This window comes from Pinus tabuliformis, chromosome 9, assembly GCF_031772625.1.
Source record: "Pinus tabuliformis cultivar Carrire ecotype Pingquan chromosome 9, CPIR1, whole genome shotgun sequence".
In the NCBI taxonomy this organism is placed as follows: domain Eukaryota; kingdom Viridiplantae; phylum Streptophyta; class Pinopsida; order Pinales; family Pinaceae; genus Pinus; species Pinus tabuliformis.
This window is the reverse complement of record NC_142307.1, coordinates 1323527078-1323599166: the sequence shown is the minus strand read 5'-3', so window position 1 is coordinate 1323599166 and position 72089 is coordinate 1323527078. Positions and strand designations below refer to the sequence as shown.

Sequence of the window (72089 nt, the reverse complement as noted above, 5' to 3'; positions counted from 1 at the left end):
AATTTTTGGAAGTAGGGAGGGATGTTAGGAAGCAGGGGAAAGTGGAATCTCAGAGATTGAGTGAGGGGAAGGGATCCAAAAGGGCAAAACACAGGCCCAACCTAGAAAATTGCCAGGTTGTAGCTAGAAACTAGGGTTTGTGCAAAAATGAGGAATTTGGCGGATCTAAGGGATGGGAAGTGTTTGATAAGGTACTTTAAGGATAGGGGAAGGTGTATGAACATCAGGAAACAAGTTTTTCCGGTGATTTGACCATCCAAGAGAAATTGCCTTCAAAACCCTAGGAGAGGGAAATGACCTTGCCTGGGCGCAACTGAAGCATGAATAAACTGTAAAATGACCCAATGGACACTGACATGATAATGAGAACCCTATGAATGATGATGGACTCAGCTGAATAGTAACATAGACTGACATTTGGGCAACTTTAGAAGGAGTGAAAGCAAACCCTAGACCTAATGCCTAGTGACCAAATTTTGCTTGAAGACTCACTGAAATGACAAAATTTGACCTTGACACTTCAAAATCACTTTGTAAGAGCATATTTGATCACTGGAGGAAGGCTGGAAAGACTGACACTAACAGCTTCCATGCGACACGAGAACTTTGTAGTGTTTATAGTACAATGTGATTTGCATAATGCACTAACCAATCACTGAACAAAAGGCTTTTTCCCAACCCATTGTAAGAATATAATATATTGGAGAACATGATTATGTGATTGTTGCTACTACACCTTTTGAACATGATGCAAGATATGTTGTAGTTTTCATAGGTACATATTTGAAGCTATTTGTTGAAAAGTACAAGTTTTTGTTGTTGTTGTTGATGTTGCAATTTTTGTGCTTCTTTGTAAATAATATTTTGTGGGTTGTGGTAGATAATGAAGTAGTTGAAATTAAACAAATTATGGTTGAAATTTAAAGGTTGTTTAGGAGGAACAAAACTCCCATATTTTTTGTGATGTCAATGAAATATTTTCTTGTTCACATTTGCCTGGATTGTTACCACAGATCATTCAAATCTCCTTTCATTTGCATTAAAGGATTTGTGCTTAGTCCTTGAAAGTTTAAACCTTGAAGTGCCTTTTCTTCATTATCATCTCCATCCACCAAAAAGTTGTATTCATATTGACTCTCCTATCTTTAATACTAAAAGATTCTAGGAATATTTGTAGTGGTCCTTCTTGAATCAGCAAAAACATTAGTTCTTTGTTTTTTCATTAGATACAAGTAACCACAAAATGAGTAGATTAGTGTTACATGTGGTTGCATTCCCAAGGTTAGAGGTTGTGTTCTCTTATCTCCTAGGATGTGGTTACTCCAAGGGGGATCGCCTTCTTGGAGGACACAAGGGGATGTAGTAGGGAACATGCACTTCAAAAAGCACAATGTTCCCAAACTCCCTTTTGACTAATGTTTACCATTTTGAGGGGAAAAAAGACTAGCAAAATAAATAAATAAATGAATGAAATCTTAGTGCATATAGAGAGGAGATACATGAGTAGTCACAACTAATTGGATGTTGTGCCATTGAATATTCTAGGGGTTTAACCTTTTAGTAGAGGCTTCCCATCTAATATGGGTTGCTAGAGCCTAGCCCAAATTAAATTATTTTTTTTATTTCTTGGGCACCTATCAGATATTTGACGTTAAATCGCAACCATAGAATACTTGACCATGCCGATAGCAAAACCGTTGGATATCCGACTTTATACCGACAGAACATATTATCATATACATAACACTCTCATTGCACAAAACTATTATAATGTTGCTTAATCAATGCCAAACTTTCGGACATCCGACTCCATACTGACGAAAAAAATTGTTGGACCCATCGCATTAGACCAATATAAAGAGTATTATCTGACAGAAGGAATGTGTTGGTGTCAAATATCTGACTTCAAAGCATCGGATGTTGAAACTCTTTCCTGGCATCTTCGATGGCGGATATCCGATGTTTAGAATTTTGCATATCTGATGCTTTTTGGCGTTGCAAAACCGACGACAAAGTGTCAGATGATCGAACACATTTTAGGACATCTTCGGTGTCATATATTCTAAGTCAGTACTATCGAATATCCGACGCTCAGTAAATGATCGACTATTTGACACAATCCCACCGAAGAAATTTATGACTCTAATGTGTTGGATATTCGATGACAATGAGTCAAATAGTCGAAGAATATATGACATATTTTTGCCCCATTTGTACTAGTGATGGATCCAGGGTTTTGAACTAGTCAAACACTTGAAGAAAAGCATTCAAACTGACATGGGAATACCAGAAACAACCCAAATTTTGTTATACGAAGGAAAAGTGCTCCAAGATTCCCTCCAAATGAAATATTATGGTGTGGCAAGGGATTCTAACATAATATTAAATCTGAAGTTGGAAGGTGGAGCTACAGCCTTCAGAAACCCTAATGTATCCATCTCGTTTAAGGATGTAGTGAAACAAAAGACTGTCGCTCGAGCTTATCCGATTCAAAATATGCCAGGACCTTATATTGTTAAGCAAATGGACAAGGTACCAGCTATGGATGTAAAAACCCCAGAGGTGAAATTGAATTTTGTTGATCTACAATTTAAGGCATTAATATGTTGATTTAATGCTTTTTGGTCGATAAATGAAGAATTATATCAGTGGGTGTTTTCTTCTTGGACACAAAACTGTGACCTCTACTTATGCTCCAAATGATTCTTCATAGTACAATTTGACACATAACAAGATATAGGAAAAGTTCTAAATGAAGGGCGATGGTTTTGGGGTAGAGCTTGGCTTTTCATCACCCCATGGTTCACAAAATTTGATGCAATAAGCATGGTGGTAACAAAAATGGTAGTATGGGTGAGGTTACCAAACCTCTCTCTTCCCTTCTAGCACGATCAGATCTTGGAGGATATCAGAAATACACTAGGTAAATTCAAAAAAATGGATCTAGACAAAACAAAAAAAAGTATCTTTACATTTTCCATAATGTGTGTATAAACAGACCTTAGCAATATGTGGATGAAGAATTCCTCCTTGAGAAACAAGAACTCACCAAATACAGAGCTCTCCATACTATGGTGAAGATCATGATTTCTCTTTGCCAAAAGGTAACAAGGGAATTCTTTAGGTGTTATGCTACAATATTAGTTTACTTTTGGGTATTAGCTAAAATTCCAGAGTCACTTAATTTCTAACACAATTAAAATTCAAGAAACCACAAGTGAAAATTTAGTATAAGAAAAATAAAATTTGATGATTCCCTTAATGACAATTTTAAGGGATATGTTGCTTGATTACAAATTGAGGACACTTGGTACAAGGAGGTCAGTTGGAGTTTAAGGGAGGATGTCAAGGAGATGTATCATAGTTTTCCCTTCCTATTTTGTGGACTTTGGGACGAAGTCTATAGCTAAGAGGGGGTGTATGTAGTGCCCTGCTCTAGTCGATCGAATTTGATGTTACCTTAACTTTGATATAGCCTTATGGCACATACCTTATTCTTTGAGGACCTAAGGTTGAGGATTTGGTTATTTTACTTTTATTACTAATGGATGTGATATTAATTGTGATGTATCAATTTGATGTTATTTTGGTTCTGATGATGGTTTTGATGCACCTGTTTGATGACTATCTGTAATCATTCATTATAAATTGTCTTGTTTACATATTCTAAGGATTAGCTTCTTTCTCACTGATCCGTTAATGAAAAAGGTATTATAGACTATGTGTGAAGTTGCCTATGTTACTTAGTGCAATGGATCGAAAATATTGCGAATAACATAAACACTTAAACAATTAGAAAACACATTCAAACACATCAACACAACCAAATTTGATAAAGGAGTTCACCAGACTTCCTGGCTACATCTCCTGGTCCTTTCGCTTCTAGTGCTAACCTCTCTATTATGCCTTCAAATTGTTGTTACAGCTGTGAGCTCAAAAACAGCGTCTCAACACGAAAATGGATCTCACCACTGTGTTTAGCTCGAGTTTTCGAGTCAAAACGAGTATACACTCGACCGTACTTGGCCACTATGACCTCCAGACCCCCTGGAATGGTTCAAAACCACACTTTGTCAACTTTTTTGGTGATATGGTATTAATATACCATGTTTAGTTACAAACTGCAATAAAATTGGGATAATATGATTACATTAAAAACAGAGGATAAACCAAAGGACCAGCGGGCGTGGAGTTGACCCCGACCGTTCGGCCTTTTCCCGGCGCAGATCCCGATGCCATATGATCCAACGGTTATCATGTCATCCGCTCTCGAACGATCTCCACTGTTGATTTGTCCTGCTCGATCCGACGATTGTCGCGCAATCTCGCGCTCCAACTAGCACATCAGTTAATTCTTCAAAAGCACGTGATAAAAGTTGTTTCAGGATGCTACGTGTCAACCGCTGAGTGGAATCGTGTAGATTTATGAAAAACCATTTCCAACCTTTGAGGCGCGCGAGAAACCGTTTACCGCTTCCCTGCCAGAACTCAAAGAAGTTTAACTTATTTTGAATAACCTCATCGCGTCCGTTTTCAAGGATAACCTGCTTGCATGTCTCGATGCGATATGCATCGATCTCCTTTGATCAGACGATCTCTGCTCTCGTTCGTTGATCCAATTGCCTGTGGTATGAACCAATCACAGATTGCCATGTCACCTTCTGCGCTGACATCATCCAAAACCTGTGACTCATTCCCAAGTTGCCACATGTCCTGTTGACGTAGGCATTGACTTTTGACCTAAATCTTTAATTGGTTCTAATTTCTTCATTCGAACTCAGATTTACACGTTGTTTGCACCGTTGGATTTGTATTAACGAGCACTTTGACTTGAGCCTACTTTCACCTGCATTTGAAGACTTTTGATCTGGAGGTAAAACTGAATCCATTTTGGATCACTCCTCCCCACTGGAAGCTTTTGGTCCACCAAAAGTTGGTTTTAGCTATCGAGTAAGTGAGGATAAAGTTCCCTCACTTTTCCAATCTCTATCCATCATGCTTTACTTGGATTTGTACCTTTGAGGCCAACTCGAAGATACTCAACATTTCCCCTTCACGAAGTTCTTATCCTCCTATCAAGAACTATGTCCTCCTGTAACTCATTGAGATACTTGGGCAATAGATCTTCAATGGAAGGTAGCTGACCTTGCTCTTCGGGATCTTCAATCAATGAAGGTTCATATAATCACAAGTTTTCAACATTTACGACAGAATAGATCTGCATATAAGCTGGTAGATCTAGGTGGAAAGCATTTTCACCAATTTTGTCAAGTATTTTGAAAGTACCATATCTAATTGGTTTCAACTTTTTACCTTCCCCTTGCAGTCTTTCTTTGCTGATATACAACCAAACTTTTTCACCAACTTGAAAACTATGCTCAACTCGATGCTTGTCATGTCGCGCCTTATACCTTTCTTGTATTCTTTCCAATTGTTCATGTACTGCCTGGTGAATTTCCTGGATTTGTTCAATGAACTTGGTTGCTTTGTCCACATCATTGTGTCCATCAACTGCTATGTCTTTACCAAAGACAAAATCCAAGGGAGACTTTGGTATAAAACCAAAACAAGTCTCAAAAGGAGATCTCTGAGTAGAAGAATGTTTTGCATGGTTGTAAGCATGTTGTACATAACACAAATGCTCATCCCAAAGTTTGGGATGCTTGCTACAATATCCTCGAAGCAACTGTATCACTGTCCTATTGACCACTTCTGTCTGACCATCTGTTTGTGGATGAAATGTCGTGCTCTTCTTTAGTTTTGTGTCCATTAACTCCCATAGACTTGAACAAAATTTCCCGACAAATCGAGAATCTCAATCAAATACAATAGAAGTGGGTAACCCAAAATGAACCCATACATTTTGAAAGAACAACTTTGTAGTTTGTTCAGCTATGACCTGTTTATTACATGGTGTCAAAATACACATCTTACTGAACCTATCCACAACTACATACAAATAATCATGACTCTTTCTAGACTTTGTCAATCCCCCAACAAAATCCATGGAAACACTTTCCCAAGGACAAGAAGGAATTGGAAATAGAGTATACAAGCCTAATTTTCTATTACTTGACTTGCTTGTAGCACACATAGTACATCCTTTAATATATCTAGAAACTGTCTCATTCATTCGTGGCCAATAGCAGAATCTTTGTAATTGTGCAACTATTTTACTTACACCAAAATGACCTGATATGAGAGAAGTATGTGCTTCTCGAATTATATTAACTCTTTCAGTTTGTGGAATGCATAACTTTCCCAAATGATATAAGAATTTGTCCTTTATAAATAATCAAATTCTTCTACCTGCTTGCCATGACTTAAAGTTGCATATACATCCTTAAAATCTATGTCTTTAGCATATTGTTCAATGTAACTTTCATAAATTACTGAATTATGCTTAAGTATTATGGATGCATTTATAATTGGTCTTGATAACATGTCTGCAACCTTATTATGTATGCCCTTCTTATATCTAATAACAAGATGAAATTGTTGTAGAAAACCCATCCACTTGTAATGTCTTGATTGTTGCAGTTTAGTTTGTGAGTGTAAATATTGAAGTGGTTGATGATCTGTATGTATGATTGTTTCTTTACCCATTATGTAATGTTTCCACTTTTTAACACTCTAAACTAATGCATACAATTCTTTATCATATGTAGGATAGTTAACTACTGTTAATGTGAATGTAACAGAATGAAAGCATATATGCTTTTTTTGTTGCATCAACACTGCCCCCATGGCATATTCACTTGCATCTGTCTCGATCTCAAATGGATGCTGAAGATCTGGCAGTGCTAGTACTAGCGTTGTACTGATCCTTTCTTTTAATGTGTCGAAGGCTTTTTGTTGTTTGCCTCCCCACTGAAACACTTGTTTCACACTTGTCAAAGCATTTAAAGGAGCTGCAATCAAAGAAAAGTTAGCAATAAACTTTCTCCAATATTGTGATACCCCTAAGAAACTTCTAACTTCTGTAGCAATATTGGGCTTAGGCCAATTTATAATGACTTTGACCTTAGAGGGATCTATCTTCAATTCACCACCCCCTACAATATAACCCAAATAATTCAAAGATGTTCTGCCAAATTCACATTTTGGCAGTTTTACATGGAGATTTTCTCTTTTCAAAACATCTAAAATCTGCTTTACATGCTTTACATGTTCATCCCATGTTCTATTAAAAACAAGAATGTCATCTAAATAGAATATTACAAAATCATCAATGAATGGTCTAAATACATCATTCATGGCTCGCATGAATGTAGCTGGAGCGTTAGTTAGGCCAAAAGGCATAACCATCCATTCATAGAGTCCTTGCTTCGTTTTGAAAGCAGTCTTCCATACATCATGTTCTACAACTCTGATCTGATGGTAGCCGCTTCGCAAGTCCAATTTAGAGAAGTAAATTGCATCTTTTTATTGATCTAACAAATCATCAATACAAGGAAGAGGATAACGATTCTTTATTGTGATTTTATTTAATGCTCTAAAATCAATGCACATTCTCCACGAACCGTCTTTCTTTCGCACTAACACAATAGGTGATCCGCACGGTGATGTGCTTGGTTAAATAAACCCTTGATCGAGCAACTCCTGTACCTGCTTCTTTATCTCTGCATTCTCTAGAGTTGATAACCTGTACATTCCAATGTTAGGTAGTGGAGCATCTTGCTGCAAATAAATCTCATGTTCTATCTCTCGCTTGGGTGGAAGCCCTTTAGGCTCTTGAAACAGAATATCATAATCGAAAACAACTTTAACTAGATCTGCTTGTTGTTTAGGATTACAGCCTTGGAATGCATCGGATTTATCAATATCCTTTGCTTTTACAATCATAAGTAAAAATTGCTTACTTGAATTTACAATTCTTTTCATCTGTCCTGAATTTATGAGAGAGAAGTTATCTTTGAGTTTATGAGCCCTTACAATATATTCAGTTCCATCCTTAGTGAGTTGATACTTATTTTCAGTTCGATAGAAGATAGCATTTCTATCGTACAAGTATGGACTTCCTAATACAATTCCACATATGTCCAATGGGACTATGTCTAACTCAACCTCATCTAAAAACTTTGACCCAATAGAAAAATGAAGTTTACATTGTTTCGTAACTTGTAGCTTTGTTTTATCACACACCCAACCTAATGGATATGGCTTTTTATGAGTTTTTGTTTCTAGACCCAATTTCTTTACAATTGCTTCATAAATCAAGTTAACTTGTGACCCACTATCAAATAAAGTATCAATTTTAGTATGCAATAGCTCATTTCTTTTCCTCTCGTCATTATCATTATCAACAGAATGCGAAGAAGTACTTGTAGATGCTTTAGAATCTTTACCTTTTATACCTATAGTTGTAACCGTTGTCTCATCACCTAAGTCTGACCCCAAGTCCTTTTGAATAGCAACAACATTCTTTCGCTCTTTACTCCCGAACTTCTTAGGCTTCAATTCTGGATGCAAAGACCAGCAGTGTGCCTCATCGTGTCCTTCCTTCTTACAATGAGTGCATGAAGGTTTATCCTTCTTTAAAGTTTTTGTTTTCTTCTCCTTCCATTTCAGTTTCTTCTTACCTTTACTCTTGCTTTCAATCAGTTTGGATGATTTCCCAACATCTTGGGTTACATTTTTACCTCTAGCTTCTAAATGAGTGGCTTGAACTGATACATCATCTAGGCTAGTTGGATTAAACATAAGTATGGTATGCCTCAAATAACTATGAAGACCACCTATGTATTTCAACAATGTCTCTGGTGAGTCCAATGATATGCCTAATGTTAAAGCTCTCTTACAGAATTCTTGAGTATAACTCTGAACACTTTGACCTTTTAATTGACGTAGTGTTTGCCAACTCATCATTGCTTGTTGCATATAAGCCAAAGGATAAAATTGCTTTTTAATGGCGGAAACAAATTCATTCCAAGTTGAAATGATTTTACCATGTTTTTGGAGATCTGCTTGTGTCTTGCCTTCCCACCATACAAGTGCGGTTCCTCCAAGTCGAAGGCTAGCAAGCTGGATCTTCTTCCTTTCTGAATCAACTTTCTGCACCCTGCAATATACATCAATTTGTCTTATCCAATTATCAAGCTTTTCAGCGTTAAGTTCTCCATCATAAATTGGCAAATCAAATTTTACATCTAATTTGATCAAAGAGGATTTCTTCTTTTTCTTCTTAGAAGAACTAGTTTTATGAGAAGAAGACGATGATGATGGTGATGATGGAGGAGATGGTGGAGGAAGCTTTTTTCCTTGTCTCTTTATCTAGAGGAATAAAAAGAAAAGGTTCCTCTATTCCTTTGTCTGGTTTAGGTGATGAAGTGCCTTCACCTTTACCCTTTTTAAACTCATTATACATTTCTTCCACCATTGCACGTATCATCATGAAACTATCCAAGAATTGGGATTCTGACCCAAGTGGAGTTTCATTTGCCATCCTTCTTTGTGAAAAGACCCTTCCAATCTCTGGATTCGCCTCAACAAGTTCACCTTCACCTCGTCCGAGCCTCAACCTAGTAAGCATTCAAATCTCCACACAAACTTGTCAAACCTTAAAAACCTTGAGCTCTGATACCACTTGATCCGTTAATGAAAAAGGTATTATAGACTATGTGTGAAGTTGCCTATGTTACTTAGTGCAACGGATCGAAAAGATTGTGAATAACATAAACACTTAAACAATTAGAAAACACATTCAAACACATCAACACAACCAAATTTAATAAAGGAGTTCACCAGACTTCCTGGCTACGTCTCCTGGTCCTTTCGCTTCCAGTGCTAACCTCTCTATTATGTCTTCAAATTGTTGTTACAAGTGTGAGCTCAAAAACAGAGTCTCAAACACGAAAATGGATCTCACCACTGTGTTTAGCTTGAGTTTTTGAGTCAAAACGAGTATACACTCGACTGTACTTGGCCACTATGACCTCCAGACCCCCTAGAACGGTTCAAAACCACACTCTGTCAACTTTTTTGGTGATATGGTATTAATATACCATGTTTAGTTACAAACTGCAATAAACGCGGAATAATACAATTACATTAAAAACAGAGGATAAACCAAAGGACCAGCGGGCATGGAGTTGACCCCGACCGTCCGACCTTTTCCCGGCATAGATCTCGATACCATACGATCCGATGGTTATCGCATCGTCCGCTCTCAAATGATCTCCACCATTGATCTGTCCTACTCGATCCGACGGCTGTCACGCAATCTTGTGCTCCAACTAGCACGTCGGTTAATTCTCCGAAAGCATGCGAGAAAGCTGTTTTAGGATGCTACGTGTCGACCGCTGAGTGGAATCGCGTAGATTTCTAAAAAACCATTTCCAGCCTTTGAGGCATGCGAGAAACCGTTTACCGCTTCCCTACCGGAACTCAAAGAAGTTTAACTTCTTTTGAATAACCTCATCGCGTCCATTTTCAAGGATAACCTGCTTGCATGTCTCGACACGATATGCGTCGATCTCCTTTGATCGAACGATCTCCGCTCTCGTTCGCTAATCCAACCGCCTGTGGTATGAACTAGTCACATATTGCCATGTCACCTTCTGCACTGACATCATCAAGAACCTGTGAATCATTCTCGGGTTGCCACATGTCCTGCTGACGTAGGCATTGACTTTTGACCTAAATCTTTAATTGGCTCTAATTTCTTCATCCAGACTCGGATTTACACGTTGTTTGCACTGTTGGCTTCGTATTAACAAGCACTTTGACTTGACTTGCTTTCACTTTCATTTGAAGACTTTTGATCTGAAGGCAAAATTGAATCCATTTTGGATCACTCACAGATAGCAATTATGTTGAGATTGTGTCATAAGAATAATTTAGCATGTGCAATTATATCAATGAATAACATTATGATCATATATTATTGATGATTATTGAGTATGGCCAGAGTCCACCTAGATGCACCTGCATGTGATGAGTCAATGACCTCTAGTTCTATCAATTGCATACTATTGACATTAAAATTTAAAGTTCTAATTAATATTTTGTTATGATTACTAATGACATGATAGTGGTTTCATGCACATATTAGTTGCTTGGCTGAAAAACTCGTACATGGGTGATGGGGTTGTACAAGGCAGATGAAACTTCATGGTAGGGGTGGAACAGCGTCCCTTATTCCACCCATTAGCACTCCTATCGTGATTTGGGTTGGAAGGTATTAGGATACCTTCCCTTTGAAGCTCAAGATGTCATGAGGGTGGACCCCAGATTAGGTCACTCATGAGGATTCACTAGAGGCACTCATCAAAGTGAATTACTTGATCCCCAATTCCATTAGTCTCACCATAGAAGGTGACATAGGAGATGACAGTGATCTGTTGCCACACCTAGTTTTTCCCCTCACAGTCACAGGATGCCTGAAGGGCAACGGAAATGACACCCTTGAGACTTCTAAGGGAAGCTCTTGAAGGGCATGACCAACTTGGCACCCATGGCAACAAGAAGAAGAAGCTAAAAGGTTCATGATTATAAAAAAAAATGAGCACTAATTCACCTAATGTAGTAGGTGGGTTTTTAGAATCAAATTAATTAAACCGGAAGAAAACCTTGGGAGAAGGGAGAATAGTGTTGGGTTGTGTTATATTCTTTCCACGTAGTTAACAGGGGGTTTGAGGGGCACCCGTAACCCCACTTTATGGGGTCCGAGGTAGCGGCCCAGAAAATTTTGGTTTTGGACCCTATGTTAGGTTGGGCGGACCCGCCTATGGTTTTGTGCATGATTTTCGCACATGGTTTTTGGACGCGATGGTTTTTGGTCCATGGTATTGGATGCGATGGTTTTTCGGTCCATGGTATTGGACGCGATGGTTTTGGGTCTGTTAGGGCTCGAATTTGGCTCAGGATGAAGAAGGTGAAACTCAAGGTAACATCAAACCACTTAGCCTCGTAGCTAGCCCTACGAGGACAGGAGAGGGCTCTCTCTGGTCTATCTTAGCAAAAAGTTTTCTAAAAGGGGCTGAGATGACTTTAAAAGAAACTGATTTTAGGCTAGTAAACTGATTAAAAGGGGTTTTTAATAACTGATGGGGTTTTTCTGGGCTGCATGGGGCAAAGAAACAGCTTGAACAGAGAAATATAATCAAAAACACAGATTATCTCCTGAGGCAAGGTAGGCAAGAAAGTTTAACATCAAATTGAGATTAATTGGAATGGCCAGACTGCTGAGGTGCTGACAAGGGCATAGAAGATGAATCCTTGTCAAACAAAATAAAACATTAAATATGAACAAACTTAAAGGCAGAGCATATAAATTATGAATTCTACCTTAACACTTCATTTGTTCAATTGGAAATGATCATGAAATGAAATGAACACATAACAGGCTTTACATGAAATAAAGGAGAACACAAATGTTAAATCTCATACCACAGGAATCTCAGAAGCCAGAGCTGTGTATTTTCATTAAAATCTTTGTCAAAGACTGTACAATGGAAGCTCTCTGTTCTCCACCAGCTCTCAGAACTCTCTCTCTCTCTCACTTTACAAATGTTTTTACATTAAATAAATTATGAGAGGTGTTAACTGATTGATGAAAATAAGGAGCAGTTACATCAATAATCAAAAAATAGGAAAACTCTGCTCTAAAAGGAATAGCGTTGTATTTGTTTGTTGATGACCAATGAATTGGTAGGACGCGTAGCTAGACTTTCTGAACTGCAGCTTGAAGACCCAAAATAGACCAACCAATTCGATTTCTGTGCTGGGATAGTTATCTGTATTTAAATTTGGCTTTTGACTTTTATTCTCTCCCAAAATGTCACGGAAAGTGTCTCTGCTGAAGGCCGTTTCCATGCTGCCACATATGTTCCTTAGATGAATCGAATGCCTCACATATTGCAACGACTGCCACGTTACATTTTCCCTTTTGCTGTTAGACCAAAATAGCACTTGGAATGTGGAGATCGCCTTTTGACAAGCGCATTGCAAATCAAGTCATGTTACCTTTGAAACAAAACCATTTTTAAATGAAAACTCCTTCAATCGAAAACCTTGTTTTGAAGATCAATCGCACTTCTTTTGAATATAGTGCCATCCCTCAAGTAGCTATCCATTTTAATGGAGCCTGCAAGTTGATTTTCCAGTAATTGTAATCTCCCCATAATCTAATGACGAGGCCATGCTATCATCTGTAACACCCTATTTTGCTTCTTTCAGCTGATTGTTTTCATTTTCACTTGCAATAGTTCTGATGGCATCTGACAATACAGACGCATGAGAATACATGATCAAATGGGGAACACATTTCATGTTTTTGATCAAATTGTGCATTGTCAACGAGTTCAGAATTATTTGACTGATCTTGAATGACGCTGATTTTCATTCTTTGGGTTTAAAGTCGGGTGTTCCTTTGTAAATCTTAATGATGAAACAAAGTGATCAGCTTCCTTGGAATTATCTAAGCAACCCTTTTCTTTTGTAATTTCTCTTAACAGTTCTTCATTCAAAACTTGACGATTGCTTCTGCCAAGATCCTTATCCTCTGCATCCTCTCCTCTTGAATTTTTAAGCTGTTTCAGAGATGTGCATCCCTCATGGCATTGACCTTAGTTGATGTGCAGTGAAAAGGGCATTAAGTTTCTTCTGTTGCTGGAATGCTTTAGCCTTCAAGCCTAACCAGTCATCATCACTGGACTCTGAATTTTACATATTTCCATTTCAGCACATAAAAGGATCGGGAGTAACGGAATTTAAAACGTTCAATGGAATGTGGAGTGTATCTATTATACAAAGTCCAGCTTTTTTTTTCTTGTGCATTCGACCCTGCCTTATTTGCCACCATATCCCTCAGAAGCAACATAGAGCATAGAGGGAGGATTCTTTTGGCGTGTGTATGATCGATGCCAGTACAAATGATGTTCTAAGAAGTCTTCAAGAAGTTCCATTTGAGGGGCTTTCCAAGAACAAAATTCACAAACTTTTGCTGATCAGGAAGGCCTGTGGTTTCTTGACCAAGAAATATATCAACAATTTCTTCATTTGGAAATCCATCAGTGGCACGAAGTTTAGAAAAAAATTTGTTTGCCAGTCCAGGGATTTCTTATGTTCCTTTCTCTTCTTCTCCTGCAGACAGCCTGAACATTCACACTTGAATCCTTGAGATTTTTCTACACACCTTTCTTCATTGTAAAGGGTCTTGCACGCCTCACAACCAAGCCTCCTATGATCTCCTTTCTTCCCCAAGTGCCCACAATGAGAACAATGGTGCTCTCTTTTAGTGTGCATGTCACCAGGAAGTTCTGATTCAACACAGTTCAATACTGATGTATCCATCTCTGAAGGTGATGATGCATTCCCCTTGCCTAAATCACGAAGCTTGTTCAGAATCTCATCCTCCTTGAATAAGCGGACTATGCTCACTGCAGTGTTAAGCCCAATTCCTGGTACACTGCGTGCATTATAGTCACAACCTACCAATAATGCCAGGGCTATTAGATGCTTCCTCGTCAAACCAAGAATCATATCAATATCAAATGCCCTATAGCATTCTATAATGGGCTCTTTACAATCTGCTTGGAGACACTTTATTATGCATTTAGCTCCATGAAGAAATGCATCACTATCAACTGTAATACAAGCATCCACCCAACCTTCTCTATTTATCTGTGCACAAAGTGCTTCAGCCTCACCCTTTGCTCTTAAAACTGGCATTCCCACAAGTTCTAACAGCTCCACACATTTTTCAATACTTCAATTGAAGACAGAATTGCGTTCCAATTTGATACATTCAGTTTTTTCAGATGACAAGAAAGCAATCCCTGTCATTCTACTAAAGCGGACCATGCGTGCTAGTGACTTTAAAGCTGGAGGATCCCCATCCACAACAAACACTGGAAATACTCCAAGCTGTGGTTTGATTGAGTTAGCAGAAGAGTTGAATGTTTGCTAGCAAAGTTCTGGGCAAAATTCCCAATGCGTAGCGCGCCAATGCTGATGCGTAGCGCGCCCAAAAGTTGCACCAACTTCCAGCAAAACGCACACGAACACTGCCATTTTCCTTCATTCCTCCTTGTACATCTTCATTTTTTAGCCATGTAGGACTTTGACCTGCATAAAGAAGCTCCCCAATCTGCGAATGGAAAACTTGTAACACACCAGTTACATAGAAGTTTTTGGAAAGTTGGGTTGTTTGGAAATTTCTTCCTTCATGATGGCTGTGTGATCATATACATGAGCCAGGCGCACCTTTCCTACTCATCTTGAAGGCTCTGATTATCCCCTTCCAATGATAATTAATATCTCCAAAACATTGCCATTTTACTCTATGCTTTTGTCTTATTAAAGGTTCTATTTTAACCCAAGAACCAACTGATAAACTCAAAGGAATCCATGTCTCATCATCATCCTTTGTGTTGGATATAACCATCAAACTCCTACAACAACTGAGCGTGTTGTATATTTGGAATTTCTGTCATTTGGATGCAAAACTATGTTTTGTTTGATTTCGCTTTGTCTCTATTTGTTGATGATATTCTGAATTGTGCTTGTGCAGGGATAGGAGCTTGAAGTCGCTGCCATTTGAAGAGCTGGAGAATAAATTACATATTCTAAAACAACACATTTAATGATTTCTTCTTCAAAACAGGGTTTTGAAGAAGAATCAATCTCACATTTGACATACAAGACGGAGTCTAACATCGGCTCCACTTGGGATGGCAGTTGTCGCTTCGTGGAGGTGCCAAGAACCGCAGTACTTTGGGAGAGCAGACAGTGCCTCCATCCATTGGGCAATGGAGTCCATTATTTCAACAAATCAACACAACTGAAGACTCAACTTATTAACTGGAAACTGACTGAATTGATTGAAAGACTAATTCAGCAAACTTCAAACTAAACTGTAATGAAACTGGAACAAGATGTTGCCTTTTGGCTGCTTATTTATTTACAAAATCTACCCTACTTTGCTGTAAAAACAGTAGATCAGGTAATACTAAAATGCCAGATCAACCATTCCAGTAAACCGGAGAATGATGTCGCTTGAGAATGCTTCCGCCAGGACACAGATGTAATTGCTGGCAGCCCTTCATGCACATAATGAGCCTGGTCATGTACAAGACAGCCTGATCTATCAATCAAACTGAAAAACATTTCCATGTAAGTTGCCATTGGATCGCGGAAGCCAGACTCTGTTGGCTGCCCCAACTCTGCAATGCATATTTCCAGCTGCACACTGTCAATATAAACATCGGTAGACAATTCTATGATTTCTTGTTGCGAAGGAGGAAGGATTTCCAAGAACTTTTTAGGGTCTTGGAAATCATAGGACTGGATCTGCTCATCTAAACGTTGAATCTCCTTTTCGATTCTTTCAACAATTAACTCACAAAATTTAGTTTTGAACCAAGGGAACTTTGGAGATTTCAACCAATGAAGCAAGGCACTGAAAACATCTTCATCAAATTCAGTATTTGCTAACTCATTTCTTATTTCTTCTACAGCTTCACACAGGGCAGGGTTTGCCACATACCCTACCATTGCATGAGTGAATCAACAAGCACTGGAATGTCTGGATCGAATTGGAGTCGCCAGGTGAATGGTTCAGCCTGCATATGTGTCTGACTGCTGTCCACCATCAGCATCAGATCTGCAATTTGATTTCATGTACTGGGACAAGACAATCAACAAGTCGAATGTTCTCCCCAGTATGGTCGCCAATATGTTAGCACTTGAATTTGGCCTCAGGCTGAAAAAGACAAAATCCAAGGCAACATCAAACCACTTAGCCTCGTAGCTAGCCCTACGGGGCAGGAGAGGGCTCTCTCCGGGTCTATCTTGGCAAAAGGTCTTCAAAGGGCGGAGATGACCAATAAAGAACATTGATTTTAGGCTAGTAAACTAATTGAGAAGGTTTGATTTCAGATTTTTAGGGTTTTGGTGGAAAACAGGGGGAGAGCAATTTTGGTGTGGGGATGGGACACAGCTTTTGCAGAGGTCTTTTTGGGGCAAGGTAGGAGATTGTCTTGATGCCTTTGATTTAAGTGAATGGATAGGAATGACCGGTGGGGAGCTAAAGAGAGCAAGAAACTTTCAAGAGTTCTCTTTAGACAGAGGAAAACATAGATATTAAGCAAACTTAAAGGCAGAGCATATAAATTATGAATTCTACCTTAACACTTCATTTACTTAATGTGCAGAAAAGAAAAGTGGGAAAATGATACACATAACACACTTACAAGTACATGAGAGAAGCACACCATCAACACAAATAACCACAGGAATCCCAAAGAGTGCTGCAAAACCCTGGTCTTTCCTTTGCCAAAATTGCAGAGATACAAAGTGTAATACAAGAGAAGCTTATCCCTCAAGAGTCCAACCATGAAAATGACTAAGAAAGTACATAATATAGGCAAGCTAACACACTTCCTTGTCTCTCTCTAGTACCTGTGCTGCTGTCGAAAGCGAGGCCCCTTCCACCTGATGTGGAGATAACACTCGTTGTGCTGATGAAGAAGGTGAGACCCCTTCCACCTGATGTGGAGATAATACTCGCCGTGCAGATGCAAATAAGACCCTGTGGCCTCTCTGATATGTAAAATAAGACCCTCCTTTCCACATAAGGAGGAGTGCTGACATGCTCGGGCTCAGGAATATCAAACTGATGTGAAGGCCCTCCCTCATCACGAACAACCTCAGGAGGTGGCTGTGGCACTGTGAACAAGTCACGAGAAATAAAATCCTCCCATGGAATACCCTGTTGTGCCAACTGATGCATGACCACAATCTTGATCAGTGCATAATGATAAATGCTCTTGTGTTGCTGTGCTGGGCTCTTTCTTTGCACCAAGGGCACCATCCTCTCTATATTTCGGCACATGAAAAATGGAATGTTCATCATTCGTACCTGTGTGAAATGCATCAACAAACGGATATGGTACGAATACAAACGTGAAAATCTGCCCTCACAAGTGAAATAGCGAATGATGATCCTCATCAAAGGTGCATACTCGTCTCTTAAGAATCTGAAGGGAAAAACACCAGTTAGGTACCTCAGATATGCAGGTTTGATAGATGGATCATAATGAAATCTGTCCAACTGTTGGCGCTTGCTCCATTCTTCTCCAATATTGGGTATCCCTGTTACTTGAGCAACAATCTCGGGTGACAATGTGAAGTCCACTCCTGCAAGATTCACATGCCCATTGTGCAAATGTAGGACAAACAAGCGGGCCAATTCCTTGTGGTGTTGAATTTGGGAGATTCTTTCACAATATTCATAGCATGATAGATATCGGAAACATGACACTGCAAGTGGACAAGCTTGTAGATAAGCCAAAGAGGTGGGTTCCTCCCTGACATGCTGACCACCCTTACCACCCCTGTGATGCCTCCTTGGCACCTCTACCTCTGGTGTTGATTCACAGTCATCACTTTGCTCATAATCTGTTTCGGTTTCTAACATGGTTTTGGAGGCAAGTGACTGAAAAATAATGCTGACTGTGCAGCCAATGAACTGTTGTTTTGACTTGTTTGAATGCTGTTACCAAGGGGACAAACACACATGGGAAATGTTAGAGAAAAGGGAAAATTGAGGGGATTAGGGAAAGCAAATGTGAAAGGAAATTTTAGGAAAGGAACATGGAACATATACAATCATAATTTGTAGGATTGTAATGGGAAGTAGGGTTTAGGAAATTTACATAGGATTTTAGGAATTAGTAGGGTTTAGGGATTTTAATGATTTTTAGTAGGGAAATTATATGATTTGCATGGGAAATGTCAAGGAAAATGGTGAGGAAAATATGGGGAAAGAGGCATGGGAAAATGAGTAACCTTGGGTAGCAACTTTCCATGAAACCCTAGCACATTTGCATTTTTTAAATTTGATACAGCAAGGTAGGGTTTTACTCCATATTAGCATGGTATTTTTGCATGTTCATTGCTCATTCATCTTAGTCAAACCAAAACCACCATGGATTAGAGGCCTACCTGAAAAATTTGGAGAAAGAAGCAGTTTTGATGGCTTGCTGGCGATTTCCTGAGCAAGAAATCCAACGCATAGCGCGCCCAGCCTGATGCGTAGCGCACCTCCCAACACGTAGTGCCTGAGTTAAATTGAACTGGAAACTGCGCGCTGATGCGTAGCGCGCCCCCCAACGCGTAGCGCACCTCTTCTGATGCGTAGCGCGCTGCTGCAACTGCTCAATTCGCCCAATGACCTTTGAAATCGACTTGACAACTATTCTCTTGGAGTGTTGAGAGGCAAATGAATTACCAATGAGGGATGGCATGTTTTTATAGGCTTCCTTTTAATTTTTCACTTGCCCAAAACCCACTTTGTTATGTTTGAATGTTGACATTTTTTTGCTTTAATTGGCTCTGACCTTTAATTTCATTTCTTTGAAAAATTGGTTGAAATGATGATTTCTTCTGAAAATTTTTGCAGGGATAGCTTCTGGGATGCTTTGGCAAAGGAGACCAAGGCTGCACTTCGACATTTGAAGAATTTGAAATTTTGAAATTTTTTACAAAAATGAGATAATGACCTTGTTTTCAAAAACAGAGTTTTTGAGAACAAGGCAAAAATTTAGCTGTACAATGATAAGAAATGTTTAATGAAGGACATCCCTCTGGCCTACTGGTCCTTGATGACCTCTCAAGACAAAATTAGACTCAACCCTAGACCTAAAACCTAAAAACTTAAAGCAAAATGAATGACCCTTTGAGGACTTTATTTATTTGAACAAACCTGAACCAGCAGTGCCAAACAAGAGGGGAATGATGACGTAAACTCCTTCCACCGAGATTATGGCATGCCTAACGAAATGCAACATGATCACACTGATGAGACACCTAACTATGAAATGCAAAGAGCTTTGATCTCTGGTGGAGGGCTACTAGACCGACTATAACAGGGTCCATGGTATTGGATGCTTCGGCATGTATAAATATCTATTATAACTTTGAAAGGAACATAATGAAAAATCAAGCTGGTAGTCCCGGTTTTGGGATCCAGGGGAAAATCTCTGTGTATATGTGTTTTATGTGTTCTGCTCTCGCATTATTTATTTTCTGTGTTTTAGAATTTGTATGCAGGTAATTTCTATACGGGGTTAAAACCCACATTTGGTATCGGAGTAGATTTGGCTTCAAGGGGACGCATTTGTTGCTGAGGGGTTTTGATCGGGCCTGTGGTAGACCCTGTTCAGTGGGAGATCTGCGAGATCGATTCTAGTGGTGAAAGAAGATGGCGAGCAGTGGAAAGATAGAGATTGATAAATTTAATGGTCAGAGTTTTGAGTTGTGGAAACTCGAGATGGAGGATCTATTGGTGGATAAAGATCAATGGATCGCAGTAGATCCGGGTACTAAACCAACGGGAGTGTCTGATGAAGAATGGAAGAAGTTGGATCAGAAGGCAAAGAGCACAATACGATTGTGTGTCTCAGATTCAGTATTGCTGAATGTATCAGGGGAAGCTACAGCAAATGCTTTGTGGGACAAGTTAGGGACTTTGTACCAATCTAAGTCTCTGGTGAATAAACTGTTCCTGCGGAAAAAGCTGTAGAACTTGAGGATGAAAGATGGAGACTCGGTGACAGAGCATCTGAACGCATTTAATACTGTGGTAAGTCAATTAGCATCTGTTGATATTAAAATTTCAGATGAAGATAAGTGCATCATTTTGTTGTGTTCTCTACCAGATTCATGGGATAGTCTGGTTATTGCAATAGGTAGCAATGCAACTGCCTTGTAGTTTGATGAAATAGTCTCAGCCTTGCTGATGGAGGAGATGAGACGGAAAAATATGGAGAGCCAAAATGGTGATGCCTTGTCTATACGAGGACGGTCCCAGAACAGAAACAAAAATAAGTCATCGAGTGGGAGATCTAAATCTAGAGGGAGATCTAAATCTCCAGGAAAACCTGTAAAGGTGGTGTGCTGGAAATGCGGAAAGGAAGGCCACTTCAAAAGGGACTGTAAATCTAAATCTCCTGACAAAGGAAAGGGATCTAATGAGGCTCCTTCTGTAGAGGCGAAAACCACCTCAGATGAAGGTGGGGATGTGTACTTGGCTTCTTCAAGTACACATGTAGATCATGAGGCATGGTTGATTGACTCAAGTGCATCCTTTCACTTCACTCCCCATAGAGAGTGGTTCTGTGAGTATGAGAAATATGATGGTGGTGATGTCTTCTTGGGGGATGACAGGAAGGCTAGAATCATTGGTCGTGGAAAAGTAAAGTTGAAGCTGCAAGGTGGAAGGGTTAGAACACTTCCGGGTGTTCTACATATTCCTGCATTAGCCAGAAATCTGATTTCTGTTAGTAAGCTGGATGATGCAGGTGTAAAAACAGTGTTTGAGAAGGATACCTGCAAGATGGTTCGGGGAGCACTGGTATTGATGCGGGGAGTTTGGATTGGAACTCTGTACAAGCTGCAAGGTAGCACTGTCGTTGATGGGTGCAACAGTTCCATGGTTTCTAAAAGTGGAGCAAAAAATCTAGTGGTCTCTGGAGAAAAGACCATGTTGTGGCATCAAAGGCTTGGACATATTGGAGAGAAGGGCCTTCAAATACTTCAAGGTAAAGGTATGGTAGAAGGTATGAGTAATAGCTCTCTGGATTTTTATTTCTGTGAAAATTGTGTATACGGGAAGCAGAATCGGGTGAGTTTCCCCTCTGGTGGTAAGAGGGTGAAACATATATTAGAGCTTGTGCACAGTGATGTGTTTGGACCTGTGAAGGTTCCATCACTAGGTAATTATGTGTACTATGTATCATTTATAGATGACTTCTCAAGGAATACATGGATATATTTCCTTAAGAAGAAATCTAAAGTCTTTGATAGGTTTAAAGAATTTAAGGCTCTAGTGGAAAACCAGACAGATAAGAAGATAAAGGTGCTGAGGACAGATAATGGTGGAGATTTTTACAGTAAGGAATTTGAAGAATTCTGCAAGAAGTGTGGTATAGCATGGTAGAAGACTACTCCATATACACCTCAGCAAAATGGAGTTGCAGAAAAAATGAACAAGACGTTGATGGAAAGGGCAAGAAGCATGCTCAGTGGTGCCGAGTTAGGACAGGAATTCTGGGTAGAGGCGGTGGATATTGCATGTTACCTGGTCAACAGGTCACCCTTATCAGCGTTGGAGGATAAGACTCCACAAGAGGTATGGACTGCTAAGAAACCCTCTCTTTCACATCTGAGGGTATTTGGATGTGATGCATATGTACATGTTCCAAAGGAGAAAAGAACAAAGTTGGATAGTAAATCTGAAAAGTGCATCTTTATTGGGTATAAGGATGGTTTAAAGGGTGATAAGCTTTGGAGCCCAGTAACAAGGAAGGTTATGTACAGCCGAGATGTGGTGCTCAGAGAGGTGAAAGATGTTATTCAACATGAAGTCCAACCAAAGGAACTTGAGAAGATAGAGTTTGAGCTAAAGGAGGAAGAATCAGACTCTACAGCAGAGGAGGAATCGGAAGATGAAGAGCCACAAACTCGAGAAGATCAGTTCGAGAAAGAAGGCAGCCAGAAAGGTATAGTCCATCTACTTTCTGTTCAAATTTTGCTTTGTCTGTTACTGATGATGATCCCAGAACTGTGAAGGAAGCAGTGGATTCAAAGGATGGAAAACTCTGGAAAGAGGCCAAGGTTGATGAAATGGCATCTTTGCACAAAAATGAGGCTTGGGATCTGGTGGAGTTGACAGCTGGAAGGAAACCCATTGGCAGCAAATGGGTGTTCAAAAAGAAGACAAATGCAGAAGGAAAAGTGGAGAAATACAAAGCTCGGTTGGTAGCAAAAGGTTATTCCCAGGTGCTGGGAATTGATTTTGGTGATATTTTTTCTCTTATTTCCAAGGTAACTTCTATTAGATTACTTTTATATGTTGCTTCTGCTTTTGATTTTGAGGTAGAACAGATGGATGTGAAGACAGCATTTCTTCACGGGGATCTGGAAGAGGAGATCTACATGAAGCAACCTAAAGGATTTGCGGTGAAGGGTAAGAAAGAACTGGTATGTAAGTTAAAGAAGTCTCTATATGGGTTAAAACAATCACCAAGGATGTGGTATCAGAAATTTGATACATTTATACGGGGATTTGGCTTCACCAAAAGCAAAGCAGATCACTGTGTGTATTTTAAATTAATTGGTGACTGTGTTATTTATCTAGTCTTGTATGTGGATGATATGTTGTTGGTTGGAAATAACAAAGAAGTTATCCAGGATTTCAAGACCCAATTGTCCTCCAAATTCGACATGAAAGATCTTGGTGCTGCAAACTATATTTTGGGCATGGAAATTAAAATATATCGGGCAAAGAGGAAGCTCTGGTTAAACCAGAGGAAGTATGTCGAGACAATATTGCAGAGGTTTAATATGCAGGATAGTAAACAAGTGAAGGTTCCTATTCCTGTAGGTGTGAGGTTATCTGCTGAACAGTGTCCCAAGACACAAGAAGAGGAAGAGGACATGTCCCGTGTTCCATATGCAAGTGCAATCAGTAACCTGATGTATGCAATGGTCTGTACTAGACCAGACATTGCACATGCAATGGGAGTATTGAGCAGGTTTATGTCAAAACCAGGGAAGGAGCACTGGACAGCAGTGAAGCGGGTATTCAGGTATTTGCGTGGCACTAGTGATTATGGTTTGTGATACCAAGGAAGACCAAGATTGGACAGAGTGTTGGATATTCATGGCTTTGTTGATGCAAACTGGGCTGGAGATCTGGATCAGAGAAGATCTACAAGTGGGTATGTGTTTAACCTATTTGGAGGTGTGGTCAACTAGATGAGTAAGAAACAATCTGTAGTGGCACTATCAACTACAGAGGCAGAATACATCGCAGCCACTCATGCAAGCAAGGAAGCAGTTTGGCTGCATAGATTGTGTTCAAGTATGGGGTTAGTACAGGAAGCTATAACGATAGACTTTGACAGCCAAAGTGCAATTTTCTTGGCAAAGAACCCCGCATATCATTCAAAGACAAAGCACATTGATGTTCAGTATCACTTTGTGAGGGATATGATAGAAGACAAAAAGGTGTTGCTGGTAAAGGTGGACACTTTGAAGAATACTGCAGATGCATTGACAAAATCCATGAGCTTTGAGAAGTTCTCTTGGTGTAAAGAGACAATAGGCATTTCAGGGCTGGAAAAATGACTAAGCTCTCTTGTGGCCCCCTGTGGAAAGAAAACAACAAGTGGGAGAATGTTGGGTTGTGTTATATTCTTTCTACGTAGTTAACAGGGGGTTTGAGGGGCACCCGGACCCCAAAAAATTTTGGTTTTGGACCCTATGTTAGGTTGGGTGTACCCACCTATGGTTTTGTGCATGATTTTCGCACATGTTTTTTGGACGCGATGGTTTTTCAATCCATGGTATTGGACGCGATGGTTTTCGGTCCATGGTATTGGACGCGGTGGTTTTTCAGTCCATGGTATTGGACGCAATGGTTTTCAGTCCATGGTATTGGATGCTTCGGCATGTATAAATATGTATTATAACTTTGAAAGGAACATAATGAAAAATCAAGCTGGTAGTCCCGGTTTTGGGATCTAGGGGAAAATCTCTGTGTATATGTGTCTTATGTGTTCTGCTCTCGCATTATTTATTTTCTATGTTTTAGAATTCGTATGCGGGTAATTTCTGTACGGGGTTAAAACCTACAAATAGGAAGAATTATAAAAACTGGACCAAATGAGTAATGTTTACCCCCTCACATTTGAAAGACCTTAAATATATAATGTGGATTTAAAATAAATCCAAAACATGTAAGTTATTCTAATAACAAAACAGAAAGGGACATAGAGTTAAATTAAAAACATCAATCCAAGGATAGTTTAGCCTCATTAAAGAAATATGGTTATGTATGAAATTAAAAAATAATAATTCAAATTTAGAGAAATTTTGTTCCATGAGAGAACCTCCATGTGGCAAGAGCACAACACAAAGATCTACATCCAAGATTTCAACCTGAGATAAACTAGGAGTAGTTGGGGAACAATATTTGGGACCTGCCAATTGACTTCAGTAATGAGCATAAAATAGGGAGTATAAAAGGGGATCAAGGGACAACTAGGAGAAGAAATAGGGAATCGTTTGTGGTCGAGGGACGATATCATATTTAATAATAAATTAAGTAAATAATTCTAGGAGATCCTTGGTGATATGTTGACACATGGATAGGTGAATAATCAAATCATCGGTTTAATAAAGACAATTATTTTTTAATGAAGTGACAAGTGTCATCTATGAAGCCTTCTATAAAAGGGGCAAGTTATGAGATAGGTTACTCTCTCTGCCCTATTGTTGGATGACTATCTGAATGTTATTGTTTATTTAGAGTGATTATTGAGTTGTATCATGAGTTTAGTGAAGTGGAGGAACTTTAAGTGGGAAACTCTTGAGCTAGAATGCTCTCCCCCACCTGCTAGTGTTTTTTTCCTTCCATACAACCCCATTGCAACTCGGGGTCCACGAGGAAAAAGACTACCCAAGTGGTAGGCTGGGAGGTCATATGGTGAGTCGGAAGCATTTGCTCAAGATGCAAATTTTTCTACACATGCATGAGGACTACATCAAGGGAGTGCGAGAAATTAGTGGATCAAAGATCAAGTTCCATTCCCTTAGCACACAGTATCATTGGTTTTATAAAAAATTATCCGATATTATTGTGATTGTTGTAATAAAGACATAATGTATAGTTGTGAATTCCTTGGTTGTGGATATATGTATCTTGAACTATTTGTATGTTTCTTTGTGATTGGTTGTTATTATCCAAAGGATGATTTAATGTGAAAAAAAAACCTCATTGCTTATTATTTTTGTAACTCAATGACTTGGAAGGCATAACATATCTGTTGATAAAAGGATTTGGGTATGGAATCATGTGTATAAATAATTGTGTATTATTTATCTTGTGTTTTTAAACAAAAAAATCGCATATTGCATAGTTAGGAATGGTTCATGCAATCTTCAATCATTTAATTATAAAAAAAAAAATTATGATCCCATTTTGTTTAAGAATATAACAATCGATCCATAAATGAACCATGAGAAAGAGAAGCAACCTCAGCTGGTAAGAGGCTAATCATTCGAGAAAAGCCAAAAGAGCCACTTTTGTAGGAAAAGTAGGCTCCCATCTGCTTTTCGTGCTTTTCGTGGGAAAACTGAAAAATTAATGAATGAATATTTCAAGCAAAAATGTTTTAACAAGTTGCTCAACATCTTTGTCGAAACCCATGAACTGGTCTAGAGCAAAATATGGGTAGGTTCTGAATGCCCACTTTGTAAACTAGCTTGGTAGTCTAGTATCACATAATATTTTGACTTCTAGCATAGTGTATATCTTCCAGTTCACCCACAAGGTGGTGGTAAACGAGAATTCCCAAATGTTTTCATGTTTTTTCTCTATTTATTCGTGTAGTGATAGTTAGACACCATATAATAAGTCTACAAAGTGTGGCATATGCTTTATCAAAATATCTGACAATGTAAAAAATAAAACAACTACATAGAATACAAAAACCATCTATATGGCATCTAAAGCAATGTCACAAATAGCCTTAGCATGATTATTAAATTGTTCTATTCAGAAAAAACTTTGTTGAAATGCATTCAAAACATTCCAGCAATCGAAATTCCAAATAGTGTTCAAGAAAAACATAAGTACCAATTGAATGTTGGAAAATAAGAAAACAAGGATGATAAGAATAAAATGGAGATGAGGTTAAAATAGAACACCAATAAAAATATTTTTTCTATGGATAATTACATTGATGAAGCTCATTTTCACAGAGGTAAAATCAAGTAGCATCAAACCAATCTTGCAACACTCCTTTTAGCAACGCTTCCCTTCTATTTTTCTTCATCTAAATTTGCATATATGATTCAATTTAGTTTTTCTTTGGGAAAAACTTACCTTCTGCAGACCATGAACATAAAAATGTACAATAGTTTGGATTTGTGAGGAGATGAAAAGTCAGCATTGTTGGGTCAAAGCAGTGAGCATTCTTTCTTGAAGTGAATAGTATATCATGAATATTGTTAGGTCAAAATGAAATTGAAGTAGTGATAAAGAGAAAGTAATTCACTAGTCTATGGTCAATTCATTAAACCTATTCACTTAGATCTGAGGCTCATTTAGTTACTGACAAATCCAAATATTATATTAAAGTGGAATGAACTTATTAAATTATTGAACCACATCCTTGTCCATTCTAGACTCACCCTATCCCCTCTATTTTAAGTAGGAATTCACCTTTCCTTTTCTCTTTGGCAAACTCGAAAAATCCTCGAACGCATGCCTAGTATCGGGCCCCCTATTTCATGGTTGGGTACACTCCATAATTTGATCGGTAATGTTCCGAGGGGGGAACATCTCCATCGTCAAGGAGGTAAACCTAGGGAAGTGTGAGAGTTATATTATATATATTGTAGCAATTGGAAACAAAAGATATTTTCATTAAACAGTGTTATCATTCACTCCATGGTTCCAACTGGGATAGAGGATAGAGACCATTTTTTGAACAGATTTTGTAGTAAATCCATATGATCTAGCCATTTCAGTAGTTGGTTGATATTGATATCCAAATACCCCTATTGATGATGCAAGTGATTTAGTAGATCCAATACCAAAGTGCCCACATTGGGAAAGGAGCCATAAATGTCATCAATTGATAGAAATTTTGAATGTCATTTCCAAGTTCTTGATAGGATAAAATAGATAATGTGAGTTTCCTTTGAGAAGCATGGAAAACAAAATTTCCATAACAAAAATGTTTTGACAAATGTATAAGACAATAGGATCCACGAGAAAACTCTAAGAAGAAGCAAAAGTGCAAGAAATGATTAATGGAATGGAAGAATGACTAAGTGGGTTTAACTTCAAAATATATTGCATAGCCCCCACACTAAATGCATTAATCCACATGACTTCCACTGATAGTTTGTATGAGAATATATATATATACCAATTAGAGAATGCGAAATATTTTTTTTTTAGTTGGAAGTGTCGAATATAAGGAGTTCATTTTCTTCAAGATCTAGATAACACGAACCCTCTCTCCCTTTCTTTTTATTTTTTTCCACATTTTAATATTTTTCTTTCTAATTTCTAGTTGGGCATGACTACATTTCAATGCATGGATAACAATGAGACATGTGGTCAATAACCGATTAATATCCTAAAAATGAGACATACTTGATAATGTGTTTTATTGTGCTAAATGGTCCTATGTTATACTTTCTTGTTTATTACATGGGAAATGACCTTCATTGCTTCACCTCATCCAACAAGTTGAGAAAAATAGATGAAATTATTGCTAATAATTTCATAAGATACTTGAATGGTATTTTATTTTCATTCAGGAAGATTGTTCCAGTCGCAGTTGTCATCCAGCCTAAGCAAATACAAAAGATGAACAGAGCTAAGGTTTGACACATTCATTGTTGTCTAGATTTAAAGAGTCTTTTGGTTATGCTCCATCTGATCCAAACCATCTCTAACTCATATGATCTCTTTATCTTATCTCTCCTTGATCTTTTGAGCAAGTTCTCCCTCTGTTGAGAAGTGTAGCAAGAAAGTCTCAATATGACTTTGCCTTGGTCAAATTGGGAAAATTCAAATTTCCACATCAGCAGACAACTTGGAGGCAATTAACTTGTGTGACATGGCTCTTGTCAATTAGTTAGCTTATTAAATTCAAGTTATAGGGCTTGGTGTTCATTTAACCATGTGTGATTTCTAATTTGTTGCAATCAATGTTATTTATTTCAAGTTGTTTTCAATTAAGCTAGTTCTAATTGCTGACAAAAACTAGTGGAAGGTCAGTTGCACAGTGGGACAACACTCTAACTCGGTGATCATCAAATTACATGATCAATCAACCCAAAATAGCTAGTGCATGTAGAGAATTTGAGTTCCCCTATTGTGGTGGAGATTCCAAGGCAGTGTAACATCACTTGAAGACTAGTCTTGAGTGTACGGGTGTTGAATGCAGTCATATGGTCAACCTTGGGAATTGCACAATCAATTGGAGTAAATTCCTAAATAATAGGGGCCTAATTCCTCAAGATTTTCCCAAGGAAATAGGGGCTCAAGCTGAGGCAGAAATTCACTAAGCTTGGGTCAAATCTTCTCATTGAGAAAAGAGATAGGTTATTCACTTGCAGGTTGGGTTCAGAGCGAGCTAGCAATTGTAATACATTCTCTATTCATCTGATTAATACAAGCAAGCTTATCGAGTTTTTAGCATTTGATTTTCCCCTAGAAAAATATTATGCATGTGTGGTTTTTCTTATTGCATGTTTGCAATTGTTGTTCTAAATTATGAATTAAATTCCGTAGAGTAGTAGAGTAGAATTGCGTCTCTTGATTTACATTAAAATTTCTTGAGCAGTTGCAATTCTATCACCGTATTTCTACATGGTATCAGAGCAAGATTCACACTAGAGCAGGAATTTCAAAGTTTTTTCTCAGGAGGTTCGAATTTGCAGCTTCAATGTAGCAGGATCTCTTCAGAGTTGGGAGAATGGCCTTCAATGGACTAATACTAGAGTATTCCTTGGAAGGTAGCTTGAATTTAACTGCATGGAAGGATCACATAGAGGCAATGCTTGATGAAAATGGATTTCTAGAATACATAAAGAGAGATGTTGCAAAACTAATGAAATATGGTTCTTAGAACCTAGCCCAATGGAAGAAAGATGTAGCCAAGGCGAGGAGAATAATCTTGGAGGGAGTGCGAGACCACATTGTCTCAAATATCCATGGGAAATAAACTCCTTTCGCAATGTGGAAGGCATTGATAGATCTATTCAAGAATAGCAGTGATCATAGAAAATTGGCCCTCAAAGACAAACTTCGAAATATCAAGATGCAGAAGAATGATACTATTCTGCAATATCTCACCATATTTACACAAGTTCGGGATGAGCTTGGAGGGGTTGGTGTGAATGTTGCAGAAGATGACTTGGTGAGCCTAGCTCTTCTAGGCCTTCCCAAAAGCTAGCATAGCTACCAGGACTCAGTGAACAGGAGGGAGAAATTACCGAATTGGGAACACTTGTGATCTGATTTGGTACAAGAAGATATTAGGCAGAGTATCATAGATGGAACCTCATCCAAGGGAGAGGATGAAGAAAATTTTGCATTGGTTAGAAAGGGAAAGAAGGTAAAAGGGAAGAAATCTCAAACCAATCCAGAATCCAGCCAAGGGGGCAAGAAGAAAGAGTTGTCCAAACTAAAATGCTTAAATTGTCATGAGTTTGAACCTTATTCTACAAAATGTCCACACAAAAATTATGAAAAGAAGAAATTATGAGCATAAGCAAGTGAGGCATTAGCTTCACAGTTTGAGAAATACTTCACCTTTATCGCATGCATGGCCAACACGGTGATGGGGAGTGTGTGGTACTTGGACTCAGGTGCCTCATTCCACATGATAGGGTGTAGAGAGGTTTTAGTGACCTGGAGGAGAAAGATCTCCATATGCATATTGAGCTTAGGGACAATGGAAGGTACAATGCTACCTAGATTGGTACAATAACCTTTAAGAGGGAGTCAATATCCCCTCTTTGCCTCAAAGGTGTCATGTTTGTTCCAGGCCTAAAGAAGTATCTCATCTTTATAGCAGTTTTGGAAGGTTGTGGTTATGATGTGATTTTAGCAAAGGGAAAGCATTCCTAAGACACATAGCCACTGGATAGGTGAAGCAAATCAGGGTTCATGTGAAGAACCTGTATAAAATTGATGTGGAATATTGTATTGCATTAAGCAGTAAGGCATAGAAAGTGCATAGTCACGATGTCGATGAACTTTGGCATAGGAGATTGGGCCATTTGCACCATGGTGCCCTGAAAATTATGCAACAAATAACCACTAGCCTACCTAAAGGAGCACTTAAGCATAAATATGTCTGCAAAGATTGTACCTTAGGGAAGTATGTAAAATCCACATTCCATGATTGAGACAGCAAAGCACATGCGGTCTTGGAAAGAGTCCACTGTGATGTTTATGGGCCTCTCTCGACATCCTCCACTGCCAAACATAAATACTTTGTTATTTTTATTGATGATTTCTCAAGGAAGCGTTGCATCTTCTTCATGCCGAAGAAGGATGAGACATTCTCAAAGTTTGTAAAATTCAAGACACGAGTTTAGAAAGATATCGGCAAGAAGGTGAAGGCTCTCAAGAGCGACAATGGAGTTGAGTATGTTTTGAATGAATTCAAGAATTTTTGTGTGAAAGAAGGCATTCGAAGAGAGATGATAGCACCCCACAGCCCATGGCAGAATGGGGTAGCTGAGAGAAAGAACCAAAGAATTGTTGGAGTTGTGAGAGCTATGCTACATGACCAAGGCCTACCACTGCATTTGTGGGCAAAGGCATGTAACACAACAGTCTACTTGCAGAACTAAAGTCCTCATTAGATTCTTGGTATGATTACACCGAAGGAGGCTTTCTCGGGGAGAAAGTCGGATGTATCTCACTTCAAGGATTTTGGAGCCTCTATTTACTACCATGTCTCCAAATATTCGAGGAAGAAGCTTGAGCTGACAATAGAGTTGGGAGTTTTTGTGGGTTACACCGAAACTCCACACAATTACCGTGTGTACTTACCTTCCCTCAAAATGACAGTTGTGCAAAGGGATGTAAAGTTTGATGAGGAGAAAGTGATGTGGTGCTCTCTTGAGAGGGAGCTTCATATCCCACCAGAAGAGGAGATTTTAGCTCCAAAGGAGGAGCCTTGTGAAGTTGTGGAGAAGCCACAAATAAAGGAGTAGAGAGTGGAGACATCCACTCAAGCAGAACCATCTAGAGAAGGCAGAAAAAGAACCAGGGAAGTTGATATATTAGTGTAGGATGCAAGGGAGAATGTGGGAGATCCTTCAAATTTGCGCAACAAAAGGAGGTCACCTCAGAGGTACACTCGCTACATGGCTCTAATGACTGAATTTGTAGAAATTGATCCATCATATTTTGAGGAAGTAGTTGAGTAACCTGTTAGGGTTGATGCAATGGTGGAATAATATGAATCGATTGTAAAGAACATTGTTTGGAAAGTGGTCCCAAGACCGGCAAATAAATCAGTTGTGGGTTCGAGATGGATCTTCAAAGTTAAGCATGCAGTAGAAAGAAGCATAGAGAAGTATAAGGTCATATTTTTGGGCAAAAGATTCTCTCAAGTTGAGGGAATTGACTATGAGGAAACATTTTCTCCCATAGCAAGGTATTCATCCATTATATCAATTCTTGCACTGGCTACGCAGACGGTGTTAGGCCCCCATAATACTAGTGATTCCCTCATTACTATTGTCATTGTAGCCCTTATTGTTATTATTGTGCCCCTATTGTCCCCATATTGTTATTAGTGTGCCCCATAGAATCCCACTATTTTTATTGTTGTGCCCTTATATTATTATTGTTATGTCGGTTTTGATTATATTGTGACCCCTTAGACTCCTATATATAGAAAGGAGGTTTAGTCATTTGTATCATCCAAGAATTGTTCATTTGTGTAATGTAAAGGAGGTTTCCCCCTCGAAGAGGATGATTTTGAAGGTATTCATCTATCTTTTCTTCTATTTTGTGAGTTGGTTGCATAACATTTGGTATCAGAGCTTTGGATTCTAGGGTTTCGTTGCTCCAAACAGGTCATCGTGGAATTTTCGCTATAATGTTTTTTTCTGCGACATTTCAGAAGCTACAAAAAAAACCATTTGAGTCAAAATCGCTATAAACAGCGGGTCAGAATTTCAGATATTTCCTCACTATATTTTCGGATATATGATCCAAGGAAGTTAGGGTTTTTGCAGGATCCCAAATTATATCTAAAAAATGTGACCTTGGGAAAATCATCATAACTTTCTCTCTGAGTATCAGATTGAAATTTCGTAAGAAGTTACAGAAAGAGAATGGATTTTAGTTTTTTGTGCATCATTTTTAGGTCCGAAGGTTGAAATAGTGACATGTGGCACTTCATACAAGTTCGATCTACCGAAAAAGTGTATAATCAGGCCATCTTGGGAGATTGGGAATAACTCTTTCTTGGAGAATCCAATTTTGATCAGACTAGTGGCATTGGAAAGAGGACTCAGAGGGCTACCACAATTCGCAATTTTAGATATTGAAGATCTGAAATTTCATAGATACATCAACTTCCATATCAAGCTCCTACAAAGTGAAAAAAGGTGCGTAGTTTTTTTTTAATTTTGCATAAGTTTGGTTTGAAAAATTAGTTTGAAGTAATTCAAAGGGCATAGTGAAGCATAATTATCATTAATTGATGCCCTGAAGAAAGAAAATGGAAAGACCTAGTAAGCAACCCGAAAGCTCTAGCATGACTCGTCAAGAAGAGGAAGAAATGCAACATGATATATCAAAATTATGAGACCAAGTGCAACAAAATTCACTCTCACGAAAAGTAATAGAAGCTAAGATGGATGGTTGAAAGAAAGGCATGGAAGCTAAGATGGATGGTTTAAATAAAGGCGTGGAAGCTAAGATGGATGGTGTGGAAGCTAAGATGAATGACGTGGAAGCTAATATGGAAGGCAAAATGGAAGAATTGAAGATAGATTTGACAAAGTTGCTACAAGAAATGTTTACTAATGGTGAAAGGGTAGTAAAGGAAAACCATGATGAGAACAAAAGAAATGTTAATCATGATTTCATAGACTCTAAAGTTGGATTGAAGACCCACCATGTTCCAAAGATCGATATGAGGAAGTTTGATGGCGAGGATCCCGTAACATGGATACTACAGATAGAGCAATATTTTGATTTCCATAATGTGCAAAACACACAAAAGGTACACATTGCAACTTTATATTTGGAACCAAACCAGTTTGTATGGTATCGATGTCTTTGCTCTCATAAACAAATTGTCACTTGGGCAATTTTTACGGAAGAAATGATAGCACATTATGAGAATACAAAAGAAACACCTTTTTTAGCCAATTGATAAATCTCAAACAAAAGGGTTCAATGATGGAGAACAATGAGGACTTCCAAAAAATGAATATAAGGGTAAAATATATTCCAAAGGAGCATGGGATTGATGTGTTCATGGGGACTTTAAAGGATAACATCCAACATGAGGTTCGCCTTTGGGAACCTGATTCATTGGAGAAGGCATTTAGGTTGGCAAGAAAAATGGAAAGAAAAGTTATGGCATCCAGGAAGCCTACCACTTACAACTATAAATATGGAAGTGTTGTTGCCCCTAACCTTCCACAACCTACAAGGTTGACACCACAACAATTGCAAGAAAAAAGAGAAAAAGGGATTTGTTACAGTTGTGATAGAAAATACACTAAAGGTCGTAAGTGTGCTGAGAAGAAATTATTGTACATAAATTGTGAAGAGGAGGATGAAAAGGAACAAGAAACATCAAAAGAAGAGGATATACGCCAGGAACAAACCCTAGAGAAAGAAGAAATGAATCTAACCATATCTTGTAATGCATTGGCCGGAATTACCACTCCTCAAACTATCAAGATAGAAGGACATATCAAGAAGAAAAAGGTGATAGTGTTGATTGATTCAAGAAGTACCCATAATTTTATTCATTGTAAGATAGCCAAGGAATTGAATTGTTTCCTATATCCAGCACCAAAGTGTCAAGTGATGGTTGCAAGTGGAGGAACCATACATTTCTCTGGAAAGTGCCATAATATCAAGCTATCCATGGGAGAATATGTATTGAATAGCCCAATGCTTTCCATTCCAATGGGTGGCGCTGATGTTGTACTGGGAGTCTAATGGCTACAATCCTTGGGTACAATAGCTTTTAATTTTCAAGAACTTTTCATGAAATTTTATTCAGAAGGAAAGGAATTTGAATTAAGGGGTATCGCAAGGAAATCGGGAAAGATAATTAGCTCTAATGGAATGACAAATCTTCTAAAGAAAGAACAACGAGGCGTAATTGCACAATTATGTTCGCTAGAGGTTCCCACATCGAAATCATCTATTTCTCCAGATCTCCAAAAAAATTTGGACAATCATTCCAAGGTATTTGAGACTCTCAAAGGCCTCCCACCTATTTGTGATCATGATCATGCTATTCATTTGATTCCAGAAAGTGTTCCTCCAAACATCAGGCCTTACAGATATCCCTATGCCCAAAAGAGTGAAATTGAACATATGGTTGCAGAAATGCTAGAGGCTGGTATAATTCAACCTAGTTAAAGTTCTTTCTCTGCTCCAGTAGTATTGGTGCACAAGAAGGATGGATCATGGCGCATGTGTCCAGATTATAGGGAGCTCAACAAGCTCACTATTAGATAAATTTCACATTCTTGTCATTGATGAATTATTGGATGAATTACATGGATCAATTTACTTCACCAAGTTGGATATTCATTCAGGATATCATCAAATCAGACTGAAGACTGAAGACATTATGAAAACAACATTTAGAACTCATGAGGGTCATTATGAATTTTTGGTCATGCCTTTTGGCCTTACCAATGCACCTTCTACATTTGAAGGTTTGATGAATTCCATTTTCAAACCCTTCCTTAGAAAATTTGCGTTAGTATTTTTTTATGATATACTAATCTATAGCAAGTCTTGGAAGGATCATGTTCAACATATTGACAGGGTGCTCAAACTATTGGAGGAAAAACAATTATATGCAAAAAGCTCCAAATGTTTCTTTGGAGTACAAGAGGTGGAATATATGGGCCATATTGTATCTCATGAAGGTGTTAAGGTAGACCCTAGCAAAATTAAAACCATTAAGGAATGGAAAATCCCCACATCCATAAAGCATCTGCGAGGATTTCTCGGGTTGACAGGGTATTATCGCAAGTTTGTTAGGAATTATGGGAGAATAGCAGCACCTCTAACAACATTATTGAATAAAGATGCATTTTCATGGACTCCAGAAGAAACAAAGGCCTTTGAACATCTTAAAGAAGCAATGTGCCAAGCACCAGTCTTACTTACGCCTGACTTCACAAAAACCTTTATTGTGGAATGTGATGCCTCGAGAAATGGAATTGGTGTTGTTTTAATGCAAGAAGAAAGACCCATTGCTTTCGAAAGTCGTCCAATCAAAGGAAAGTATTTACACAAAGCTATTTATGAGAAGGAAATGTTGGCAACACTACTTTCACTAAAGAAATGGAAACCCTACCTAATGGGAAGACACTTCAAGGTAAAAATGGATCATGATAGTCTTAAATACTTTTTAGAACAAAGATTATCTTCAAAAGAGTAGCAAAAATGGGTCACAAAGATGTTGGGTTAGGACTTTGAAACCATCTACAAAAAAGGGAAGCAAAATGTTGTGGCAGATGCACTCTCAAGAAAGGATGCGGATGTGGAAGCATTGCTTTGCGCCATTTCTATTATACAACCAGATTGGATAAACGAAGCAAGGGATGAATGGAAGAATGACAAAGAAGTGTGGGCACTCAGTCAAAAGTTACAACAAGATTCTAGTACATCTGATACATTTAGCTGGAAAAACGATTCGTTATGGTACAAAGATTGCTTATACCTATGTAAGAATTCCTAACTCAAACAAAAGATTCTTATGGAATTGCACACTTCTCCCCTAGGAGAGCACTCGGGATTTTTTAAAACTTACCACAGGGTTAAGAAGGAATTTTTTTGGGATGGCCTTAAATCGGATATTCAAAATTTTGTGGAAGAATGTTTGGTTTGCCAACAAAATAAAGTTGAAACAATTAATACCCCAGGTCTACTATAACCTTTATCCATTCCAAGCCAATGTTGGGAGGAGGTTTCAATGGATTTTATCATAGGTTTACCCAAGTCCGAAGGAAAGAGTGTCATCATGGTGGTAGTTGACAGACTTACCAAGTATGCACACTTTTGTGCATTATCTCATCCATTTAAAGCCAGTACATTTTCTACTGCATTTATGGAAACAATTCAAAAGCTACATGGAAACCCAAAGATTATTGTAAGTGATAGAGATCCCATTTTCGCTGGAAATTTTTGGACAGAATTATTTTCTTGTCTCGGTGCTTAGTTAGCTCATAGCTCATCTTATCATCCTCAATCTGATGGGAAAACTGAGATAGTAAACAAATGCTTGGAAGGATATCTTCGTTGCTTTGTCTTTGATAAACAAACACAATGGGTCAAATGGTTGCCTCTGGATGAATGGTATTATAACACTTCCTTCCATGCTGCAGCAAAAATGACCCCATTTATGGCACTTTATGGATATCATCCACCATCCATCACATCATATTTAAGAGAAAATTCTAAGGTTCAAGCAGTGGAAGATCACATCGAGCATCAACAACAAGTTCTCCAAATCTTAAAGGATAACCTCACTTTGGCGCATAATAGAATGAAACAACAGGCAAATCAACATCACAGCGAAAGAAGTTTTGATGTAGGTGACTGGGTATTCCTACGGCAACAACCATATAAACAAACGTCCCTCAACCAAGCTAAGAAGGGTATTAAATTATCACCAAAGTATTATGGTCCATACAAGGTGTTGCAAAGATTGGTACTATGGCATACAAATTGGAGCTTCCTGCAGCTTCCCGAGTGCACCCAGCTTTCCATGTTTCATGTTTAAATAAGGTTATAGGTGACAAGCTCCCAGTTCAAACAATATTTCTAGAGCTTGATGAGAAAGGAAAAATCATATTGGAACCTAAAGCAGTCACAGAAACAAGAACTCGACAGCTACGAAATCGATCAATTAAGGAATATCTCATCAAGTGGAAGAACTTACCCGCTGAAGATTCCACATGGGAGGATGAGAATTTTATACAGAAGCATCCAGAACTACTCAAGTGTTGAGGACAATACTTTTTTGAAGGAGAGGGGCATGTTAGGCCCCTATAATACTAGTGATTCCCCCATTACTATTGTCATTGTAGCCTTTAGTGTTATTATTGTGCCCCTATTGTCCCCATATTGTTATTAGTGTGCCCCAGAGAAGCCCACTATTGTTATTGTTGTGCCCTTATATTATTATTGTTATGTCAGCTTTGATTATATTGTGACCCCTTAGACTTCTATATATAGAAAGGAGGTTTAGTCATTTGTATCATCCAAGAATTGTTCATTTGTGTAATGTAAAGGAGGTTTCCCCCTCGAAGAGGCTGATTTGAAGGCGTTGATCTATCTTTTCTTATATTTTATGATCTGGTTGCATAACATATGGGGTGGAAGATTCACTAGATGGATGTAAAAACAACGTTTCTCAATGGTGCTATTGAGGAGGAGGTGTACAACGATCAACCAGAAGGTTTTCAGACATTTGATCGAGAGTCTCATGTGTGTAGACTCAGGCGAGCATTGTACAGTCTCAAACAAGCACCCCGAGCTTAGTACACCAAGATCGACAGTTATCTCACTGGCTTGGGCTTCACCAAAATTGAAGCAGATGTGAACCTCTGTCATATCTTAGTAGAAGGTAAATTGCTTATCATTGTTTTATATGTTGATGATTTAATATTAACAAGTGATGAGCAGTTGATCATCTCTTGCAAGGAGGACCTTGCAAGGGAATTTGAGATGAAGGACATGGGTCTCATGCACTACTTCCTCGGGCTGGAAGTATGGCAAGGTGATGGGGAATTGTTTATGTCTCAAGGAAAGTATGCCAATGAGATACTACATATATTTCGCATGGAGAGCTTTAAACTCATAAAGACACCTCTAGTTACCAACTGGAGGAAGGAGGATGCCACTTTAGGTGAAGAGGTGGATGCTACCATTTATCGGCAGCTAGTGGGTTCACTAATGTATCTTGTGAACACATGACCATATATGTGTTATGCAATCAACCAGCTGATCCAAGCTATGATTAGGCCGACCAAATTGTATTGGAAAGTAGAAAAGCATGTTCTACGGTACCTAAGAGGCACAACCCAATATGGATTATGGTACAGACACATAGAGAGACTGAAGTTGTGTGGCTTCAAAAATGTAGATTGGGTAGGGATTCCATCTGACTGAAAGATTACATTAGGTGTAATTTTCAGTGTTGGGTCCATAACAGTTTCCTAGTACAACAGGAAATAAAGATCTATGGTGCTCAGCTCAGAAAAAGCAGAATACATGGTTGTAATTTAGGCATCATCTGAGGTAATCTGGATGAGAAAGATACTTGTGGGACTATTTGATCAGATGATGGATCCAACTGTGATCTATTGTGATATCCAAATTTGTATTAAGTTCTCCAAGAATCTGTTTTACCACGATCAATCCAAGCATATAGATATATGGTATCATCATTTACGCGACCATGTGAAAAGGCAGATAATGTTGCTACAATACATTCCGACAGAGGAACAATATGTTGACATATTGACAAAGGATTTGTCAAGAGAGAAGTTCGAATTCCACAGGTGCAGGATAGGGGTGGTTTATAATCCCTTTCTTGCTAAGAGGGAGTGTTGAGAAGTGTAGCAAGAATGTCTCAATTTGACTTTGCCTTGGTCAAATTGGGAAAATTCAAATTTAAACATCAGCAGACAACTTGGAGGCAGTTAACTTGTGTGACATGGCTCTTGTCACCCAGTTAGCTCAATAAATTTGAGTTATAAGGCTTGGAGTTCAATTAAGAATGTGTGATTGTTAACTTTTGGTAATCAAGGTCAGTTGTGCAATGGGACAGTAGTCTAACTTAGTTATCATCTAGTTAATTGATCAAACAGCCCAAAATATCTAGTGCATGCAAAGAATTCAAGTTCCCCATTTGTGGTGGAGGTTCCAAGGTAGTGTAACACCACTTGTAGACTAGTCTTGAGTGTACATGTGTTGCATGCAGTTAGATGATCAATCTTGGGAATTTCACAATCAATTCGAGGAAAATTCCTAAATAATAGGGGCCTAATTCCTCAGGATTTCTGCAAGGAAATAAGGGCTCAAGCAAAGGCATAAGTCGACTAATTCTATATCAGAGCTTCTCATTGAGTAGAGAGATAGGTTATTCACTTGCAGGTTGAGCTCAGAGCAAGATAAAAATTGTAATACATCCTATATTCATCTGATTAATGCAAGCAGGCTTAAGCAGTTTTTAGCAATTTCTTTCCCCTAGAAAAATATTGTGCATGTATGGGTTTTGTTATTGCATGTTTGTGATTCTTGTTCTAAATTATGAATTAAATTCCATAGAGCAGGAGAGTAGAATTGTGTCTCTTGATTTAGATTAAAATTTCTTGAGCAGTTGAAATTCTATCACCATATTTCTACACCGTGTGGTCAAGCGAGTAGTTTCTCGTTGCTTTCCCTACCTCTCAGATCAACACATCAATGGCTCAATCAACAAATTCTTACTTCGAAATCGGTGTGGGAACAAGAGGTGTTGAATATTCCAAATAAGGAAGGAGTTTTAATTTTAGGGGATTATCTATTTCCTCCCTTGAATCTTTAAATGTATATGTTGTAGCTCCTCAATATCGATCAATTATCTCTAGAGTGGGCCAAGGCTAAGGAAACAAGTGACTAGAAAACAAGGTTAGTAGAGAGTATGTAGCTTAACTTTTATTTCTCTAGCTTATGTGGTGAAAATAATGTGGTATTGTTTATCATTGTCATATATGTTGTATGCCATTTGCTTTGGTTATCTCTTGTATTTGGTTAACCCAGTTAATCCATATTATTGAGCGTATTTCAATCCCAAGTTGATGTTGATCCCAACAATTGATTCAAGCCATTAGCATAGGAAACAAAGACTACATGACAACTCAAGGAGTTTGGCTAATGTAGTTGATCCATGTAACCATCATTTGCATCCATCAAACATGAAAATTTGAATGTGAAAGGTTTTTTTTTTCAATTTAAACATCTTATTTCATGACCTTGGCACTGCGAGCACATGCAAAGATGTATTCCTTCATTATTGTAACATAGATTGACAGAAATTCTTGGAACCCTTTATGGTGGAAACCAAAATGCAAGCATTTCAAATTTAAGTGAGCATGGAACACCTCACACACACCTAAATGACAGGACACACAAAAATAGACATTTTCAAATGCATCTGTGTATTCTAGCCTGGCATGGTAGTGTAGCATTAGGTACTTATTTTCTTAATTCACTCACAAGGATGGTTTTGACGTTACGTTCGTTATCGATGAAGGCCTTCAAGGTCCACCTACCGAATCATCATGTGTAATATCCATGGGGTCAACTCATGTACTTGAGTCACACAATTTTAACAAATTTAACAAAAGTTAAAGGTTTACTTTAATTTATAGGTGTATGAAGTGGGGTGCCCGAGTTTATTGTGTTAACCAATCTCTGATACCGTAGGGCCCTCCATGTGACCCCAAACTCTAGCTAAATTATAATTTACTTACTTATTTATTTATTTATTTTTAAACATGGAAAATACATCTATAAATATAAATGCAATCTTTGTGAAATTAACACTTAATCACACCATCATTCTTAAATTCTAGAACAATGAACAAACAATAATGCATGAAAATGAAGAATGGTCAAGTTTTTTACTAAATAATCCATAGAAAAAATTACAAGTTACCAAATACCCAATAAAAGGTAGAATCCACAATGCAGATTGTCATTATCCTTGTTCCTTCTTCGGCATGTCTCCATGATCAATATTTTGTTATTCCACCATGCTTGACCAAAGTTGATGACCCACTCGGTTTTCCACCTTACCAATTCTAAGGTACTCTTCTTCCCCTTGGCCCCCCGAGTTGAAGTGGGTTTGTAGGCAGGAGGAAAGAATAACATTAGCTAATAGGAGTTTGGGCCACAACATTGATCTCCCCAAATCATCAATTCCTATCCACCACATTATCAGTGAATGCTTAATATCACCAATTTACAAAATATCACAAGTTATCACTAAAGAACTTTGAATGTCATTATAACAACCATCCAACACTAGGGAGCTCAAGGATGTCCCCTTCATATCCATGTGTTCCTTTTATAGACTCTTTTTGGTGAGGGTTAGATGTGACACTTGTTTTCACATGCAAAGTAATTAATTATCAAATTCCACAAATTTAATTATTCACCCAATCACATTTCCTATCCATAATTTGGCTCTCATTTAATTTCCTATTATTTTATTTAAACTAAATATTTTCTCTCACCCAAGAGTCACATGTTCCTAAATTGATTGTTAGATGTTCCCTTATGCCCTTTCTCCCTTCCTTAATTTTTTCTATTTGTTTTTTTCTTTAACTTAAGTCTGTGTTACCTACCAAGAGTCCCAATTAGTTGTAGTTACATCTTTTAAGTTCTCATATTCAACTTAAGTTATCTTTTTAGTATTTTCTCAATTAGGTGAGGTTCTCTTAATTTTAATTTCCTAAAATTACTTATTTAAATAATTCAAATCTTGCACATATCTATTTAGATTTTATTCCACTTATGTCCACATCAAATTAAATTTAGATTATTCCCCCTTTTAAACATGATATAGTTTAAATAAATTTTGTATTTATCATTCACTTATCTCTAACTTATATTAACCCCTTTTTAGGTATTAGTTTACTAAGGCCAATTTTTTCAATTATTGTATTATCACATTTAGTTTAGTTTTCTAGTTTTCACTTATTAAACCTAAGATTAACTTGACATTCAAAAACATATCAATCCTTAACTTATGAATTAACCAAATTATATATTTTATTATCCTCCATTTATTCCCGAGAGTGCTAACTCTCATGCCCTTTAAGAACCTCTTGTTCCAAGGGTGCCACGGGTTTCCCTTCAAACACATGTGATCTGAGTATGGGCAAAATTAAAACTCAATCTTCTCTTCTTCACCCTTGTTGATAGTTCCATGGTGACTAAGGATCAAGGCTCCTTTTGATGTGTGCCCCTTAGTAGTACCTCATGAGCTATCATATCCATGGTCTAGCCCTCATGGCATTGTGAAAATCTAAGGATAAGTACCCTTGTACTTCATCCTAAGGCAAGGCTTGAGTAATATTAGGCATGATTAGGGACACTACTCATACCTCTCCAAATATGTATAGCCTACTTCTCCTACAACCTCACCACCCATGTGTGGATCATCCGGTTAGCCCTCATCGGTGCCTACAAAAAGGACCTATGAGGACATCCATCAATATAATCCATATAAGCATACCCACTATCTAAATCAATATCGAATATCAAAACATAAATATAAATCATAATGTGACTCAAACCATTATGGTATGGGTTGTTTCCATAGTCCTCTTTTCCTGTGACACTCAGGAAGTAGTCAGTAAAACCTGATAAACATAATATAACTATCATCCAATAATCATCATAAATGATCACATATAAAGGCCATAATCAATTTTATCATCAAATGAAGGTAAAATATCATAATATCATGAATACTTGTCTCCTCAAAATACATAAAAAAATTTGGATCATCGTATTAATGTCCTCAAAGAATAATATATGAGTCAAATGGTGTCTCAAGGTCAAGATAGTGTAAATATCCTATAAACCAAAATGGGGCACTACATATTCCCCAAATCAAAATCTAAAGAGGCATCATTTATCTTTTGGATTGGATTGGTTTTGGGGTTATTGGTCAAAGGTAAGGATGCCCTAGTCCACTATTTGGTTGGGGCATCATTACCATTTACCTCAAGGTTTTATGTTTTTTTGTTTCTTCTAGTATAATTCAATGTTATGAACTTATCCCTTATTTCTATAACATTGACATCTGAGTCCAGGTTCTTAACACATACCTTAATTATTTCCCTATGGTGTTGCCTAACAATATGAAAAATTTTATTAGATGGAGAAGATATAGGACAATGATCATTTACTAAATTCAAAGGTTGTGAATTTTCCTCTTCACCTTCCTGATTGTAAGGACACCTTTCATCGCTATGGAATTAATTACAATCATTGCACCTAGCCTATATCCCCTCTTGATTATCATGTTAGTAGGTGCAAGGGTGTTAGGAACATTTTGTTGAAGATGATGTTTATTGCTTGGCCATGTGTTCCTTATGAGTGGCTTGTCATTATTATAATGAGGCTTAGGAGAACAATTTGGGTGTGATCCTCTTTCCTTATCCATGAGTGTTAACTTATTCATCACAGTAATTTAACCCTACATGAGTTCATTAGTTTCTTTATCAAATTTTTAGAGAAGGAATGTAACTCTAGGTCAACATGATTCATGATTTTAGACTTGGTTTCAACTTTGGCTCTAGGATATGAGAAGAAATCAAATTTGGAAGTGAGAGGTTATCTTCAACACCAACATCACATTTTTTTCCTTGAGCCAAATTAGTAGGACACTTGTCTCTAAGAACATAGTTACAATGTCCAACAAAAGCAGTAGTATATTGCAGCAATATGTATCTTTAGTGGGCTTTGGTATTTCTTTGATTAGGGAATCTAATCTCTAATTGGAGTCCTGGACACTTTCATTTTCTATCTCCTTTATTTCATGACATTGAGCCATTAATAATATTCAATATTCTTAGTTTCCCTTCTCTTGTTGAAAGCCTCGTGGAATTGATCCTAATCCTTGATGCCTTTATTAAGCATAGCTTGATACCATGATTTGGTGTTCTCTGCAAAATGATAGTGCAAAGAGTTTCATTACAACATATTCCTCCTCAATATGTTGACCACAAACACATTAGTAAAACAAATCTATATGTTTTTCAATTGTGACCACATCATTTCCAATGTACATAGGCCAACATTCTTCAAATTTATTAGGCATTTTATTTGGGTATCCTTGAATAATGCTTATGTCTAAAGGTTGGAAAGCATTAATGAGTCATGACTTAATCCTTGTGTCTAAGGTAGAAGGATTATTGAAGAAATATTTTACTACAGGACTCTTAATATTTTTCTTCCCTATAGGAGGAATAGTAGCTTTCTTACTAGGCCTTAAACTAGTAGCTCCTGAGTCAGAATAGGATTGTGGAGTCTTCAGATGAGCAATTTTAATCTAGGTTTTGAGAAAAGCTCATCAAGAAATATTGAAGCATAGATTTTGGATCACAAAGAGGACTCAAATCCTCCTTACCAATAGCAACAAAAATTTTACTACAAAATCTAACACCTTAGTACAAAGCCTCACTAAGCAATCTAGATTGAGAGAAACAATGGGATTAGTTACCATTGCCACCTTAGCAATTATTCTCTTGTCGTTTTGTGGTTGAATACAATCCCATAAGGGAGGCTTCCATAGTAGATCTTAGAGATTAAATAATCCAAGTAGATTAGACTAAATCACCCCTAAGTGTTCTACTAAAAAATTTAACCAAGGATAAATATTCAAAGGTTAAGGTTTCAAGTTCTTTAAGGTATAATTCTCATATTGTGAGTTCAATGAACCTTATGGCTAAATCTAGAGGGCTTAGTATGTCCTAAAGAACCTCAAATAAGCTCCCAAACACATGTAACTTAGAAATTATACTTTGTTTTTATAACCTAGGGTTCCAATCAACACAATTATATCATGCAAATATTTATAACATCAATAACAAAATAGCCCAAAATTTATAATGCACAAGTGAAAAATAGGGGTTATTCAATGAGTAAACTAGGAAATAAATTACAACAATTTTCAATTATTGAAAGCACATAAAACAACAACAACAAAAACCTATACATCAACCCTAATTAATGGCTAAAAAATGCATGTAAAATAATATTTTCACTCTTCCAATTTAGTGCATGGAAAGTCTAACTGTAGGACAATTAGGTGCAAAGTCAATAGAGTTGAAAAATCTATATTTGTTGTATCCTAAAACTAATTGACACAAGAAAATGAACTAGTGTCTTTCTCAACCAAGGGTTAATTCATTCTAAGGCTAAACATCTGCGGAAGAGGATTGTTGGAAGTCATTTCAAGGAGATAGAAAGCTACACTTAAGTTTCTCAAGTGCTTAAACCTAGAATCCTTTTATTTTCTTTGGAGATAAAATAGAAGGAAGCTACACATAGGTTCCTCCAGAGAAATTTGGTGACAATCTTGTCAAGGAGATGTTAAAGCCACAAAATATTCAAGAACACTTCGGCTAAAATTTCATTAAACCCTAATTATACAACACGTATAAGGTGAAATAAGATACTTACAATAAATTAGCACAAACTATCATAGAATCACCATTCATCATCTAAGAGAGAGAACCATCCAATCATAATATCATCGACAAGACAAATTTTCACCTTTAATGCTCCATAGTGACCAAGAGAGAAGAAGCAACCTAGTGGGAACTACTCTGCAATTTTGTGACAATCATACAAAACTAAATTAACTTCTCTCTACTTATATGAGGAAACCAATTCAATTTTGTAGGGACCGTCCCATGTGACACCAAATTTTATTTTGTTTTTTTGACCCATAATAATGGAGTTAAGTTTCGAAATGCCATCAGAAGCAAATTAAATATTTCATTTTGAACTAAGAATTCGCTAGTAACATCCAATACGAAGATCACATAGAAATTAAAACCCATCAACATTGGAAAAAACATAGATATTAAGGCATATACATCAGTAGTCCATAATTTGCCATTCAACCCTCATATCGTTTACTTTTACAATCTAGTAATTATTTATACAACTATATAAATGTAATAGAACTCTATAGAACATGAGGTACCATTCACCAAAAGTGGAGATTCTATATCGGCTTTGTTGCTTCTTGCGCTCCCTTATTGTTGTTTGTGTACATGTATGAAGGATTTTGTGCCCCAATTGAATGTCGTTAACTCATCGGTTGACCTCCCAGCTTACTCCTTGGGTACTCTTCTTCCCCATGGACCCCCGAGCTATGAATGGGGTTGTAGACTAGAGGAAGAATGCTACCCAATGGAGGAGAGAACTCTTAGCTCAAGATTTCCCTCTCTAATGACCTCCACCTCACTAAACTCACTATAGGATTCGTAATCACTCACAATAGAAATCCATCCAACAATAGGACAAAAAGATCTCCCTCTCCCATAGCTTGCACCTTCTTTTATACAAGGATTCATAAGTGGCACTTGGCACTTCATGCATAAATAATTATTTTTGTTAATCTAAAAGTTTGATTAGTCATCCACCCATGTAACAACCTCTCACCAAGTCTCTCCTAATTGATTTACTTATATTTTTATTCAAAAATAATATTTTTCCTCACCCCAACATGACTCCCTATTTCTTCTCCTAGTTGTTTCTTGATCCTCCTTTTATACTCCTTATTTTGTGTTCATTGCTGCAATCAACTGGTAGGTCTCAGATTTGGATCCCCAACTACACCCTAGTTTATCTCAAATTGACTCTTAGAATGATATCCTTGTGTTGGCTCTTGCCACATGGAGGCTCTCTCATGAAACTGAATTTCTCTAATTTAAATTATTATTCTTTATTTTTATCCACCACCATCTTATCTTAATGAGGTTAAACTATACTAGGATTAATGTTTTTAATTAACTTATGTCCCTTTCCCCCATTTTCTTATTAAAAGGGTAGATTTCTCAATTAATCCAATCTTTTTGTTTATTCCTATTCTCCCTTTATCCCAATATTTACAAATGATTTAGTTAACTTGGTTCTAAAAGCTCAGTTACTTCATTATGTGAATCAGTATGATTACCATATCTTAATTATGTTTTAGTATTTTCTTCTTGATTCCAAGGGTGCCAAGTCATTCGTCCCCTTCAAGAATGATGAGGCTCATCATTGGGTAAAATATATGGACCTTAATACACCTCCAAGCTTATTAAAATCAAATTTTCTCATAATTCCTTACATGTTTTAATTATATTTTGCTTAATGAGATAAGTAAAAGTAAGATGTTATGTCTAGTGGTTGCAGGTCTTTGGGAGCAAATTATGGCAAATTATGGCTAATTAAGGTGCAGGAACTAGAATGAGACAAGAAGGATAGATTATATGATATGGATCTTCCTCATTAAATCCTCACTCATTCGAAGATCCCTCAATAAAATCACACCAGCTCGGAGTTGCAGGCAGCTGAGTCATGAGGATCATTGGCAGTCGAGCCAGTGATAATTAAGAACCAATTTATCTTGAGATTAGGAGCCAAGTCTCCCTAGATTTAAGGAAGTTGTTGGCAACTTCAGTTGTATAAATAAGGAGGCCTAGAGCCTCATTAGGATTCGATTTTTTTTATGGAAGATAGCTAAACACTTTCGAGTTGAAGGATTGTGACAAAACATTGTTATGTATTTTTTTATATGTTAATGAAATGAGCATTCCCTTGATCCAACACTGAGTTGACTCAGAGGGCTGAAGCTCTTGTGTTAGGGCCCAATGCTAGTAGTAGAGGTTCCTCTTACTGTACTTGTATGCTTAGGTTATTTCATAAATTACTTGTTGAATTGATTTTGGCATTGTTACATTGCAAATATTGGTGAATTTGATTAGTTTTCTTCCATTTGCGCATAACTTTAGCAGTAGCATTAGAGAGATAAAGAAATATCAAAAAAGGACAATAACAAGTGGATCCTACCTCATTCCTCCCTTCAAGGACCATGGTTTGAAGAAAAACTCCCATTCATCCCAAAAAGACAGAATTCTGATTTCTTATGAAATTTAGGGTTTTTCTACTAATTAGGCCAACATCTTTTAGTTTTAGAAGATAGGTTGAAAGTATCATTTCTGTTATCTTAGCTCTGTAATAGATTTCATGGTGGTTTCATAATGGGCTTCAAGCATTTCCATGCATGAACTAGGCAAATAAATGATGAAATTCTACTTTCCTATGTTGTTGGAAACTTTTCTTGTTTTGACATGACTTATGGATAAAAGCCAAAAATGATGTGCATATTGTAGGAGTTTCAATAGTGCGGGAAAATCTCATATCAGCAGCCTCAGCCAAACCTTATCCACCCATGATTGCCAAAGGCCATTAAGTTCACAATCCGAGTTATCATTTCACAAGGACAACTTGCCATGCTTGTTGAGCAAATCCAACCATCATACAACTTTAGTTTGAGTTCTAAGTGAATCCTAACCACTTCCTTGCCTTATTCCTTCCATCACTCACCTTCCCTAAGCCCCATACCACTGTCCAAATCACTCCTTATGCTTTCGGCATGTTCCTGTAGGAAAACAGGGGATCCTGTAGGTGAATTAGGACATCTTGTAGACATCCTGTAGGATGACTTGTAGTGGCCTGTTTTGAGCCCGATTTGTGAGAAATGCATCACAAAAGCTAGGAGAAGACCCTTGTTTGTCTCCCAAGCCATTTGACCCATCACAACCATCTCTCTCTACACCTATCCCACCTACCATACAATCAAGAAGGATTAGCATTCATGTTTTCACAAAAAGACAAAAAGAAAAAGGTTGTTATGCTTATTCATGTGCACAGTAGTTAAGTGTTTATTTGGGTCAGATTTCATGCTTTGGTTAGTTAAGATTTCACATGCGTTATATTAGAATTCTTCTGAAACAAGGTATCTTAACAAATAGCTAGATGAGTTGTGTGTTTTAGACATCTATTTCAGTCTTTCATTACTCCATTAGGTAGCATTTCAATTCTCTCCATTAGGGTAAAATTCTCCTTTCTCAATTGGTAATCAAACTTCTTCTAAATCAATAGAAGGATGGTTTGAGAAACCCTAGTGGTCTATCGCCAGCTCAGCAGTGACAAAGAGTGGACCCATTGCATCTATTTGTGTATACATCACTGTCACCTCCAAGTTTGTACGAACCCCGGGTTGATGAAGTAAAGTTGGTAGCCCCAAGAGTTGCAACATTCTTGCTGCAATACTGGTGCTCATCAAAGAAATTACCTTTGAAGTTTCTAAGGTTCCACGCCAATCAATTTCTTCTTGATTCCAAGGGTGCCAAGTTGGTCGTTCCCTTCAAGAACTTTCCTTTTGAAGTTCCAAGGTTTTCATGCCACTCTCCCTTCAAGCATCCGATGAATACGAGGGGAAAAACTAGGTGCATGGCGTTGGGGTTCAAGGAATATGTCTTGATACGTGCCCCCTTAGTAAAATCCTTGTAAGTGACCCAATCTAAGGTTTTCCCCCACACATCGTGATCTTCAAGATGAAGGTATCCCAACACCTTTGATCCCAAGTCACGACAAGAGTGCTAGCAGGTGAAATCAAGGACATTGTCCCACCCCTCCCATGATGTTCCATCTATATATATAGCCCCATCACCCATTTGTGAATCGTTTGGACAAGAATATAACTTGTTCTTGTAACCACTAACATGTCGTTAGAACTCACAATAGAATTTTAAATTGAACCTTAAAATTTTTGAGGCAATAATATGTAATTCAAACCAAATAAGAGGTTGTCGAATCATCACATGCAAGTGCATCTGGGTAGTCTCTTGCCACACTCAATAATCATCAGTAATACTTGATTCATAATATTAGTCACCAATATAATTTTGTATGCTAAATCATCATCATGACATAATCATCAACATATTCGTAATTGTGAGCAAGAACTAATGTAAACATACACATAATGAATCCATCATATGATCATACATAGTCATAAAACATGTCCATCACAATATTATCATCCTAACATCAATAGGAAAAATAATTATTATCACATTCACTCATAGTAAGAGTCAATATCTGGATCCTTAACCTAAGGTCCTCAAAGAATAATGCATCAAGGATAATTTCATATCAGGGTCAGTCAACCAGAGTGGGAACTACATACACCCCCTCTTAAATTTATACTTTGTCCCAAAGTCTCAAAATAGATAAGGAAACCATTGTCACACCTCAACTGCAATCTTTCTTAAAAATGGATTTGAAATTACAATTATTTTTCCTTAACCATTAGAACAATAGTGAAGTTATTGATTGCAATGATTCAATATACTCCACTTTCCAATTCATTCCTTAAGTAACATCCTCATTGATTCAAATATTACCAAGAGAAGGGTTTGGTGTGATCTATCACAGATAGGTATGTGTGAATTGTTCAAGTATTGCTTCACTCATATAGCAATCAATACATTTTAATCTTTATTTCATTAACCAAATATTAGTAGTGGCAAGCAAGTTAGACTAAATTACATGTTATCTAACCTATTCACCATATAACTAAATAAGAAGGTGTGTTATACTCAATCTTTTGGATGAATCCTTGTTTAATATCCTCAATTAATAACTAGTGTACCTTTTGTACTAACCTCAAGTTATTTAATTACAATTTCCTTTAACATTTTTTAAGACATCTCATGTTCTTGAATGTATGACATAATTTGTGTCTGATTGTAAGTAAAAACATATCTAATATTTATTAGTAACCTCTGAACTTTGTTTAGCAAAACTTAATAAGGAATAAGCAATTAACGACAATACGTTCCTAGAGTTAAACATTACCATGTAGATAAATAATTAATGGTATATTTTAGACTGTGGGATAACCAATGTATAATAGAAAGATATTATCCACTTAATACCATAATTCAAATCATATATTCATGTGTTTATCATGAAAATTAATATATAAATTATATATATATATATATATATATATATATATATATATATATATATATATCCCCATTCCTCGTATATGATAAAATAAAAGTATATATATGGTCAAATAAAAGAAACATTGAACAATAATTTACCCTTCTATGTCCACATCGGACAATTTTGATATTGCTCTTAGTATAATGTTATACTACCAAGAAAATGGTGTCCATGTGACTATCATGAATCCAGTAGTACTGTTAGGGTCCCACCCTAACCCCCTTATTTATGTAATAGGATCGAGTCATAGTTATAGTTAAGTAAAGAGTCAATAAAGCCCATATTAATAATTGTAAGTGGTTAACTCGCATTTAATGACGGGACCACAGTTAGTTGCAAATGGGCCATGGTATTAATAAGAACCATGGTATTGCCCCATGGTATTGCATATATGAATCCTATATAAAGGATAGAGACTCCCTACGAGGAGCATCGTGTCTTATTTTGTAATCGAGCTCAGCTCTATTGGAGGTTGCCCCCTTGAAGAGGCAAGTGAACTTTGCTTTCTGAATAATAAAATACTTGTTGTTATTGCTCTTGTTCTATGTTCTGGGTATATTTTTTCGCATATTTGGTATTCTGGTATCGTCTTGCAGGATTAAGAGCATAACAAGTACAACTATAGCCACAATGTCCTTCAAGTCAAGATGTCATTTTATCCTTTGGCTTATGAGTCTAGCAAAGTGGTAAGTAATCTTGATTAATAAAGGATATTGCTAAAATACCACTTCTAACCAACATTACGCTAATGGTCATAAGTAAGACATGGAAATATATAAGGGATTCACTAAAAAAGAATGACAATTCAAGCAGCAATGGTTTTGTGCATATCACAATCACATCAATTGGTAAACAAAATATATCTAGTGAATGATTCCATTGATTGATTGCAACCCTCACATACCAAGTGTTACTCAGAAGGATACTATTCAATAGGTGAATATATAGATTCATTATAAGTCCTATCAATCAACTAACTTATATGGTAATTGATTTACATATTTAACAATTCATTATCTCTCTATTTTTTTAGAACCCTAAAATCAATGGAATATTCAGGGTGTTTATATTTTTCAACTCCACTCTATCCTTCTCCTTCTATGTGTTATTTTGGTTCCTCCTTACCATCATCTAGTTCTACTATCATATCGAGTCTAATCACAATTTATTTTGTTGGTCATTGCATGTTCTCAATCCAATTTATTTATCTTCTAGAATTTTCCAATTTAATCAACTTGTTTTATTCAATTTTGTCTATAGATTTTCCTTGATAAGTATGACATTGAAAAAATCATGGATCTCTTATGCCATGTCATTCTATCTTCCATTAGCTTCATACTCTATTAATATGTTTATCATCACAAATTCTAATGTTTTCTCTCCTCAAGAATTGTTCTCCCCCTTTTAGATATTGATTCTACAATTCCCTATACTTAATCAAACATAAAATTTATTATGGTTATGTAATGGATTTTCTAATGCAGTTTAAATAGCGTGACATGGAAATTCAATTTTCATTCCCTTCTACTTCATTCTAACATTGATTTCTTACTATTGCTACTGGGTTGTCATCTCTCTTGCTAAATTACTTCAATTTGCACAATAACTTGTGCGGCAGTTGATTAGGAAAATACGAATAAAAAAAGACACTAATTATAAAAATGGACTACTAAAAATTGGTGCAATACTTAAAGGAAGAAGCACTTGAGAAAACAAGTTTTAGCAACATCTTTCATACAACTCCATAATATGAAGTATATGAAATATTCCGCTGAAATCTGAGAATCCTTCCATTTTTGCCTACATAAAATGACTCTCATGATAAGTCTTCCCTAAGAAAATTCACCATTGCATAAAAATATATGTTGATGAACCCAATTTTACATGTCTAACATGAAGATCAACCCATTCAACCTCAAAATTTCATACACGAAATTCATTATGGACAATTGTGTTTAAGATAGTGGACTTCCTAGACCAAGTCTTCGGTATGATTATTGCACTTCACATTAATTATGAGAGATATACCTTTATTTGTTAAATAATCCCCCAACAATAGATATCTAGGAAATTATTGTACATAAATTGTACTTGAATGTGACCAACATATAGGTCTATCAAACCATCCACCAAGGATTTCATATAACCTTTTTTTTTCTTTTTTCTTTTTTGGATGACAAGGTTATTAAACTCATGGACATGGATTAATCCTTCAGATATGATTTATCCAAGGTCTTGTATGTTTTTCTTAACGTATCTAATATTTTGAAATATTGTAAATCAAATACACTTCTCGACCTTTATATATATAATCCTCTTATAGTAATATCTAGCAAACCACTAATTTATTATTTATTTTTCATTATTAAGTCAAGAAGCATGAACTGCTTTATTTGAAAACCCTATTTTTTTAATAATTGATAAGAAACAAATTCCACTTATTAAAAGGAAACTTTGTTATATTATTTCTTAAATTTTGGTTATAACCTTTGAGCATGTTTAATAAAATAGTGTAATATTGTTGTAATGACTATGTTATGATTATTAATTTTACGGCCCTAAAATCCCACAGTTGGAAATGAGTCTCATTTATACTACATTAATTTCCCCAATTTGATGTCCATTGTACATTCATAATGTGTTTCTCAGGTGTACATTGCTATTATATAACTAGCATTTATCTATTTTCCTTGGGTTTATTTGTTAAACAACAGTTTTGTTACTCAGTTTTAGTTGAGAGTAAATTCGAGATTATGGGATGGGTGCAAACAACCATCTATTTATTTTTAATTGTTACACAAACAATAATATAAATAAGAGTATCCATTGAGTGCAAACAACCACTTAATTCATTAGTTGTTTCACAGTGAAAACTAGGACTAAAATTAAGCATGTATGCGTTGAGTGTAAGGAAAAACATTTACCATTAGTTTTCCCTTGGATAAAATTCAATCAAGATAACATAATTTCAAACTTAATATCGAAAACTTCACTTAGATTAAAAAGAAAAATTAAATGCATCTCAAGTTAGTTATTCAACTATCCGCTTGTGGTAGTTCAATTAGCAATGGTCGTGGAAATGAAGTATCATCGAACCGGAAGTCTTGGGTTCAAATCTTGTGCTATCCCCCCCGATCGAGGTGAGAAGTTGGACATGATGAAGATGTATTCCTACCAAGCTTACAAAAAAAAATAGTTATTCAACCAAGCTATTAGGTATATCAAGAAAATATAACAATATAACATAATCACATCGGGTTGTTCTCTTTTTAGTAAATTAATATGAAATAATTTGTTAGTGAAGAGTACCAACATTAAAGATATATTTAGATGATTTTAAGTTTGAATAATATTCAATATTTTAGGATTTTATGGTTTTTCCCACCTGGAAGAATAAGATTGATAGGTGCAATATGCACTTAATGTATATTCCCTGGTCAAGAATTTACCATAAGAAATGGTATATGGTTAACATTTAAGGTATAGGCCACTCCTTGCTTTACAATGATGTAGCCATCACAACTAATGCATAAGGTTAAACACCCATGGCCAAGTATACAAAATCAAAGCAGAATAACATCTCAAGACATTTGTTTAACCTTAGAATGACAATATCGTGATGAACTGATTAACATGACAATTATATCTAGAACGATTTGTTGAATACCATAATGAACATATCTAGAGCAATTATCATTTTAATGCCATCATTCAACTCAGAAGCATTGAGTAAATGAAAGTATTTATGAAACAGTTTAGCATCTAAGGTGATAATATTGTCAGGCAACTCAGGGGTATGTAGCTTTGATGGTAAGTTTGAGGGATGTGTTTTCAACAAGAGATTATTGTGCACTCTCATTTTCTCATTACTTATCAGTCACTATAATAGAAGTTACAATAGAAGTTGAAAGGAACTTGAAGCACAATGAATTATTTCATAGGCTTCCCACTTTATATGGTATGAAGATACTTAAAGTATAATGATAATATTAACAATAGCACAAAGCAGTGAAACTAACCTATTTCAAAGCAATTAACTCTTGTAGACAAAGCATCACATATTTACCAACAATTTATTAATGTGGCATTTGATACTAGAAAAGTTGAGTTTGAACCTCTAGTATGTAATTCAAACAATAGTAAACTTTCACAATTGTTATGTGGACTTATCCCTCTTGCGGACAAGAGCGGTCTCCCTATACCTTAAAGAAATCTAGTAATAAACAACCAGGGACTACTACCTTTCTCTAGACTATGATTGACTGAAACACATAGTATGATAGAAGCCACTTACCGTTTAAATCAAAATGCCTGATGAAGTCCTATTCAGAGCTTTCGACCATATGCTTCTCCTCGATGCTTTAGAGATCTTCCCATTGCTTCCCACAGCTTCTCCAAGATGTCCTGAAGAAGATTTGCATAGATAGAAACATACACGAGATTAAAGCATCCATCATATAGCATAAGAGATAAATGGACTAATTAACCCAATCATATACCAAAATGGATCAACATACCATCAAAGTCTTTGTAGGTGATTAAGGAATCTTGAAAATTATAATAATAGAAGCATAATTTAGAAAGAGCAGTTGTCTTTATATTAATAAAAATGGAGAATAGACTTACAACCGTGAATCCTTGATGTTGCAAGTCCCCTCCCACAATCTACAACCCTCTCCTTGAATTAATAACCTTTCAACTTTATTCCAACAACATAAGCCTACTTCCAACAGTCCTCTCCCAATCCTCAAACTTATGATAGCTTTATAGGCTAAGAATGGGAAGTTTGGGGTCCATTCTCCAATGGATGAGATCCACTAAAAGTGGGATAGGGGTTCCATAAAGAAAGGGAGTTGCTCCATGATGGGAGGGATCGGGGTTGAATAGGCACCCATTCAAAGCTTGTTAGTTGGGATAGATATGACTAACAATGCTTCTAGACTTTACTTTTTATTTTTACATTTGTTAAGTCATGTGCACAGGCCACAGTGTAAGACAGAGCGCACTTATGCGCAGTTTCTAATGGAATTCTCTACGTATGCGCAGAGATTGATTAGGGAATTGTGCAAGAAGCCAAAAACAGGGTTTTGAACCATGGGATCCAGTAATTTCACTTTCTTTGGGATAGTTTTGATTCTAACTTTGCATGGGAATTCCTTGGGACACATTTATGGATAGTGAAAGATCCAAACCGATGGTCATTTGCCTAATGCGACAAAATGATGTGTAACAGATTGCCCCCTAAAGTGCAAAGTCAGAAGAGATGTATGATGACTGAAGCGCTTTATCATGCCAAGGTTTGGGTTAGAGACTGCAGTCGAAGACTTGAAACAATCAATCAAATGTTACAATGAAATATATAATATCATCGTTGAGGTAGGCATTCCCATACTCAGAGTATAAATGTCTCAAAGAATAGTACGGAAATACATCTGAAGATCCATGTCAACATAAGACATAGTATGGACACAGCCATCAATGGATCTATGTTTACAATCATGAATATTTAATAACTCCATGCAACCTGGATGGATGAAACTAGATCCAGGGTCTTGATCTCCATCTCTCGATCTGTAGTACGAATCTAGCCATGCGAGTGAATGTCTCAAAGTCGAACATGGTAGAAACCACTTGATTACCGGTCAATGATGTGAATCGTTAACAATCATGAGAGAAACCACTAATAATGACAATGGCTCTCAAGGTACATCCAATACAATCTATGAAGTGTGAATCGATTTGTTGATGTCAAACACTCATAGAATCATTCTATCAAAGGTCAATGATGAGAACCTATCGTCAAAGGCGAGAAACTTACCTTTAAGGCATGTAGGTTGCAAGGTACTAAAGATTTCTAGATCAACTTCCTATATAGTGAGTCAAATTTGATAGGAAGTGACCCGTCGCAGGAGGGCCTAAGACACGAAACTCATGCCAAGTTTTGAAGAACAGCAGTTTGGAGTAATCAGGACTGACTCAAGGAAGGTGGATGAAACTGAGGGCTATGACTGGAAAAGTAATTTTACTGAGGTTAAACTTCTCTTGAACATATCTGTGACACGACATTTTGACTTCGTAGCATTTGACTCAAAAATAATATCCAAACCAACTAAAGACTTTCAATGAGGTATGGTCAACTGAGAGGCAAATGGATTTCCCAACCCAGACACAAAATTGATGGAGTGTCATGTTCAAGAGAAACATATTGCCTTTTATAAAACATAAACAAAGGTTATTTCTCACTTTTCCCCCACCATTACTGGCAAGTGCATCTTTATTTTTCACAAGCCTGAGGAGGATAACATATGCTTGTCCTGTAAACTCATCCTTCAAATGAGTCCTTCGAAGTATTTTTAATGAACCCTAGGAAGGAGTGGTTTGGTTTCGCCATGCTTAACAAGTCCTGCACTGTTTAGGTTTTACAAGTCCAGTGAAGGGGTAACTCGATGTCATTTTCATGTCTAAAGAGTTTGAAAAGACATAAAAAGAAAACTCATTCAGTTCTTTCACCTTAAAATTTTAACGAGAGAAAGTAAAGCTCAATGTTTTTCAGTTTTAGGGAGTCATGAGAAAAACATAAGTAAACTACACAGTGTCCCTTTTCATAAATTGAGTCCCTCAAGCTCGAAGATGGGTAAAATAATGCAAGAGAGAACTCTATTGACCATGATGAGTCCATGTATACCTTTTTTGTAAACAGTCTAATTCAGTCCGTAAAGGGGTAAATTTATACTGAACAAATGGTTATTCATTTACTTTTACGAGTTCAAACAATCAAGTACTCAGAGATCATTTCATTTTTAAGGAGTCTGAAAAGGGCGTAAAGAGAACTCCTTGGTTTCACTTTTTCGTAAGTTTAAACGAGTTTGAAAAAGTGATAAAAATATACTCAGTGCCAAAATGTTATGTTTTCATAAATAACTTGTGATCTCCACACTTAAACTCAAAAAATCATATCACTTCTCAAAAACATGGTGAAAAGCATCATAAATTTGGATTTTAGGCGCTAATAGGAAAAAAATAATATTTTAATAAGCCTAAAAAATTATAAAAACCCAAATAAGTAAAAAAAAATTACCATTTGTGTTTTTTACCCTTTGAGAGTGATAGAGCTCATTTTTCACCAAGAACTTCAGAGGCAGATTCTGGGCAAACCGTTGGACAAAATCCCGAATCGTCTTCTCTAGGAAAATCACCTCTCCGAGATCTTTGTTTTCATGGTTTTTATTTAGCATTTCACTGTGGATTTGGTTTTTTTAGGGAGGGTTTTCAAAGTGAAAATTTTCCTCAATTTTCGCAGTTAACCCATATCGGGCATGTGCACATTGACCATGTTTTTCACACTAAAAAATGTGATGTGCACGGTTTCTAAGGAGATAACCGCACACATACGTATTATTCTGCATAGTCGGTTGTGCACGGCGCCAAGGGAATAAAAAATAAAGTAGAGAGCGCACATATTTCTTGCAAATTTTCACCATGATTGTTTCTAATGATCTTTTATGCTTGTCTGCAGGGCTTTGAGCTGCAAATATGGAGTGGAGAGAGTGTGAGAATGAAGAACAAGACATAACTACTTTAAACCATCCAGAGACCATACAAGCATTGACAAACTGTGGCATGTACAAGTTCTTCACTATCCCGAGCATGAAGGCCCAACTAGACTTGCTAGAATGGATGGTGGGCAAGTGGAGTATTCAAGAAGAATGCTTCAAAATTGGAGATCATAGGATCCCTATTGATGTTGATGATATTTACTTCTTATCTGGGCTCCATGTCGTAGGGGTGGAAATCTCTTTGTATGGGCATAGGCAAGGTGGAGAAACAAATGCCACTTATATGATACAACATTATACTGGAGGATCTGCTCTCAAAGATGGGAGAATCGACATAAAACCCATAGCGAGGCTTCCCTTGAAAGCTATTTGGTTCATTGTTTCACGGCTATGTGGTAGTGCAGCACTTCATTTTTTCATAAAGGCTCAAATGCAAATTGTCTTAGAGTGTTTGCAACCTACTATATTCAACTGGAGCGAGGTTGTAGTTTCCAATTTGAAGGGGCAACTAACCAGAGTTAAAACATGAAAACTCGAAAACTTTGGGTATGGTGCCTTCATCATTTCATTTTCTCTAGAGCAGATTCCTCTTCTTGCTCCATAGGTAGCTATAGAGAGAGGAGGACCTCGTGACCTTCACATGCTGAAATGGGTTACACTGATGGCACGCCACGGAGGTGACAACGGACCAATGATCCGGTAAAATTCTGATTTCTTCGGGTGGCTGGAAAATCAAATCATCATGATTAAGGATTTTCCATACACATGCATGGATTACACAGGTGATCCAGATATTCCATTGCCAACTGGGATGCAGTGGAGAAATCTAGGTAAAAAACCTCACACTTTGGTTATTTTTGAATTTTTTGAATATTTTGTTATTTTTTGGCATCCAAAACTAATTATCTAAAATGTTCATGTAGATTTGGCCCCAGTGAACCCAGTAGGGTTACGGAGATATGATAGACGTGGAGATCAGTGAGCAGCTTCCGTAGTGTCAAACCCGGATGCAACAGATGCATTGACTGAGTTAGAGCACAACGTCGAGAGGTTGACCTTGGACATCTTGGATATCATGATAGATGACCTGCCTCTCCGCTACTAGAGGCACACTATGGGGGTTCCCATACCTATTAGTCACTTGATACGATGACTAGCTCACTATGTTGTATACTACCATGATCATCATCATGATTAGTCACTAGTCTTAGGGCTAGATTTTTTATTTATGATAATGTATCGACATGTTTGGAAAATAAAGGCCATAGGGCCACATGTCTTTGGATGACAACTTTTGTAAAAACCACGCTTTTTATAGATATTTATCTAATGAAAGCTACTACTTCTATTTTAGTCTATCTTGTACAATATATGGATGAATATTGCATTGATTTCTCTATAGATGTTTTACAAATGACAATTTAACACATAATTAGCCAATGCATCAATTAATGTGTTTAAATTTCTCAGAATATGTTGATACTCGATATAAACAAACTCTCTTTCCAAGAGATGAACCCGCAAAAACATTCTTAATGTCGAAACACTTCTAATTGAATAGACACCATTCAAATTTAATACTATGAGTTGTGAATCTAACCTAACGATCAATCGACGAATGCCGAATGAAATGGCATAGGATATAGCTCAATCACTATGCTATATTTTGCAATATTATTCATTGTTTGACCAAGGCATTGTTAGAAAATTATATATTATGAAGCAAAGCAACACATAAAATATTGCAGAAATATGAACACTGAAAACGCATAAAATAAGAGAGACACTACGTGGTTCACCCAGTTTGGGCTACGTCCACGGAGAAACGGCCAGTCCTTCTTTTATTATATTATCCAGCAAACTGAAGAGATACAACCTACAGCAGATCTGCTGTAACACCCTCTTCGCTCTTAATCTCCTCTCTCTTCCTCACTCAGAATACAGATATGCATAGACGCAATACAATTCCCTCATATATAGTGAGGGGTTGCCTTCTAGGGCAAAAAACCCTAAATTAAACATAACTTCTATCGTTAGATCATCCGCCTAATGAACGACCTAGATTGACTAGAAATTACTAGACTTTTACAAGGCAATTTTACATCTATTTTTAGCTTCGGGGACGCTACCCCCAAACCCCCGCCGGGGGACCGCTGGCCCCCAGACCCCCCAACCGGGGGGGGATTAGCCCCCCCATGTGGAGGGGTGTACATTCTTCCTGGGGTATACATCCGGCTGAAACCTTTGAATACAGAAGATAATCAGGCTCCACACCCAACAATCTCCCACTTGGAGACTAATTATAGCAACTCCACCACTGCTTCATTTGCTAGACAATGACTCCACTTTGGACCTGGCTGTTTCTCATCTTCTTCATCATACTTGAAGACCAATTGAAACTGAGCAAATTCTCAGTTTCTCCCTGGTTACAACTTTTGTTAGCATATCTGCAGGATTCTGGCTAGTGTGTATCTTTTCCAGCTTCAATTGTCCATCTTCCAACGCTGACCATATGAAATGGTACTTGAGCTGTATATGTTTAGTCTTGGAATGAAATGTAGAGTTCTTTGCAAGATGTATGGCACTCTGGTTGTCACTGTATAACCTGCCCAACTCCTGCTTCTTGCCCAATTCATCCAGAAACCTTTGTAACCAAATCATTTCTTTACTAGCCTCTGTAGTAGCAACATACTCTTCTTCTGTTGTTGAAAGTGCAACAACACTTTGGATTTTTGAAAACCAACTGACAATTGTTCCACCTACAGTAAATACATATCCTGCAGTGCTCCTCCTGTTATCTCTGTCACCTGCCATATCTGCATCAACATATCCCTGTAGAGCAATGTTTGAACCACCAAAGCATAATGCTTGATTTGTGGTACCTCTCAAATACCTGAGAATCAATTCACTGCCATCCAATGTTCTTTTCTTGGATTGTTCATGTACCTGCTTACAACTCCCACTGCATGTGCAATATCAGGCCTTGTGCAGACCATTGCATACATTAAGCTTCCAACTGTGGATGCATATGGAACTTTAGACATATGAGCCATTTCTTCCTGAGTCTTGGGACACGTCTCCTTACTTAATTTGAAATGGCTAGCCAAAGGTATACCAACTGGTTTTGCATTCTGCATATTAAACCTTTTCAACACCTTTTCTATGTACTCACTTTGAGACAATGTTAATTTGCGATTCTTCCTGTCTCTAGTTATTCTCATACCAAGGATTTGTTTTGTAGCACCCAAATCCTTCATTGCAAATGAGTTTGCCAATTTCCTTTTGAGCACATTTATTTCCTGCATGTTAGAACCTGCAACAAGCATATCATCTACATACAATAACAATATAATATAGCTGCCATCATTTTGCCTTTTGAGATAAACACAATGGTCAGAGTGACATCTAGTGTAACCTTGTTCAGACATAAACCTGTCAAATTTTAGATACCACTGCCTTGGAGCCTGTTTTAAGCCATACAAGCTCTTCTTCAACCTACACACTAGTTTCTCCTTCCCTTTTACCTCATATCCTTGTGGCTGCTGCATATATATCTCTTCCTCCAAATCCCCATGGAGAAAGGTTGTCTTTACATCTAACTGCTCAAGATGCAAATCTTCAACTGCTACTAGACTTAAAATAGTTCTGATTGAAGTCATTTTAACAACAAGAGAAAATATTTAATCAAAATCAATACCTTTCTACTGTGCAAACCCCTTCACCACAAGTCTAGCTTTGTAACTCTGTTTTCCTCCATATTCTTCCTTCAGCCTGTAAACCCATTTATTCTGCAATGTTGTTTTACCTGCAGGCAACCTGACTAAGTCCCATGTCTGGTTATGTGGTAAGGAGTCCATCTCTTCTTTCATGGCTTGCTCCCACTTCTTCCTAGTTTCTACCTGCATTGCTTCTTCATAACATTCTGGTTCACCAAAATCAGTCAACAATACATAATATAATGAAGGAGAGTATCATTCAGGGGGTCTACTTATCCTGGTAGATCTTCTAACACCACTTTCAGGTGTTTGAAACTTGTTGCTATTGTGGTTGTTGTTCTGGCTGTTGATCATTATGATTTTCAGGCACCATCACTTTTCCTGTGATATCGTCAAGCACTGTGTATTCTCTGTTTTCTTTTTCTTGTTTCTCTTCCTGCAACTGATTCTTATACAAGACCTTTTCATTGAATATTACATCTCTGCTCCTAATGATTTTGTGATTTTCATAATCATATAAGCGATAACCAAAATCATTAACACCATATCAAATAAAGGTACATTTCTTTGATTTTGCCTCAAGCTTTGTTCTATTTTCTTTATTAATGTGGACAAAAGCTTCACAACCAAAAGTCTTTAAAAATGAGTAGTTTACCTTTTTACCTGTCCATGCCTCCTCTAGAATACCACCATCTAAGGAACTTGAAGGCCCTCTGTATATTAGATAAATAGCAGTATCTACAGAATCTGCCCAAAATTGTAAAGGCAATCCTGCATGCAATCTCATGCACCTTACACGCTCCATGATTGTCCTATTCATCCTTTCTGACACACCATTTTCTTGTGGTGTTCCTGGAACTGTCTTCTCTCTGCGAATTCCATTCTCTGAACAGTACCTATCAAACTCTTTGCTGCAATATTCACCTCCATTATCTGATCTGAGACACTTCAACCTTTTCCCTGTCTCATTTTCAACCAAAGCTTTCCATTTCTTGAAAGTATCAAATACATCAGATTTATTTCGAATACAATAAATCCAAGTTTTTCTGGTTGCATCATCAATAAAAGTAACATAATAACGAGAGCCACCAAGAGATGATACCTGAGTAGGTCCCCATACATCTGTATGCACAAGCTCTAATTTTTCGCTCTTCTTTTCTTTCCCAACTCTAAGGAATCTGACTCTCTTCTGTTTTCCATAAACACAATTCTCACAGAATTTTAAATCAACATGCTTCAAACCTGGTAACAAATTTCTTGAGTGAAGAATCTGCATCCCCTTCTCACTCATGTGCCCGAGCCTATGATGCCACAATGTCGTATCTTCTCCTGTAGAGGTTAAATCATTAACAGAATTAGAAATACCATTGCATAAATACAATGTACCAACCATTTCTCCTTTCGCTAATACCAGGGATCCTTTAGTGACCTTCCAGGTTTTATCTGTGTAAGTACTTATGCAACCTTCACCTCCCAACTGCCCCGTTGAAATCAGATTTTTCTTTAGATCTGGAACATGCCTTACCTCCTTCAATAGCCACTGATTTCCATTTTGCTGTTTTATGAAAACTGTACCCATTCCAACGATTTTACAGGGTTTATCATCACCCAGTCGAACCTGTTCAAAATCTCCTTGAACATAATCATGAAAATGTTTCTTATCAGGTGTGGCATGGAATGAGGCCCCTGAATCTACCACCCATGCATCAATAATATTTCCTAATGAAAGAATCAAAGCATCTTGCAACACATCACCTGTTACATTCACTTCATGATTAGTTTCTTGTTGTGCGTCTCCTTCTTTTTGCTTTCGAGACTTGCAGTCTTTCTTCAGGTGTCCTTTCTTCCCGCATTTCCAACACACTATCCCCGATCTGGACTTGGATCTGCCTTTTCTTGACTTACTGCGATATCCTGGGCTCTTTCCTCTTTCCATTTTTCTTCCCCTAGTCTCTGTAGTCAAATCATTACTTGATGTCTCATCGGAGCTTTTCCATCGCATTTCCTCGCTAAGGATTGCACCGACAACATCATCAAACTTTAAAGTACTAGATCCAGAGACAGAGTTACTAATGGCCATAACTAAGCCATTCCAACTTTCTGGTAATGAGCACAAAAATAACAGAGCCCTAACTTCATCATCAAAATTTACCCCTACAGAACTTAACTGACTTGTAACTGTATTAAAATCATTTAAATGGTTTGCAACAAATCCACCTTCTGACATCTTCATATTAAATAAATTCTTCATAAGAAATACCTTATTTTAGGCCGAGGGATTTTCATATAGTTTAGCCAATGCCAACATTAAACCCTGTGTTGTCGTTTCCTATGAAATATTAAACGCTACCAACGCCGCTAGGCACAACCGTATTGTTCCAAGTGCCTTTCTGTCGAGAATATCCCATTCTATGTTTGTCATACTCATCAGCTTCTTTGTCTTTCCGCTCAATGGTAGGTACAGATCTCTCTGATACAGATAATCTTCCATCTGCATCTTCCACAGCTGGTAGTTTTGGCCGTTGAATTTTTCGACCCTAAACCTACCATCTTCTGCCATTGCTCCCACTCGAACCAGGAACCCTTCTCTCCTGCAAGTTTATCAGCCAAATAGACCTTCGGCTTTGATACCAATTATTAGAAAATTATATATTACGGAGCAATGGAACACATAAAATATTGCAGAAATATAAATACAGAAAACGCATAAAACAAGAGAGACACATATATACATGGTTCACCCAGTTTGGGCTACGTCCACAGAGAAACAGCCAATCCTTCTTTTATTATATTATCCAGCAAACTGAAGAGATACAACCTACAGCAGATCCGCTGTAACACCCTCTTCGCTCTCAATCTCCTCTCTCTTCCTCACTCAAAATACAGATATGCATAGACGCAATACAATTCCCTCATATATAGTGAGGGGTTGCCTTCTAAGGCAAAAAACCCTAAATTAAACATAACTTCTACCGTCAGATCATCCGCCTAATGAACGGCCCAGATTGACTAGAAATTACTAGACTTTTACAAGGCAATTTTACATCTATTTTTAGCTTCAAGGGCGCTGCCTCCGAACCCCCGCCGAGGGACCGCTGGCCCCCGAACCCCCTAGCTAGGGGGGGATTAGCCCCCCCGGACCCCCGCGGGGGGGACAAGTCCCCCCCGAGTGGAGGGGTCTACAGTCTTCCTGGGGTATACATCCGGCTGAAACCTTTGAATACAGAAGATAATCAGGCTCCACACCCAATAGGCATATCCCATGAAGAGAAACTAACTCATCTGTGGGGAATAAATGACCCAAGTTGCAGAAGATAAATTATGAGTACTATGACTAGCGCAATCAGCAAAGCTAATGTAAGTTTGAGGGAGATCGACATCTACAAATAAAGTGTAACACAAGATAAGCAGGAGAAGTAGCAGAAAAAATTGTAAAAAGTTAATAAAAATTGCCACACATAAAATATGGTACAACAATATACAAATTCTTCACTAAAAAATCTAAGCATAATATTTCTTTAGGTAAAGGCCATTTATGGGCTTTCCCAAAGGAATTTCATCATAATCAACTAGTTCATAGGCCCCTTTTTCCAATGCACGTTTTACAACATAAGGGCCATGCCACATGGGCTCAAATTTACCAGCGCCTAACTTATCATGCTCTTGATCATAGACCAAGACTAAATCCCCTTCTACATATGAACAAGGTTTTACATTTTGATCATATTGTGCCTTAACGTGTTTCTTTTGAGCCTCGCTAGCTAATGCAACATCACAACGAGTCTCATCGAGTCGTGCTAAGTACAGGAAACGTTCTTCCTCGGCAGAAGTGGCTGGTAATAATTCAATTTCCAGTTTTAAAGACGGTATTTCACATTCAATAGGTAAAATTGCTTCCATGTTGTAAACAAGCTGGAAAGGAGTAAAACTCGTCAAAGTTTTTGTTGTGGTACGGTAAGCCCAAAAGGCTGGAAAAAGAATTAGATGCCAATCTCGTTTATGGATCCCGATAATTCGTTTAATCATGGTGGTTAAAACCTTGTTAACGGATTCTACTTGGCCATTCACCTGCAGGTAATATGGAGTAGAATTGTCATGACGCAGGCCTAGCTTCGTAGTAAGATCGGTCATCATAAAGTTTCGAAAATGGCTACCATGGTCCATGACGATGGCTTGTGGAACTCCAAACCTAGCAATCACATGATTGAATATGAAAATGGATGTTGTTTCACCATCATCCTTATATGTGGGCATCGCCTCGGCCCATTTTATGAAATAATCTACCGCAAGGATAATGTACCCATGCCCCCCAGCCGAGTGAGGGTTACATGTAAGGAAATTGATGCCCCATTTAGTGAAAGGATCAATAGAAATGATTGGGTGAAGAGGAGATGGGTGCGCACGCATTTTTTTATCGTAGATCTGACAATTATGGCAGTTTTGAACATCAATTAGGCAGTCTTTAAACATAGAAGGCCAGAAATACCCTGCACACAGGATCTTTTGAGCACTGGAAAACCCTGACATATGAACGCCACAAGCTCCAAAATGGCATTCATTTAATGTCTTTTCGGCTTCCTCCTGAGTTAAACATTTCCTGAAGATGGAATCAGCACCATGACGATAAAGTGTATCGCCAACAATATTGTATTGTTAGGATTGGTACTAGATACTACGACGATCAGTTCGACTTATTTTTGGCCAAAATGTTTCGATATGAAGATAAATGATGATATCTCCCTACCAGGGATATAAAGTACTAATAAGAAAGAGAGATTCATCTGGAAGAGAATTCTCTTCCACAGTTTCCATCTTAGTATGGGGAAAGTCACACAATAATTCAACAAATACTAGCGATTTCTTAGATTTGGATTTTATGAATTCCAAATCGAATTCCTACAGGATAACTATCCATTTTGAATACTTCCCCCCCAGCAATTGTCTCGTAATAATATAAACCATGGGGTTTTAATCGGAAATCACAGTGGTTTTGCGCAAAAGAATGTAGTGACTGAATCCTTGGATATCTTGAATGGCTGCCAAGGCCAATTCCTCTACATGTGCATATTTTGTTTCAGTTTTGGTCAAATTTCTACTTAGGTAATATATCACATGCTCTCTGTTCAGTGTGTCTTCCTGAACTAAAATCATGCCAATAGTGGCATCAGATGCAGCTAGTATAAAAAGTAGCCTCGATGGTAATCGAGAGGATGCAACATCGGTGTATGGGTCAACACATATTTAAGTGCATCAAAGGTTTTTTAAGCCACTTCATCCCGAGTAATTAAAATTCCCTTTTTCAACAATTGAGTAAAACCTTTGGTTAACTCGGCGTAGTTCTGGATGAATCGACAGAGAAAGTTTTCCTTCCCTTGCAAACTTTGGAGTTGGTGAATATTGGAAGGAGGAGGCAAGTTCAAAATAGCCTCAACCTTGAGCGGATTGACACGAATGCCTTCCTTTTAAACAACAATTCCTAGCAATCAACTGGATTACATACAAAAAACACACTTTTGTGGATTCAAGCGTATATTGTAGTGACGCCATCTGATAAAGATAGATCTCAAATGCTTTGGATGGTCTTCCTGTCTCAGTGAATGACTTAGAAAGTCATCCAAATAAGGTTGTACAATATGCTTGATATCTTGAAATGTGTAAGACATAGTCCATTAGAAATTTGCACCGGAATTCTTCAAACCAAATGGGAGTTTTTGGTAGCCAAAAGTCCCCCATGGATAGATGAATGCAGTTTTATGTTGATTAGATGGGAGTATGTTGATTTGGTAGTAGCTAGAAAATTCGTCCATAAATGGAAACATTTGTTTTCCGACACAATCATCAATGATTTGATCAATAAAGGGGGTGGGTAATTATCCTTTGGACAAGCCTTATTGATATCCCTGTAATCAATGCATACTCTAATGGTTCCCTGCTTCTTGTTAACAGGTACAATATTGGACACCCAATCAGTCAAGGGAACCGGGTAGATGAAACCTACTTTGAGTAGTTTCTCGACCTCAGCTTTAATCACAACAGCCTTTTATGGATGCACAGGACGTAATCATTGTCTAATAGGTTTTGCATCTGGGTAAGTCTTGATCTCGCGCACAACAATGCTCGAATCAATTCCTAGAATATCCTCATAGAACCAGGCAAAAATGTCACATAATACTTAAAATAGGAATTTATACATTTGAATCTCTTCAAATGAGCACGAAGTGCCTATGTGAATATTTTCAATAATTCTTGTTTTGACTGAGATGTCAATGGAAATCGTTGTAGATATATTACCCAAATTCCTTTAGATTCGGCTTGAAGAACTGAAATGGGCCATTTCAGACTATCTACAATCTCAGGCAAAAACATATTTGAAAAATCATTCTCGATTTTAGTAGGGTCAGGTAGAAAAGATGAACGATGATGATAATCATTCCATGGCATTTCATCCACATTCTTGACCTCCATAATACTTTCGTCAGTTGGAAACGTACAATTGAAAGGATCGGGAAGTGAAACTAGTTAAAGCCAAGGTAAAGGAGAATAATCACCATTGATCATATCCGCTCGATCAATATCAAAATATGATGGCTTGGAAAACAATTGAACTACCTGATAATCCAATTCAAGAGGGATCGAAGGCATATTATTGCCATAGGAGGTCGGTTCAAACTCTGCAGGCACTATCCACGGATCATATGATTCCATAGTGCTTGATGTAATCATGTTAACCTCGGAAAAATTAGAAGGAAAGTTAGGTGGAGGGAGCGCAAAGGTTCCCATCAGCGATGAGTCTTTGAGAAAACCAACACCAACATCCTCATAAAGAGCATTCATTTTTTTGACAAATGGTATGCTACCTGTAGAGATAGGGTATGAATTGTAGTAAGACAACTGGTCTACTTTGAAAAGTTTCCCTTTATGAGGAAATTGTATCATTCGAAAAAGCGATGAGACCACTGCTGACATAGCATAGGTCCAACTTCGACCAAGAAAAAGGTTGTAATCGAGTTGAGCATCAACAACTTCAACTTCAATCGCGACCGTTTTACCCTCTAATTTTATGGGCAAATCATTTGTGATTCCATAAGGATGAAAACCCCTTCCATCAAAGGATTTCAGAGTGGTAGGTGACTGATTTATGGTTGGTGAACCTAAAGCTTTCCAAAAATAAATCGACATAATACACGTAGAAGCTCCTTCGTCAACAATAATACGAAACACTCGTCTGGTTTTGACAAAAACTGGAATCTGAAATGCCAGTTGATGTGGGAGTCTAGGTATATGACTCTCAAGATCAAAGATAATTAGATTAGAATCCTACGGATCAATAGCTCCAATGGCTGACAATAATAACTTTCGTTGTGTTGGACATGTTTGGAGCACCTCAAGAGTTGACATTGTGGAAGGAGACATAGCCAGATCTTCAACAATGTTATAATTTTGTGCAGCTCTAGCATGTGGATTGAAAGTTGATTTTTGAAGCACACCTTTGGGAGGTGGTCGAATCATCATGTCAGGATTCAGTTTCTCGATCTGTAATGGTTCAGAAGGAGGAGGAGGAATTGAACTAGAAGGTTGACTAGATGAACTAGTCTCGTTCCCATTGACCATAGGACCCTTAGATCCATAATATTTTGATCTCGTAGCTACCATAACTTGTTGTGAAGACATCATCATGATATCTTGATACGGAAGAGGAAGATGTGTTATGAGAAACCATTTTTTTGTCTTCAGAAGGAAATGGATCCTTCAAAACAACAGGAGTTGGAGAACCTTTAATGAATTTGGAAACCTCTGCCCGATGTGGGCATTCCCTTATGTAATGATCCTCATTGCAAATAAGGCAAGGATAACGAGGTTTCCATTTCTCGTCAGCAGGTTCAGTTTTAGTGGGTTTCTCTTTCGGAGAATAATTTTGTTTCGATTTACCTTTCCCCTTCCTTTTACCTTCGAACGATTGACTCTTGCTAGTATATGATTCGACAACATTAATTTTGGAAATAAATTCGAGAGAAAGGCTTAATCCTATATGGCCAAAGTCTGAGTAATGTTAGAAATTTTCTTTTGGCCCTTGAATTGTTGGCTAATAAAACCTATTATACCATCAGCGGCATTAGATCATGTTTGATCATTTGTTGGGCACAGTAAATTCAGGATTTTTTCGTACAAGGTGCCAGATTGAGTATAGACTAAGTCTAAATACTGGGCACGAACAATTACCTACTCTTCAGTCACGAAACCTCCCTTGGAAACATCCTCAGTAATAACGGGAAGTAATGACTTCGTAAACCATTCAGCTAAAATCTGATCTGGAATAAAAACTTTGACTAACCAACATCTACATCTCCATTCATGGATATGATCGGAAATGTGAGTCGATTTTGATTATTTTAAGGAAGTCAATAGTTCAGTACCAGTATCATAATGAATCGGTAACTGAAAATGGGTTAAAAATGTTGTTGCTAGAGAGTTAAAGTTATGGAAAGAAGCGCGAGGTAGCTCTATGTACCATTTGGTTGTCGAATAGGTTAAATTTTGTGGAAAAGGCAAAGTCGAATAGAATCATCAATTAAAGAATTCAATGAATACCAAAGATGACATGTCACCATATGATTGGATGGGTCTTCTCCCGAATTTGCCTTCAAATTTGGGTATGTCACTCGGTAACTTGGTGGGAATTGCCAACCAAAAAGGATAATAATAAATAGGATCATTCGTTAGATGGTCTAAATCAGGTAAATCTAGGGTTGCAATGAACAGTAACTATCGATTAGGGTCTTGTTGCAGAGTTTGATAACCTTGTGGGTTAATTCCAACCCCTGGAGGAGGATACCCAGGATATCCTAGAATAGCCTGTGCATTTGGAATCAGAATTCCACCAGGGTAACCAGGGTGAACCATACCAGTTTGAGGTTGAAGGGGACTTGATAAGTATGACCGGGGTATGGTTGACTCTGGAAAGGTTGAGCTTGACCCATTTGACCTAAGTAATATTGCCCCTGTATAGGTTGAACTTGTAAAGGTTGACCTTGAACAAATTGACTTTGAATAGGTTGACTTTGGATAAATTGACCTTGAAAAGGTTGGTTTTGGAAAGCTTGACCTTGGAAAGGTGGACTTTGAAAAACTTTTCCTTGAAAAGGTGGAACCTGATAAGCTTGACCTTGAAAAGGTACTTGCATTGTTCTTGTACCATATTTCCCAATAGGAATCTGTGGTGTAGACTGGATGGTAGGACCAGTTTGATAAGCAGAAACCTGAGGGATTTCCTGTGTAGTTTGAGGAACAAGAATTTGAGGGGTAACTGGAACGATCGTTTGTGATACTCCTGGGATAAGTGTCTAAGGTGAACTTGGGATTTGCTGTGAAAGAAGTGTCTGAACAGGTGTTTGAGGTGCATTCTGAATA

The 72089-nt window shown here is 37.4% G+C and overlaps 1 pseudogene; it reads right to left on the bottom strand.

The window, feature by feature from the left end:
- Positions 1–13554: 13554 nt before the first annotated feature.
- Positions 13555–66845, bottom strand: LOC149153401 (flap endonuclease GEN-like 1; annotated as a pseudogene).
- Between the last annotated feature and the right edge of the window lie 5244 nt (positions 66846–72089).